Below are 72,089 nucleotides of genomic sequence, written 5' to 3'. Positions count from 1 at the left end.
GCAAAAAAATATGATCCAGACAAGACTAACCCAGACACTCTCGGCATCTGCTACATCTTCCCCTGAGAAGGAATCTGGGGAGATAGAGTTAGCCAGTCTACCTGAAAAAGAATTCAAAACAAAAGTCATAACCATGCTGATGGACTTGCAGAGAAATATGCAAGAACTAAGGAAGGAGAATACAGAAATAAAACAAGCTCTGGAAGGACTTCAAAACAGAATGGACGAGATGCAAGAGACCATTAATGGACTAGAAAACAGAGAACAGGAACGCAGAGAAGCTGATGCAGAGAGAGATAAAAGGATCTCCAGGAATAAAATGATTTTAAGAGAGCTGAGTGACCAATCGAAAAGGAACAATATATGAATTATAGGTATACCAGAAAAAGTAGAGAGAGAAAAAGGGATAGAAATGTCTTTGAAGAAATAATTGCCAAAAACTTCCCCAAACTAGGGGAAGAAATGGCCTCTCAGACCACAGAGGTACACAGAACTCCCATGACAAGGGATCCAAGGAGGGCAACACCAAGACACATAATAATTAAAATGGCAAAGATCAAAGACAAAGACAAAGTATTACAGGAAGCTAGACAGAAAAAAAAGGTCACCTATAAAGGAAAACCCATCAGGCTATCATCAGACTTCTCAACAGAAACCCTACAGGCCAGAAGAGAATGGCATGATATACTTAATGCAAGGAAACAGAAGGGCCTCGAACCAAGACTACTGTATCCAGCACGAATATCATTTAAATATGAATTAGGGATTAAACAATCCCCAGACAAGCAAAAGCTGAGGGAATTTGCCTCCCACAAACCACCTCTACAGGGCATCCTACAGGGACTGCTCTAGATGGGAGCACACCTAAAAAGAGCACCGAACAAAACACCCAACATATGAAGAAGGGAGGAGGAGGAATAAGAAGGGAGAGAAATAAAAATCATCAGACTGCGTTTATAATACCTCAACAAGCGAGTTAAGTTAGACAGTAAGATAGTAAAGAAGCTAACCCTAAATCTTTGGTAACCACAAACTTAAAGCGTGCAATGGCAATAAATTCATACCTTTCAATAATCACCCTAAATGTAAATGGACTGAATGCACCAATCAAAAGACACAGAGTAATAGAATGGATAAAAAAGCAAGATCCATCCATATGCTGCTTACAAGAAACTCATCTCAAACACAAAGGCATGCACAGACTTGAAGTCAAGGGATGGAAAATGGTATTTTAAGCAAACAACAGAGAGAAGAAAGCAGGTGTTGCAATTCTTGTATCAGACAAAACAGACGTCAAAATAAAGAAAGTAACAAAAAACAAAGAAGGACATTACATAATGATAAAGGGCTCAGTCAAACAAGAGGATATAACCATTATAAATATATATGCTCCCAATACAGGAGCAACAACATACCTGAAACAAATATTAACAGAACTAAAGGAGGAAATAGAATGCAATGCATTCATTCTAGGAGAGTTCAGCACACCACTCACTCCAAAGGACAGATCCACCAGACAGAAAATAAGTAATGACACAGAGGCACTGAAAAACACATTAGAACAGATGGACCTACTAGACATCTACAGAACTCTACATCCAAAAGCAACAGGATACACATTCTTCTCAAGTGCACATGGAACATTCTCCAGAATAGACCACATACTAGGACACAAAAGGAGCCTCAGTAAATTCCAAAAGATTGAAATGCTACCAACCAACTTTTGAGACCACAAAGGCATTAAACTAGAAATAAACTGTTCAAAGAAAGCAAAAAGGCTCACAAACACATGGAGGCTAAACAACACGCTCCTAAATAATCAATGGATCAATGACCAAATCAAAATGGAGATCCAGCAACATATGGAAACAAATGACAACAACAACACTAAGCCCCAACTTCTGTGGGACACAGCAAAAGCAGTCTTAAGAGGAAAGTGTATAGCAATTAAAGCATATTTAAAAAAGGAAGAACAACCCCAAATGAATGGTCTAATATCACAATTATTGAAATTGGAAAAAGAAGAACAAATGAGGCCTAAGGTCAGCAGAAGGAGGGACATAATAAAGATCAGAGAAGAAATAAATAAAAGTGAGAAGAATAAAAAAATAGTAAAAACCAATGAAACCAAGAGCTGGTTCTTCAAGAAAAACAAAATAGATAAGCCTCTAGCCAGACTTATTAAAAGGAAAAGAGAGTCAACACAAATCAACAGTATCAGAAACGAGAAAGGAAAAATCACGACAGACCCCACAGAAATACAAAGAATTATTAGAGACTACTATGAAAACCTATATGCTAACAAGCTAGGAAACCTAGGAGAAATGGACAACTTCCTAGAAAAATACAACCTTCCAAGACTAACCCAGAAAGAAACAGAAAACCTAAACAGACCAATTACCAGCAACGAGATTGAAGCAGTAATCAAGAAACTACCAAAGAACAAAACCCCGGGCCAGATGGATTTACCTCGGAATTTTATCAGACATAAAGGGAAGACATAATACCCATTCTCCTTAAAGTTTTCCAAAAAATAGAAGAGGAGGGGATACTCCCAAACTCATTCTATGAAGCTAACATCACCCTAATACAAAACCAGGCAAAGACCCCACCAAAAAAGAAAACTACAGACCAATATCCCTGATGAACGTAGATGCAAAAATACTCAACAAAATATTAGCAAACCGAATTCAAAAATACATGAAAAGGATCATACACCATGACCAAGTGGGATTCATCCCAGGGATGCAAGGATGGTACAACATTCGAAAGTCCATCAAGATCATCCACCACATCAACAAAAAGAAAGACAAAAACCACATGATCATCTCCATAGATGCTGAGAAAGCATTTGACAAAGTTCAACATCCATTCATGATAAAAACCCTCAGCAAAATGGGAATAGAGGGCAAGAACCTCAACATAATAAAGGCCATCTATGATAAACCCACAGCCAACATTACATTGAACAGCGAGAAGCTGAAAGCATTTCCTCTGAGAGCGGGAACTAGACAGGGATGCCCACTCTCTCCACTGTTATTTAACATATTATTGGAGGTCCTAGCCACGGCAATCAGGCAAAACAAAGAAATACAAGGAATCCAGATTGGTAAAGAAGAAGTTAAGCTGTCACTATTTGCAGATGACATGATACAGTACATAAAAATCCCTAAAGACTCCACCCCAGAACTACTAGAACGGATATCGGAATACAGCAAAGTTGCAGGATACAAAATCAACACACAGAAATCTGTGGCTTTCCTATACACCAACAATGAACCAAGAGAAAGAGAAATCAGGAAAACAACTCTATTCACAATTGTATCAGATAAAATAAAATTCCTAGGAATAAACCTAACCACAGAAGTGAAAGACTTATAGTCTGAAAAATACAAGTCACTCTTAAAAGAAATTAAAGGGGACACTAACAGATGGAAACGCATCCCATGCTCGTGGCTAGGAAGAATTAATATCATCAAAATGGCCATCCTGCCCAAAGCAATATACAGATTTGATGCAATCCCTATGAAACTACCAGCAACATTCTTCAATGAACTGGAACAAATAATTCAAAAATTCATATGGAACCACCAAAGACCTCAAATAGCCAAAACAATCCTGAGAATGAAGAATAAAGTAGGGGGAATCTCACTCCCCAACTTCAAGCTCTACTATAAAGCCATAGTAATCAAGACAATTTGGTACTGGCACAAGAACAGAGCCACAGACCAATGGAACAGACTAGACAATCCAGACATTAACCCAGACATGTATGGTCAATTAATATTTGATAAAGGAGCCATGGACATACAATGGCGAAATGACAGTCTCTTCAAGAGATGGTGCTGGCAAAATTGGACAGCTACATGTAGGAGAATGAAACTGGACCATTGTCTAACCCCATATACGAAAGTAAACTCAAAATGGATCAAAGACCTGAATGTAAGTCACAAAACCATTAAACTCTTGGAAGAAAACATAGGCAAAAACCTCTTAGACATAAACATGAGTGAATTCTTCTTGAACATATCTCCCCAGGCAAGGAAAACAACAGCAAAAATGAACAAGTGGGACTATATTAAGCTGAAAAGCTTCTGTACAGCAAAAGACACCATCAATAGAACAAAAAGGAACCCTACAGTATGGGAGAATATATTTGAAAATGACACATCCAATAAAGGCTTGACGTCCAGAATATATAAAGAGCTCACACGCCTCAACAAACAAAAAACAAATAACCCAATTAAAAAATGTGCAGAGGAACTGAACAGACGGTTCTCCAAAAAAGAAATACAGATGGCCAACAGACACATGAAAAGATGCTCCACATCACTAATTATCAGAGAAATGCAAATTAAAACTACAATGAGGTATCACCTCACACCAGTAAGGATGGCTGCCATCCAAAAGACAAACAACAACAAATGTTAGCGAGGCTGTGGAGAAAGGGGAACCCTCCTACACTGCTGGTGGGGATGTAAATTAGTTCAACCATTGTGGAAAGCAGTATGGAGGTACATCAAATTGCTCAAAACAGACTTACCATTTGACCCAGGAATTGCACTCCTAGGAATTTACCCTAAGAATGCAGCAATCAAGTTTGAGAAAGACAGATGTACCCCTATGTTTATTGCAGCACTATTTACAATAGCCAAGAACTGGAAGCAACCTAAATGTCCATCGATAGATGAATGGATAAAGAATATGTGGTACATATACACAATGGAATACTACTCAGCCATAAGAAAAGGACAAATCCAACCATTTGCAGCAACATGGATGGAGCTGGAGGGTATTATGGTCAGTGAAACAAGCCAAGCAGAGAAAGAGAAATACCAAATGTTTTCAGTCGTCTGTGGAGTATAAGAACAAAGGAAAAACTGAAGGAACAAAACAGCAGCAGAATCACAGAACTCAAGAATGGACTAACAGTTACCAACCGAAAAGGGACTGGGGAGGATGGGTGCGTAGGGAGGGATAAGGGGGGGAGAAGTAGGGGGGTATTAAGATTAGCATGCATGGGGGGGTGGGAGAAAGGGGAGGGCTGTACAACACAGAGAAGACAAGTAGTGATTCTACAACATTTTGCTACGGTGATGGACAGTGACTGTAAAGGAGAATATATGGTGGACCTGGTATAGGGAAGAGCCTAGTAAACAAAGTATTCATCACGTAAGTGTAGATTAATGAAAAAAAAAAAAAGCAGTTCCTGTGTGGTGACCTCCAATGAGTTCTAACAATGATATAAAGGGCATATAAAGTGTAGGCAAAGGGTCTGTTTGTGTTTATACAGAGGATCAAAGCCTAATTTGGCTACCCCGAAAATGAACTAAGATACGATATGAAAAAGAACTTCCAACATCAGGACTCTCGGGAAGACTCATGACAGAAGATGATCAGCAAAAAAAACCCAACAAAGATCCACGCACTGCCACAGGTGTAGATGCACTCATCCCACCAATTCCTGGACTTGCCATGGGAATGATGAAGGAGATATCTAAGCTGGCCTGTGCACACAGTAAAACAACCCATTTGACTGGATCTATACTGTTGGAACTCAACAAAGAATTAGGAGAAGTGCTAATTGTAGCACTCCAGAATCTTACAACCACAGACTATTTACTGTTAAAAGAACATATGGGATGTGAACAGTCCCCAGGAATGGGTTGTTTTAATTTATCTGAATTCTCTCAGACTGTTCAAGTTCAGTTGGACAATATCCACTATATCATAGATGAGTTTTCACAAATGCCTAAGGTGCCTAACTGGTTTTCTTGGTTTCACTGCAGATGGCTGGTAATTACAGATATGCTTTGGTTATGTAACTATACTCCTATTATGTTAATGTGTGTGTGCAATTTAAGTAGTAGCTTAAAACCTATACATGCTGAAGTTACTCTACAAGAAGATATATCAAAGAAATAATCAATCTTCCCATGTTTTCTTCCGCCTGCTACTTCTATAGCTTTTCTTCTTCCTTCCTAATTACAACCCTTAAATAGAATTCGTGCCTCATATCGAATTTACCGAGTATCATAATTCTTCCAAGTGGTAAAGATACCTCAAGACAAATGCTGGGCATAGAAGCCACAGGGCATAAATATGCAAAGAAGTAAAAAGCTAACTTTTTCAAACAATAAGGCTTCTCTCTCACTTACCAACTTCACATTTCCCTGTATGGCCCCGGAAGATGACTGGTTAGCCAGAGACGGGTAAGATTCCTCAAGGGAGGAACAACCTAAGACAGGCACAGTCGCAGGGGGGCCATCAGGTGAGAAATTGGGGATCAACAGAGGTGAGGCTTAGAACCTCACCCCCCCGTTCTGAGAGAAATCTTCTGCATACGTGGATGTTTTATTGCCCTGGTCTAGCTTGGATTAACACATAGTCTACAGGCACACACCTGATCATCTACATGTGCTCTCTTACAACACTAAACTATGTTTTCTACCTTTATCTTGTATCTACCTACCACTTCAGCATTTTATTAAAAATAATAATAATAAAGAGAGAAATGTGGTATCCACATATAAATCAAGTATAAAAACCAAATCAGTATTCATATTTGAACTGACTGTTTATAGTTCATAATGTATGAGCAAAACCGAAAGTTTCTGTGATGACTGCCCTTGTACTGTTCACTATGTAACTTATTCATTATGTAAGAATTTGTTCTACATGTAAAAACTTGTTTGTTATGCCTCAGAAGATTGGAGACTGACAAAAATTAGGCTTGGGGTGGAATAATGATTGTGCATTGAGCATTGACTCCCCTATACAGAATTTTATTGTCGTTAACAACTATTTGATCAATAAATATGAGAGATGCCCTCACAAAAAAAAAAAAAAAAAAAAAAAAAAGGACAGACTTCCAATGGTAAAATAAATTAGTAACCGGGATGTAATGTATAGCATAAGGAATATAGTCAAGATATTGTAACAGCTTGGTAGGGTGATAGCTGGAACCTAGAATTATGTATATAAATGTTCTACCACTGTGTTGTACACTTGAAACTCATGTAATGTAATACTGTGTGTCAACTACCCTTCAATAAAAAATAATTATTATAAAAAAAAAAAAAAAGAATATGTGGTACATATACACAATGGAATACTACTCAGCCATAAGAAAAGGACAAATCCAACCATTTGCAGCAACATGGATGGAGCTGGAGGGTATTATGGTCAGTGAAACAAGCCAAGCAGAGAAAGAGAAATACCAAATGATTTCAGTCATCTGTGGAGTATAAGAACAAAGGAAAAACTGAAGGAACAAAACAGCAGCAGAATCACAGAACTCAAGAATGGACTAACAGTTACCAACCGAAAAGGGACTGGGGAGGATGGGTGCGTAGGGAGGGATAAGGGGGGGAGAAGTAGGGGGGTATTAAGATTAGCATGCATGGGGGGGTGGGAGAAAGGGGAGGGCTGTACAACACAGAGAAGACAAGTAGTGATTCTACAACATTTTGCTACGGTGATGGACAGTGACTGTAAAGGAGTATATATGGTGGACCTGGTATAGGGAAGAGCCTAGTAAACAAAGTATTCATCACGTAAGTGTAGATTAATGAAAAAAAAAAAAGGCAGTTCCTGTGTGGTGACCTCCAATGAGTTCTAACAATGATATAAAGGGCATATAAAGTGTAGGCAAAGGGTCTGTTTGTGTTTATACAGAGGATCAAAGCCTAATTTGGCTACCCCGAAAATGAACTAAGATACGATATGAAAAAGAACTTCCAACATCAGGACTCTCGGGAAGACTCATGACAGAAGATGATCAGCAAAAAAAACCCAACAAAGATCCACGCACTGCCACAGGTGTAGATGCACTCATCCCACCAATTCCTGGACTTGCCATGGGAATGATGAAGGAGATATCTAAGCTGGCCTGTGCACACAGTAAAACAACCCATTTGACTGGATCTATACTGTTGGAACTCAACAAAGAATTAGGAGAAGTGCTAATTGTAGCACTCCAGAATCTTACAACCACAGACTATTTACTGTTAAAAGAACATATGGGATGTGAACAGTCCCCAGGAATGGGTTGTTTTAATTTATCTGAATTCTCTCAGACTGTTCAAGTTCAGTTGGACAATATCCACTATATCATAGATGAGTTTTCACAAATGCCTAAGGTGCCTAACTGGTTTTCTTGGTTTCCCTGGAGATGGCTGGTAATTACAGATATGCTTTGGTTATGTAACTGTACTCCTATTATGTTAATGTGTGCGCACAATTTAATTAGTAGTTTAAAACCTATACATGCTGAAGTTACTCTACAAGAAGATATGTCAAAGAAATAATCAATCTTCCCAGGTTTTCTTCCGCCTGCTACTTCTATAGCTTTTCTTCTTCCTTCCTAATTACAACGCTTAAATAGAATTCATGCCTCATATCAAATTTACCGAGTATCATAATTCTTCCAAGTGGTAAAGATACCTCAAGACAAATGCTGGGCATAGAAGCCACAGGGCATTAATATTCAAAGAAGTAAAAAGCTAACCTTTTCAAACAATAAGGCTTCTCTCTCACTTACCAACTTCACATTTCCCTGTATGGCCCCGGAAGATGACTGGTTAGCCAGAGACGGGTAAGATTCCTCAAGGGAGGAACAACCTAAGACAGGCACAGTCGCAGGGGGGCCATCAGGTGAGAAATTGGGGATCAACAGAGGTGAGGCTTAGAACCTCACCCCCCCTGTTCTGAGAGAAATCTTCTGCATACGTGGATGTTTTATTGCCCTTGTCTAGCGTGGATTAACACATAGTCTACAGGCACACACCTGATCATCTACATTTGCTCTCTTACAACACTAAACTGTTTTCTACATTTATGTCGTATCTACCTACCACTTGAGCATTTTATTAAAAATAATAATAATAAAGAGAGAAATGTGGTATCCACATATAAATCAAGTATAAAAATCAAATGAATATTCATATTTGAACTGACTGTGTATAGTTCATAATGCATGAACAAAACCGAAAGCTTCTGTGATGACTGCCCTTGTACTGTTCACCATGTAACTTATTCACTATGTAAGAATTCGTACTCCATGTAAGAATTTGTTCGTTATGCCTCAGAAGATTAGAGACTGACGAAATTTAGGCTTGGGGTGGATTAATGATTGTGCATTGAGCATTGACCCCCCTATACAGAATTTTATTGTTGTTAACAACTATTTGATCAATAAATATGAGAGATGCCCTCACAAAAAGAAATATATATATATATATATATATATATATGTACACACTTCCCATTGTAAAATAAATAAGTAACCGGGATGTAATGTATAGCATAGGGAATATAGTCAAAATATTGTAACAACTTGGTATGGTGATAGCTGGTACCTAGAATTGTCATGTATATAAATGTTGAATCACTGTGTTGTATACCTGAAACTAATGTAATACTGTGTGTCAATTACCCTTCAATAAAAAATAATTATCTAAAAAAAAACACATTAGGGAGGATATTTATATTAGAGCACATATAAATGCTGTATGGGAAAATATATTTGCAACTGATATATCCAATCAGGGGTGAATATCCAACGTATTGGTGGAACTGAATACACATTTGTCTGTCTATTTACTTTGCCAACAAAACATGAAAAGATGCTCCACATCACTAATAATCTGGGAAATTCAAATTAAAACTACACTGAGTTCTCACCTCACACCTGTCCGAATGGCCACTATCTAAAAGACAAGAAACAGCCAGTGTTGGCAAGGATGCGGAAAAATGGGAACTGTTGTGTACTGTTGGTGGGAATGCAAAATGGTGTAGCCACTTTGAAAAACAATATGGAGATTACTCAAAAAATTAAAAACAGCAATATCATACAATCCAGTAATTTCACTTCTGTATTTACCTGAGGAAAATGAAAATATTAATTTGAAAATGTACATGAACCTATATGGTTATTGCAACATTATTTACAATAGCCAAGATATGGAACCCACCTAAGTGTCCATCGATAGATGAATGAATAAAGATGTGGTACATGCACACAAAGGAATATAACTCAGCCATAAAAAAGAATGAAATTTTGCTGAGACATGATGGATGGACCTAGAGGGTATTATGCTAGTTGGAATAAGTCAGACAGATACACAAATACCATAAGATTTCACTTACTCTAAAAAAAGAAACAAACAACAAACCCAGAAACAGACTCATAAATACAGAGAACAAACTGGTGGCTGTCAGAGGGGTGGGGAATGGGGAAAGTGAAATAAATGAAGGGGATTAAGAAGTACAAATTTCCAGTTAAAAAATAAATAAATCATGGGGAATATAGCCAATAATATTGTAATATATTTGTATGGTGATAGAAGGTAACAACACTTATCATGGTGAGCATTTTGTAATGTATATAAATGTCAAATCACTATGCTGTACACTTGAAACTAATATGTCGACTACATGTCAATAAAAAAGATTTTTTTAAATTAAGAGGGTTATCAACAGTAGACTAAATGATGCAGAAGTGATCTGAAAGGTACAGTAGTGAACCAGGAAAAGAAAAAAAATTAAATGAGGATATTAAGCTTAAGGAACCTTTGGAATGTCAAACACACTAACATTCATATTATCAGTTTCAGGAGAAGAATGAAAGAAATAGAAAACCGATTGGAAGAAATAATGTGTAAAAGCTTTCCAAACTTGATGAAGGAGATATCCAAGTCCAGGAAGCAAAGAGAGTCCTGAATAAGATGAACCAAAAGTGATTCACACACCACACACTATAATCAACATGTAAACATTTGAAGATAGAAAATCTTAAAAGCAGTAAGAGAAAAACAACTAGTTACACATAAGTGTACCCCCAAAACACTATGAACTAATTTTTAAAAAATTTGAAGTACTTTGTTGTAAAGTTGATATACAATATCACAATGGTTTCAAGCATACAATACTGTGATTCAACAGTTATACACATTATTAAATCCTCTCCCCAACTAGTGTGATTACTATCTGTGAACACAGAAATGTTACAGAATTGACTGTATTCTCTATGCTACACTTTCATCCCTGATTTTGGGCCTCTTTATCCCCCACCACATATTTCATCCGCCCACCCCAAACTTTCCCCCATGGTAATCACAAGTCACTTCTCAGTGTCTCAGAGTCTATTGTTTTGTTTATTTGGTTTTTAGAGTCCACATACAAGTGAAATCATATGGCATCTTTTTCTGCCTGGCTTATTTCACTTAGTATATACCCTCTAATTCCATCCTTGTTGTTGCAAATGGAAGAATTTCTTCCTTTTTTATGCTTTGAGTAATATTTCATTGTATATATGTACCATATATTCTTTATCCATTCAACTATTGACAGACACTTCGGTTACTTCCATATCTTGGCTATTGTAAATAACATGAAACAAACATGGGGTGCATATATCTTTTTGAATCAGAGATTGTGATTTTTTTCAGGTAAATTCCTAGAAGTGGAATTACTGAGTCATATGGTATTTCTATTTTTAGTCTTTTTAGGAACCTCCATACTGCTTTCCACAATGGCTGCACCAATTTATATTCCCACCAGAAGTGTAGGAGGTTTCCCATTTCTCTACATCCTCACAATAATTGTTATTTCTTGAATGAGCTGAATTTTCAGCAGAAACTTTACAGGCCAGAAAGGAGTGGCATGATACATTCGATGCACTGAAAAAAATTTACAACCAACACTATTCTACCCAGCAAGGTTCTAAATCAGTATTGAAGGAGAAACAGGGAATTTCCCAGAAAAGCAAAAGCTAAAGGAGCTGATCAACACCAAACCAGCCCTTTAAAAAATGTTAAAGGGACTTACGTAATGGAAAAGAAAAGGCCATACCTAGAAACAGAAAAATCATGAAAGGAAAATCACAATGGCAAAGGTAAACATATAGTAAAATAGTGGACCAAGGTGAAGGTGAAAAGATAAAAGTAGTTAATTATATCTACAGTAATTACTTAAGAGATACACAAAATAATAAGATGTAAAATATGACACCAAATACATAAAACAGGGTGAGGTGAGGCAAGTAAATATGTAGTGCATTTAGAATGTGTTGGAACTTAAGTGACCATCACCTTATAAAAGACAGCTCTATACATATGATGTTATATATGAACCTCATGGTAACAACAAACCAAATAACTATAATAAATAAACAAAAATGAAGAGGAGGAAAACAAACATAACACTAAAAAAAGCCATCAAATCACAAGGGAAGAGAGCTAGAGAAGAAAACAAGAAAAAAGAACTACAAAAACAACCAGAAAACAATCAAATGACAATTAGTACATACCTACAAGTAATTACTTCCAATGTAAATGGGCTACATGCTCCAAGCAAAAGACACTGGGTGACTGAATGGATAAAAAGCAAGACCCCTCTATATGCTCCTTACAAGAGACTCACTTCAAACATAAAGACACAAACAGACTAAATGTGAAGGTGCTTAAGTGGTAGAACTTTCGATCTGAATGTGCAAAGCTGGGATAGCAATACTTACATCAGACAAAATAGACTTTGAAACAAAGACTGTAACAAGAGACAAAGAAGGGCATTACATAACAATAAGGGGGATAATTTAAGAAGAGGTTATAATAACTGTAAATACCTAGGAATCTAACATAGGGCTAGCTAAATATATAAATATTAACAGGCGTAAAGGGAGAATTTGACAGTAATACAGTAATAGTAGGGGACTTTAACACCTCATTTACATCAATAGATAGATCATCCAGAAAGAAAATCAGTAAGGAAACATTGGCTTTGAACAACACATTAGACCAAATGGACTTAACATATACAGGACATTACATCCAAAAACAGCAGAACACACATTCTTTTCAAATGCACATGGAACAGTCTCCAGGACAAATCACATGTTAGGCCACAAAACCAGTCTCAATAAATTTTAAAAAATAGAAATCACTGAAATAAACTTAGGAAGACTGAAAATTTTCTGACTATCATGCTATGAAACTAGAAATCAATTACAACGAAAAAAATTGGAAAAAAACACTAACAGATGGAAGTCAAACAGCATGTTACTAAACAACCAATGGGCCAAAGAAAAATCACAGGAAATTTAAAAATACTTGAATAATGAAGATAGAAACACAATGGTTTGAAATTTTGGGGGATGCAAAAATAACAGTTCTAAGAGGGAATAGCTATACAGTCCTACCTAAAGAAATAAGAAAAATCTCAAATAAATAACCTAACCTTACACCTTACTGAATTAGAAAGAAAAAGATCACCCAAAGTTAGTAAAGGGAAGAAAAAAAAAGATAAAGTAGAAATAAATGAAATAGAGACTAGAAAACACCACCAAAAAATCAATAAATCTAAGAGCTTGTTCTTTGAAAAGATAAACAAAATGGATAAACTTTTAGTTAGGCTCATCAAGAAAAGAGGAGGACTCAAAATCAGAAATGAAGGAAGAGAAGTTACAACTGACACCACAAAAGTACAAATGGTTATAAGAGATTACTATAAAATTATATGCCAACAAATTGGACAGTCAAGAAGGAATGGATAAGTCCTAGAAACATGCAATATTCCAAATCTGAAAAAGAAAATCAGAACAGACCAATTACTAGTAACAAAATTGAATTGGTAATCAAAACACTCCCAAGAAACAAATTCAAGAACCAGATGGCTTTATAGGGTAATTCTACCAAACATTAGAGAGTTAATACCTATCCTCAAAGTATTCATCCTATGATGCCAACACCACCTTAATACCAAAACCAGACAAAGACACTACAAAAAAGTTACAGATCAGTATCCCTTGTGAACATAGATGCAAAAATCCTCAATAAGAAATATCAGCAAACTGAATTTAAAAATACATTGAAAAGATCATTCATCATCACTAAGTGGAATTTATTACAAAAAACTTTCAATCACTTACTCTGGTTCTGGGTTCTTTGGAGAAAGTTCCCATACTTCAGGAGCTCCCAATTCTCCAGTCCTCTTTTCCACTTAATCTCCTAGAAGATATAGGTGTGTAAATTATAACTCCATGGCCTAAGTTCTGTTTACTAAATATATCATCAAATTCAAAGAAGTCCAGTTAAGTCCTATTTTCCCTATACATTTTAAACTTTAATAAAAACTTTGTGTAAATGTAAACTCAGAGAATTTGATGTTTTGATAGTATTGTCAAATGGTACAGACTACAAAGAGCCTGGGAGGCTGACAGTTATGTCCCTTCTGCTGCATGACGGCAGAGCTCCTAATCGCCCATTTCATCTTCTGCAATATGTGACAGAAACAGTTTTACATTTGGAAGTAACTTCATTTGCTTATACACATTATTCAAAGTAAAGAGAAGTCTCTTCTTGTGATTTGGTGAAACATTCCATTCAAAGAAACTCAGGAATTAAAGAAGATAGCTAAAAAACAAAGCAATACAAGTAGAAAATTAAGGGAGCACTGAAAAATGAAAGAAACTTAAAAAAAAATTTATTCAGTGGCATACAGAGTTTGTTTTCTCTGTTTTCCCTAGTTCCTTTTTAGAAAAGGAATACATTCTCTATCTGCTCTTGGAGGACATGGAAAAATTTTCTCATTTTATTTGTTATTTCTTCTCTTAATTTTTGCTCTCTCTCATAATAAACATAAAATAGTAGGGCTCAATTCCACAAAGTTTAGCTGCTTGACTCTTTTTAAAAAAACACCTTTACAAAGTAAATGTAATTTATTTTGGTTTGATTGAATAAACTAGTTTTTACTTCTTTATTAATGGGAAAATGTGGTATAATCACACAGTTAGACTCAGATTACCCCATTGAGGAAACAGTCTATAAGGGGACATACTTAAAAACCTGAAACTGGGACATGCATACAGGGGAAAGAATGCCTGATAGGCAGGAAAGAGCATGCAGTCAAGGTTTCATCCCTACTGCCACCTGGCTTTATCTGTACTCTTAAGATAAATTATTTATCTTCTATGTATTAAATGTACAAATGCAAATTTCACATGAGACGTTCCGAACATCCTTTGGTGAGGATTGTCCCTTAAGAAGCTGGTTGCTTTTTGATTGACACAGCCTGGGGGTAACTTCCTGAAAAATGTTATTTGGAGAGTTATGTCTCCAAACCTAACTCAGGCCTCTTTTTACTTTTTCTGCCCCCATGCACCAAACCCTAACAGTTAACACTTAAGGACTATTTATTATGTTCCAGGCCCTAAATCATTACATAGCTCTGAGAGACTTTGTGTTAATTTTATCACTTAAGTGGTTAAGCAATTAAGCCCACAGGGGTTAAGTAACTTAATACTATTACCTAGAAAGCACTGATTCAAACTTCGGCGATGTAATTCTGAAGCCTTTCCTCTTCATCACTATGCTTTATTACTTCCCACTTCTGGAGGGAAAATATTCAAGAAGACATCTCCCAGCTACTGGACATTAACCTGACTCTCAATGCCTGTAATACTTTTAGATTTCTTGTGTTTTCTTAAACACAGTACATGTAAAAGCACTTACTATGGTGCCTGATAATTTAACACTCAAATAAGCTTTAGATATTAACACTTACATAGCGAAAGTTATAACCCTTTTCCTTTCTGCTTCTTAATTTGTCCGTTCTTTCACTCCAGTACTCACTCTCCTTATAGGAGACCTGAACACCCTGACCTCACTTTTCATAGTCAAGACTGACAAGGTCTTTGTCAATGAAGGCTGATCTCAACAAGACCTTTCTCAATTTAGGCTAACCTACAGTTTAGAAGATCAGTTTTTCTACATTCAGTCATCTTCTCTCAGAGGCTTTTCTACCCTCCAATTTAAACCCGTTATCTCAGTCTTCCCCAACTCACTAAAAAAATATTGCCACTTACATATCATGGTATCTCAAACCTGTCTGACCATTCAACAAGTTGCCTGGCACTGCTAATTTTATGATCAATTAAGTAGTGCTCCTCCTTTCCATGAACTCGTGGGGCATAAAAACATGATCGCGAATTATGGCAAAACCAAGCAAACGCTTCAATTCCCGTAGGTCTGGCTCTCGGCCATGTCTGCTACAATAAGGGGGGGGGGACAAGAGGGTAGGGAGAGACCAGGGCACTGAATGATGCGGCCCTCGGGTGGGTGAAAGTCTAAGGGAAGAAAAGGGCGAATAAGGTGTTGTCGCGGGTAGACTGAAGGAAGGGAAGAAAATGGACACAGGCAGGCAGCGAGCACGAAATGCCAATAGTTAGAAAGATGAAAGACGAGACGGACTCTGAAGGCAGGTGGGCTCCTCACAGCGAAGGTGCGCCCGTGTCACTCACTTCCGTCGCAGGCTCTCCTCCCTCTCCTTGTCCAGAAGGCTAGGCCACGGCTTGTCGCCCCCGGAGGGGCGCGAGTAGCCACCGTAATAGGCGGACGAGGAGGCAGAAGCGAAGGGGGTGCCCGGTGGCGCAGAGGGCCGCTCTCGAGAGCGTGACCGCAAGCGGGAGCGACAGGACTGGTTTCGGGAGCCTTGGCTGTGGCTATTCCGGTCTCCCGACCGAGAGCAAGAACGCGAGCGCGAGCGGCGGCGCCGCAGGGAGCGGGTGGCTTTATTGGGCTTGGGGCTCTTCAACGAACTGCGGCGTTCCCCACCCGAAGCCTGCGGCCTCCCGCTCCGGGCTGCGCGAACCAGACACCGGAGCCATCACTGCCGCTCGTTCTCCGAAACAGCAGGAGAAACGGGCGCTTACGGAACCGAAGGAGCTCTCAGCTGCCGGGCTGCCGGAACCTTGCAAACAGTTCCGGGTACTTCCGCAAACCACCCCCCCCCGGACCTAGGCCGTCCCCCAGAGGAACAGGATGTGTGTATCGGCATAAAGAGGCCGGTGGAGCAGCGGATCCGTCCATCGTTCCGGTTAGTGAGGTGCTCACGTCTAAACTGCACAGGAGACCTCGTTCTTTCTTCTGCCTCTGGTTGACCTCCCTGAGGAGGGACGGTTGATTCCAGAACACGTTTCACTGAGCATCGGTATGAACAACAAAGCCAGTGTAATACATATATCTGTCACATGTGTATGTGTGTTGGAGTGTATATATAGGCTTACCTCGTTTTATTTCACTTTGAAGAGAATGCGTTTTTACAAATTGAAGGTTTATGGCAACCCTACATAGTTTCTTCAACAGCATTTACTCACAGTGCACAATGCGATATGTCAATATATCTCAGTTATAAAACTATTAATTTTAGAATAATCTAACAGCAGGTAAAAAATCATAATTGCAGGCGCGCCCTTCGGGCAGTGGGCACTGGCGGGTCGAAGGGCGCCCAGGGGCGGAGCCAGGTGGCCACGAGGGGCGGGCCCGCCGGGCGCGGGAAGCCTTCAGCGTCCGCTCGCCGCTAGGCCGCCCTACTGGCTGTAGCCCCCTCCCAGGCGAAGGCCTTCACGGAACCACGGCGGTGGCGGCGGCACCGGGGCGGGGGTCGAGGCAGGCTGCCGCTTCCGGTGGAGTGAGGAGCGATTGTCTGAGCGAGGCCAGACTGGAGGCCTTCCCTCAATGGCCCCCCTAGCACGCGCCCGTACCCGCCTCGCTCATCCCAGTGGCTCCCGGCGCCCGCTCCCGCTGCTCCCGGGCCTGGAAGTTCCCCAAGGGCGCCCAGGAGCTGGAGGCTCAGCGGCCAACGTGGCCTCGGGGTACTGAGGGTGGGAGGGAGCTAGGGCGCAGAGGGCCGGCGCGGAGCGCCACGCAGGCGCCGTGGGAAAATGACCCCAGGGGTCACCGCGGCGCGCTGCCTGATGGGGGGAGGCCCGGGAACCCTGGCGGACTGAGGGCGAGAGCGCGGGAGCTCCGCAGGGCCCGCCGGGAGCTGACGCTGTGGCTGCTCTCCCCTCTCCAATCTCTCTTTTTCTTCAGTCTCACCATTATGTAGTCTGGACTATGCGGGTTTTTTATTTTTATATTTTTTAGTATCATTAATCTACAATTATATGAGCAACATTATGGTGACTAGACTCCCCCCATCATCCAGTCTCCCCCACATACCCCATTACAGTCACTGGCCATCAGCATAGTAAGATGCTACAGAATCAGTACTTGGCTTCTCTGTGCGATACTTACCTCCCCGTGGGACCCTCCCCCACATTATGAGCACTAATCGCAATGCCCCTTTTACCTCTTCCCCTTCCCTCCCCAGATAGTCAGCCCAGTCCCTTTCCCTTTGGTAACTTGGTTATAGGGGGAGTCTAGTAAACATAATGTTACTCATGTAATTGTAGATTAATAATGACAAAGTAAGTAAATAAATAAATAATATAACGTCACAGTGGTGCTTCTATTCTAGAGACACAATGTGCACGCTGAGAGGAGGATGTTTCCACTTCAAAGCCTGGTGTCCTAGACTGGGGTGTGATTTCGGTGAGGTGGGTGCTGGCCACTTTGACAGCATGAGGGAAAACGAAAACCAGATCCAACGTACTGTGTGTTTCTTTCTATTTGGGGTCATTACTAAACAGTTACATGCTCACCATAACGGTTCCAATACGCCCCCCATTATCTTATCAAGTCCCGACCACATATGCCGTAAATGTTACTGTCCATCAGCCCAGAAATGTGCTGGAGAAGCGCTACTGAACTTCTGTGTTGTACAGCCCTACCCTTGCCCTCCTCCCACATTATACGTGTTAATCGTACTGGCCCTTTCCTTCCACCCCCTTATCCCTTCATTCCCACCAAGCCACCCCCGTCTCTTTACCTTTGGTAACTGATAGTTCGTTCATGGATTCTGTGAGTCTGCTGCTGTTTTGTTCCTTCAGTATTTTCTTTGTTCTTGTACTTCATAGACGAGAGAAATCGTTTCATACTTACCTTTCTCTCCCTGGCTTATTTCACTGAGTATAATATCCTATGGCTTCATCCATGATGTTGCAAATGATAGGATTTGGTTTCCTCTTATGGCTGACCAATGTTGCCCTGTGCATATTTAACACATCTCCTACATCCATTCATCTACTGATGGACATTTACCTTGGCTATTGTGAATAGTGCTGTGGTAAACATAGGGGTGCATATGTCTTTTTCAAACGGAGTTGTTGCACTTTTTATTTACTTATTTATTTTTTTGATTTTGATATCATTAATCTACAATTTGATGAGGAATATTATGTTTACCAGACTTCCCCATCAAGAAGTTACTCCACATAACCCATTGCCGACACTGACCATCAGCGTAGTAAGATGCTGTATAATCGCTACTTGTCTTCTCTGTGTTGTACAGCCCTCCATGTGTGCACCCCACATTATACATGCTAAACATAGTGGCCCCATTATTTATCCCACTTTTTCCCTCCATTCCAACCCATCTATCCCAGGCCCTTCCCCTTTGGTAAATGTTAGTCCATTCTTGGGTTCTGTGAGTCTGCTGCTGTTTTGCTTCATCACTTTTTTCTTAGCTCCCAATCTCTACAGATGAGTGAAGTCATTTGATACTTGTCTTTCCCTGCCTGGCTTATTTCACTGTATAATAACCTCTAACTCCACCCACATTGTTGCAAATGGTAGGATTTGTTTTCTTCTGATGGCTGAGTAATATTTCATTGTGTATATATACCACATCTTCTTTACCCATTCATCTCCTGATGGACACTTTGCTTGGCTATTGTGAATAGAGCTGCGATAAACACAGGGTGCATATGTCTATTTTAAACTGGGCTGCTGCATTGTTTTATTTATTCACTCTTATTTATTAATTTTTAGTTTATTTACTTATTTATTTTTCATTAATATACAATTACATCAGTAACATTATGTTTATTAGACTGTCCCATCACCAAGTTTCCCCCAAATACCCCATTGCACTCACTGTCCATTAGTGTAGTAAGGTACTGTAGAATCACTACTTGTTTCTCTGTGTTGTACAGCCCTTCCTGTGCCCCCTATCCCACATTATACATGCTAATCGTAATGCACACTTTCTTCCCCCACACCTCTTGTCCCTCCATTCCCACCTACCCACCACAGTCTCTTTCACTTTGGCAACTGTTGGTCCATTCTTGGGTTCTGTGAGTCTGCTGGTATTTTGCACCTTCACTTTTTTCTTTTCTTATACTCCCATGATGAGTGAAATCATTTCATATTTATATGTAGGCCAAAACCACTGATGTTTGATAAGATGTTGCATCTCCCCATGGCTGGGCAGTGTGTGCAATTTAGGGGTGGGGTTTGCAAGAGCAGCTGTTGCCGAGAGATACCATGACATAACAGTCGTGCTTCTTTCCGAAAAACAATATGTGTATGCTGCGAGGAGTAGGGTTGAGGCTGGTGGGAGGCCAGAGGAGCCTAGAACGGAAAGGGCGAGTACTGTGGTACCCACATGGTCTTGTTCAGTGTAGTAACATAGCCAGGAGTGTGATTTCAGTGAGGTGGGGGCTGACCACCCAAACAGCATCAGGGAAAATAGAATCCAGATCCAAGGGACTGTCTGTTTCTTTTATTTTGCTGTCAATACTAAACAGCTTCATAAACATTTTGGTTACTAGACTACTCCCATTATCAAGTCCCCACGACATACCCCATAACAGTCACTGTCCATCAGCCCTGTAATATGCTGTAGAAGCGCTACTGATCTTCACTCTGTTATACTGTCTATCCTGGGTCCGCCTCTGCCACATTACCTGTGCTACTCTTAATGCCCCATTTCCCCTCTCTTCACTCCCTTCCATCCCATCATCCTTCCCCTTTCACTTTGGTATCCATTAGTCCATTCTTGAGCTTGGCAAAGATGCTACTATCTTGATCGTACACTTTTCTCTTTTTTTTTAATACTCCACAGGTGAGTGAAGTCATTTGACACTTTCTTTCTCTACTTGACTTATTTAAGTGAAAGTAAAACCCTCTAGCTTCATCCATGTTGTTGTACAAAGTATGATTTGTGTTCCACTTATGGCTGAATAATATCTCACTGTGTATATGTACCACATCTTCATCCATTCATCTACTGATGGATGCTTAGTGTGGCTGTTGTGAATAGTGCTGTGATAAACACAGGAGTGCACATATCTTTTTAAAACTAGGCTGCTGCATTCTATTATTGATACACTGATTATTTATGTGTTCGTATTTTTATTATTCATTTATTTTTCATTAATCTACAGTTGCATCAGTAACATTATGTTTACTAGACTCCCCCCATCACCATGTTCCTCCAAATACCGCATTGCAGTCACTTTTCATCAAAGTCCTAAGGTATACTGTAGAATCACTACTTGTCTTCTCTGTGTTGTACAGCTTTCCCCGGGGCCCTGCTTCCACATTATGCATGCTCATTCTTATCCATGCTTTCATTATCCCCATGCCCTTGTCCACCATTCCCACCTATCCACCCCAGTCCCTTTCCTTTTGGTACCTGTTAGTCTGTTCCTGGTTCCTGTGAGTTTGCTGCTCTGTTGCTCATTCAGGTTTTTCTTGTTCTCCTTCTCCAAGGGTGAGTGAAATATTTTGATGCTTATCTTTCTCCACCTCACTTATTTCACTGAGTGTAATGCCCTCTAATTCCATCCATGTTGCTGTGAATGGTAGCATCTGTTTTCTTCTTATGGCTGAATAATATTCCACTGTGTGTGTGTACCACATCTTCTTCATCCATTCATCTACTGATGGACACTTTGCTTGGTTATTGTGAATAGTGCTGTGATAAACAGAGCTCCACACATCCTTTTCAACTGGGCTGCCTCAGTCTTGTATACATATGTATTTATTTATTTCTCGTAAATCTACAATTTCATGAGTAAAATTATGTTTACTAGACTCCCCCCATCACAGTTGTCCGCAAGTGTCCCATTGCAGTTACTTTCCGTCAGTGTAGTAACATACTGTAGGACCACTAGTTGTCCTCTCTGTGTGTAGAGCCCTCCCAGTGCCCTACCTCCCATATTATACATGCTCATCATAATGCCCCCTTTCTTTCCCCCACCCCTTAAACCTCTAGTCCCAGACGTCCACCACAGACCTTTTCCCTTTGGTAACTGTTATTCCATTCTTGGGTTCTGTGACTCTGCTGCTGCTGGCTAATACCAGATAAGGGTTTAATATCTAAAATATAGGAAGAATGCCACACCCAAGGAAGCGGCATTTTGATTAGCTCATATAATGTGCTGTGTGGTCCTAGGTGAATTTAATATACAAATAGAAGTCAAGTAGTGATTCTATACCATCTTACTATGCTGATGGACAGTGACTTAGTAGGTTATGTGGGGGGGACTTGATGATGTGGGGAATCTAGTAAATATAATGTTCATATAATTGTACATTGATTGTAAGATGAATTCTAACCAAAATAAGCAGGCGACAAGAGGCAACAAAGGGCCAGGCATTTTACTTGAGCAAAATCCCAGGCGATGTCACAGGCTGGGGAAGTTGCACTCAGCAGGGCATGCAGTGAGTTTTTAAAGATGGTAGGGGGGAGGCAGAGATTAGATTTACAGCGGCATGAGGATTGGCTGGCCTAAGACACATTTTTCTGGTTGGAATGGGGCAGCAGCCGGGGACTTTGGCACCTCATCAGTGTCCGACATGCTCAGCCCTCCCTCCAGTGCCTCCAACCTTACATTCCAGCCTTTTGGTTATAATGGGTGCTGACTGGATCTGGCTACTTCTGGCTGATGAGGGGTGGCGTGGGTAGGGTTGAGGCTGGTGGGAGGCCAGAGGAGCCTAGAAGGGAAAGGGCGAGTACTGTGGTACCCACATGGTCTTGTTCACTTCTTCTGTCTGACCTCTATCATTGGCCGGAGGTTCTAAAAGATATGTTGTCTTCATCTTGCAGGACAGATATATCTAGCATGATCACTCAGGCTTTGCCCCGTCCAGTACTGTAGTCTGGACAATGAGAGACAGACCGAGGCTTGTTTGTAGCAGACAGCCTGGGCGAAAGAATGGAAAGATGAGCTTTGGGCAAGATAAGGGGGAATCTTTCTTAGGAGTGAGAAGTAAGGTAGGTAGGATAGGTGCTTGGGGAAACTTGAGATAAGAGAGTATAAGGGTTAGGGATGACCAGGTGAAGAGGGACTAAAGATTCACTGACTATATGCAGGTCTTGAACAAGCTGGTAGGCTCGTGATGGCTTGACTGGAAGGATTGGAGTGTTACAGGGAGAATTAGTTGGTACCAGAAGCCTTTGGGATAGAATATGGTTAATGATAGGTAGGATGCCCTTGCGATGGGCGTGGGAAACAGGAAATTGGGGTCTAGAAGGAGAGGAGGATGGGTCCTTGAGGCAGAGGAGGACTGGAGCATGATGGCTCGACACTACAGGGTAGAGGTGTCTCAGCCAGTCAATGGTACAGGAGGGTCTGTGGAGGGCTCAGGGCTACAATTATATTGGCTAAGATGATGAGTGAGCTCAGTTGGGGATGACTAAGAGGCAGGGAGACAGAGGCACCAAGCTTGGAGAGGAGATCTCTCCCTAACAAAGGGATGGGACAGGACGGGATGACTAGAAATGAGTGGGTAAGAGGATGGCTCTCAAACGTGTAGGCTACTGGACCTGTCCCTAGAGGCTTAGAGGGGGTTCCCGTGACACCCACTACCGAGACCTGGGAAGGATGGAAACGCCCATGAAAGGAAGGGAAAACAGAGTAGGTAGCCTTCATGTTGCACCAAAAAGGAGAAGGACTTACCCACTAACCACAGCGTGGACCTGGGCTCAGCAAGGGTGATAGGGGTGTTTGAGTCTAGGCATCTTCAGTCTTTGAGTAGGCTCAGCAGGTCCAGAGGGATGTCCCTCATGGGGGGCCTGCCTCCCACAAGACTCTGTCGTGGGGGCATAACATTCCCAAACTGGGCACTCTACGTTTCAATGACTTTTCTTACCACAAACTGGGCAGGGTTTAGTCAGCGTGTTGGTCGGGTTGGGGCATTCTTTGCAGAGTGGTCTTGTTGACCACACCAGAAGCAGAGTCCTGGAGGCTCACAAGCTCCAGACCAGTCTTTTGTGTGATGAGACCCCTGTCCTGATAGCTGCAGGGCTGCTTCAAAGGCTCAGGTTTGGGACACTGTCTTCTCATGTTCTTCATCACAGGTATTAAAGACTTTAAAGGCCATAGTTACCAAGTCATGGAGCGGAGTTTGGGGTCCATCTTCTGCCTTTTTAATTTACTTCTTATGTAACTAATATTTGTTATGGTAAAATATAGTTCTTTACTAGTTTAGGAGTAATAAAACAGTGATTATAAATGACAAAAGATTTACAAATGACAATGGTTAAAGATCTGATGAGAACTTACTATAAGACAGTTGACATAAAGAAATTAGGATATTTCTCTAACACAAAACATTCAGTAACAGAGTTTAGCTTTATTCCCTTTGACAGTGATTTCTAGGTAATTTAGCAAGTAATTTTATGTCAGATAAGCTGAATTGGCCAAATACTTTCTCTAATGAGAAAAAATTCCTCTGACATGTTCCAGGGGCCCTCTGGAAAATATCAGAGTTAACTAGAGGTAAAAGCACCTTTTTGAATTTGATTTTGGGAAGCTGTTAAAGTTGTTTAAGGCATTTGTCTAAATAGAATCATAAATTACTATGAAACAATACTTTTCTATTTGACTAGAATGACAATAAAAGATTTTAAAGGCAAATAGAGAAGGTTACACAGTTATTAGCAAAGCTTAGCTTTTAGTTTTTTTCATATTAAGTTCTTATTATCTTAAATATTCAGACAACTTATTAAGACTTTCATCATGAGAAACTTTTGATAAAACAATTAGAGAACTCTTCAATCTTTCAACATTAACAGCAGACTAACAGTTAAGAAAACTTCATCTTTTTAACTGATACCAAAATTTTAATTTTGTTGGGTGTTTGATAGTGAGACTCATTTCCTTTAATTTTATGTAGCATGACCATATTAAATTCTTCCACAAGCTTTCTACAACTTTCCTTTTACATTTAGTGTTCTCCCTCTTTAAATAAATAGCTGTGGTTTATAACAATTACCTTCTTTTACCCTAAACAAAATGAATTTCCATTCTTTATACTTTCTCTTATTAAAACACACATCTTTTTAGCAAGTAGAGATGTTTCCTTCTTTAAATAGCTTTAATTAGACCTCAAAATCATTAGGAACTTTAATTTTCAGTGAACACTGAGAAGTGGGCTATTGTAAACCATTGCACTAGCATTCTTTAGATTAACAAATTCATGAACACACTTTATAATTCCTGACACCATGTGCTTTACAGCATAATCTCTTAGTGCAAAATGTCTACTTAACGTAGCAAAACTTTTAAGATTCTAGGTCACCACAAAAATTTTCAGGCTGCAGGCAGGTACACACACTGAAATACACAATCACTTAAGATGTTCGCTTGCTATGCCCAGCTCACCCACACCCAACAACCACACCAGACCACTTACAAAACAGCAGGTGTGGGGAGGGGTGTAGGGTTGGGAGAGAAAGGAGGCAACTCTGTGCTGGGAGGAGTCTTGTCCATGGCTTCTGGAACCGGAGGGTGGGAGGAGCGTGTTCCAGTGGGGGAAGAGGGTGGTGAAGGTGGAAGGAGAGGTGGAGGGGGTGATGCAGCCACCAGAAGAGGAGAGGAGCAAGAAGATGGCATGGTTGAGAATGTAGGACTTTAAGATGGCAGCAACATGGGGGAGGACAAAGAACTTAAAGATGGTGGCAGAGAGGGGTGGTGGTAGTGAGCTGAAAGAGGTGGGAGACCAAGGTCCTCTGGTGGATCTGAAAAGGAAAAAGGACTGGGCAGAGTAGAGGCTGACAATCTTTAATTGGAGATCGGGCCAGGAGAACCTGAGTCATTGAACACTTAACATAAAGGTCTGGGCGGGAGCGCAAAGGCCAAAAAGCCTGCACATATGGGATTTCACCCCACTCTCTGCTCTGGTGGCAATAATTAGTCAAGTCGGTGAGGAGGCCAAAATTGAAAGTTCCCTCAGGGGGTCAGTGAGATTGATTGTCCAAGGGATACTGAGGCTCGGCCTCAGAGCAAAGGAAGACTAGCTTCTGTTTGCGAACTTCCCAGGATAAATATAGAGCAGCCAAATTAGAAATGAGACACCACAGTGGGGTCTGAGCCACTGCTTTCAAGGGCTGGTTCCCCATGTCTGCATCACCCCCCCAACTAATCCCAATGAGAGGAGCGCCCAGCATCCCAAGCGTGCCAAGTCAGGAGAGACGGCCTGGTATCCTGGGTGAGGGATGTCTCCTCCACTGCAGGGCCAGGGGTGGGTATCCCAGATGCCTGCAGTGGATGGGCTGGATGCCCAGGGGCCAGATGCTACAAACTGGACACAGCTACGATTTTGGACGGACAAGGTGAAAACGAGTTAGGAAGGGAAACAGACTGGGGGAAACTGAGGGACTCACTGGAAAAGAGTTCACGCAGCGGAGAGCAGGCTGAGGTCCTGGGTCGGGAAGGAGGGGGTGGGGCTGCCGGTGGCCGGTCAGGGCCCTGTGCTCATGCCCCTTCCTGAGTTTCCACACCAAATGTAAGATAAATTCTAACAGAAATAAGCAGGCGACGAGAGCCAACAAAGGGCCAGGCAATTTATTTGAGGGCAATCCCAGGCGATGTTCCGCAGTCTAGCTAGTCACAGGCCATGGATGTCACGCTCAGCAGGGCACGCAGCGAGTTTTTAAAGGTAGGGGGAGGCGGAGCTTAGATTTGCACCAGCATGAGGATTGGCTAGTCTATGGTCACATTTTTCCGGTTGGGAGGGGGCAGCAGCCGGGTACTTTGGCACAAATCATCAGTGTCTGACGTGCTCACTCCTCCCTCCGGTGCCTCCAACCTTACATTAATGATACTAAAAAAATAAAAATTAAAGGCCTGCATATTCCAGACTAGATAACGATGAGACCCAGGGGAAAAAAAAGATCAGAGAGGGAGAGCAGCAGTAGCATGAGCTCTCGGCGGGTGACCCGCCAGTCGCTGCGGAGCTGCCGCGCTCTTGCAGTCCATCCGTCCAGCTTCCCCTGCCTCTCCCTGCAGGCAGTAAGCCGCGGTGATGCCGGGTCGTTTTCCCGAGGCGCATGCACGGCGGCCCCTCTGGCCCTCTGCTAACGCGCATGCGTTCTCGCTCCGTCCCTCGCTTAGTACCCGGCGGACCCATTGGCCTTGAGCAGTGGCCACCCGGACCCGCCTCCAGGGTACCCTCGGGGAATCTCCGGGCCGGGGAGCAGCAGGAGTGGGCGGTTGGGGCTGCCGGGACGAGTGAGGCAGGCATGGGCGTGGGCTCCAAGGTCGCTCGAGGGAACGCCTCCTGCCCGTACTCGCTCAGACCACCTCGCCTTCCTCCCCAGGTAGTGGCTGCCCACCTCGACCGCCCCCTGACGCTGCCGCTGCTGCTGCCGAGGTTCCGTGAAGGCCTTCACCTGTCCAGGGGGTATACAGCCAGCCGGGCAGCCCTGCGATGAGCGGACGCTGACGGCTCCCCGTGCCTGGCATGCCCGCCTTCGCAGCCACCTGGCTTTGCCCAGGGCGCCCTCGCCGCTGCCCGCACTGACTGCCCAGTCGGCGCTCCTGAAATTGTAAGTTTTTAAGTACTGCTAGATTATTCTAAAATTAATATTTATAATTAAGATATATTGACATATTGCATTGTGTTAGTTTTAGGTGTACTACATAATGATTTGATATATGTGTTATACATTATGAAATGATTACAGCAGTGAGTTAACATCCATCACTGTATGTAGTTAGGATTCTTTAATATCTACTGTCTCCACATTTAAATATACAAATGCAACATTAACTATATTCACCATGCTATATATTACATCCCAGGACTTACATGTCTGGTAACTGGAAGTCTGTAACTTCTGACCTTCACCCATTGTGCCTACCCCCTACCCCTCACCCCCGCCTTCTCTGGTATTCACCAGTGTGTTCTGTATATGTATGAATTCTCTTTTTTGTTCTGTTTTGTTTTAGATTCCAAATGTAAGTGATATCGTACAATATTTGATGTATTTCACTTAGGGTACATCCATGTTGTTACAAATGGCAGAATTTCCATTTATTGGTAACGGAACAGTATCACATTGTGCATATATATATATATATATATATACATTTTCTTTGTCCATTCATCCATCAATGGACACTTAGACTGGTTCTGTGTCCTGGCTATTGGAAACAATGCTAGAGTGAACAGAGGTGATATTTTAAGATTGTGATTTCACTTCCTCTGGATAAATACTCAGAAGTAGAATTGCTGGATCATGTGGTAGTTCCTTTTTTAATTTTATTATTGAAGCTCCATTCTGTTATAGATAACAGCAGGACCACTTTACCTTCTTAACAGTGCACCGAAAGGGAACCCTTCTCTCCACATCCTTGCCAACACTTGGTATTACTTGCCTTTCTTATAACAGCCATTCTAACAGGTATGAGGTGATATCTCATCGTGGTTTTGATGTGCATTTCCTTGATGATTAGTGATATGTAGCACCTTTTCATGTGCCTATTGGCAATTTCTATGGGTTCTTTGGAAAAATAGCCATTTACATCCCTACCCATTTAGTAATTGGGTTGTTTGTTGGGTTTTCTCCCCTACTGAATTGCATTAATTCTTCCTATATTTTAGATATTAATCCCTTACCAGATATGTGGTTTGAAAATATTTTCTCGCACTCTATACATTGTCTTCTTATTTGTTGATGGCTTCCTTTGCTGTACAGAACCCTTTTGGTTTGATAGAATCCTATTTTTTCTTTTTACTTTTGTTGCCTTCTTTCACTCTTGGTGTCAAATTCAAAAAGCCATCAACAAGTCCAGTGTCAGTAAGCTTACCCTCTTATGTTTTCTTCTGGGAAGTTCATGACTTTAAGCCTTAATGTTTCAGTCTTTGATCCATTTTGAGTTGCTTTTTGTGTATGGTATAAGATAATCATCCAGTTTTGTTATATAGTTATGCAGTTTTCCCAAATATTTGTTCAAAAGACCGTCCTTTCCCACTGTATATTCCTGGCCCCTTTGCTGTAAGTTAATTAACCCTCTATGACTAGGTTTACCTCTGAGCTCTCTATTCTGTTCCATGGATCTTGGTGTCTGTACTGTACTGTTTTGATTATTATAGCTTTATTGATACAGTTTGAAATCAGGGAGCTTGATGCCTCCAGCTTTGTTGTTCTTTCTCAAGATTGCTTTGGCTATTCAGACTTCCATGGTTCCATACACATTTTAGGTTTGTGCTAGTTACATGAAAAATGCCATGGCAGTTTTGGTAAGGGGTTACACTGAATCTGTGGATTTGTTTATTTTTGTAGTATGTGATAATAATCATTTCAGTCTATGAGCACTGACTGTTTACATTTCTTTACCTATTCTTCAGCTTCTTTTATCAGTGTCTTATAGATTTCAGCATACATATTTTTCACCTCATTGGTTTGATTTATTTGTAGGTATTTTATTATTTTCAGTGCAGTTATAAATGGGAGTAGTTTCTTAATATCTCTTACTGATAGTTCACTATTAGTATGTAGAAACACAGCTGAGTCTTGATATTGATTTTACATTCTCAATATTATTGACTTCATTCAGTTAGTGGTAACAGCTTTTTAAGTCTTCAGTGTTATGTATAGTCATACATATAATGATTTTGCTTTTTTTTGTTTTGATTTGTTTGCCTTTTGTTTCTTTTTCTTGCCTAATTGCTCTGGGTAGGACTTCCACTACTTTGTTGAATAATAAAGCAGGAGTGGCCCCCTTGTTTTGATCCTGATCTCAGAGGAAAAGCTTTCAGTTTTTCACATTGTTGCCTTACTACATATGACTTTTATTATGTTGAGATACAGTCCCTCTATATGTAAGTTGTTGAGAGTTTTTGTCATGAATACATGTTGAGGGATTTCTCAAGTGATTGTTCTGTATCTCTTGAGATTAACATGTGATTTATTTTTGTTTTTCAAGAATTTTTATTAAGGTTCAATTGATAAACACTCTTAGGAAGGTTTCACATGAAAAACGATGTGGTTACTACAGTTTACCCATATTATGAAGTCCCCACCCATACCCCAATGAAGTCACTGTCCATCAGTGCAGCAAGATGTCACAGATCAGTATTTACCTTCTCTGTGCTACGGTGTATTCCCCATGATCCCCCAACACATGTATACCAAGGATAATACCCCTACATCGCCTTCTCCCTCCATCCCCACCCACTCGCCCAAACCCTTCTCCTCTGGTCATCACTAGTGTCTTCTCGGAGTCTCTGAGTCCACTGCTATTTTGTTCCTTCAAATTTGCTTCATTGTTATACTCCACAAATGAGGTAAATCATTTAGCACCTGTCTTTCTCCACCTAGCTTGTTTCAATGAACACAATATCCTCCAGCTCCATCCATGTTGTTGTAAATGGTAGGATTTGTTTTCTTCTTATGGCTGAAGGATATTCCATTGTGTATATGCACCACATCTTCTGTATTCATTCATCTACTAATGGACACTTAGCTTGACTATTGTGAATAGTGCTGTGATAAATGTAGGGGTGCATGTGTCTTTTTCAAACTGGGTTACTGCATTCTTTTATTTCATTTTTAATCTATTTTTAAACTTGCTATCATTAATCTCCAATTACATGGGGAACGCTATGTTTACTACACTCCTTCATCACTATGTTACCTCCCCTTACACCATTGCAGTCACTCTCCATCAGCTTAGTAAGATTCTGTAGAATCACTACTAGTCTTCTCTGTGTTATACTGCATTCCCCATGCTGGACCCCCACCCATATTATGTGTGCTACTCTTAATGCCCCGATTTCCCCCTTATTTCTCCCTTCCCTCCCATCCTCCACAGTCACAGTCCATTTGGTACCCATTAGTCCATTCTTGGGCTCAGCAAGGCTACTGGTGTTTTGCTCCTTCAGTTTTCTCTTTCTTCTTATACGCCACAGATGAGTGAAATCATTTGATACTTGTCTTTCTCTCCCTGGGTTATTTCACTGAGCATAATTCCCCCTACCTCCATTCATGTTGTTGTAAATACTAGAATTTTTTTTCTTCTTATGGCTGAATAATATTCCATTGTGTATATGTACCACATCTTCTTTATCCATTCTTCTACTGATGGACACTTTGTTGGGCTATTGTGAATAGTGCTGTGATAAACATAGGGGTGCATATGTCCATTTTAAACACTATGGCTGTGTTCCTTATTTATTTATTTATATTTATATTTATTTATTCCTTCATTCACTCATTCATTCATTCATTTCTTCTGGTATCATTAATGTACAATTACATGAGAATCATTATATTTACTAGACTCCCCGCATCACCAATTTCTCCCCAGATACTCATTTGCAGTAACTGTCCATCAGAATGCTAAGATGCTGTTCAATCACTACTTTTCTTCTCTTTATTGTACAACTGTCCCTGTGCCACCCCCACATTATACATGTTAATCATTATGCCCCCTTTATTTGTACTCCCCCATTATGCCTCCTTTCCAACTGATCCTCTCCAGTCCCTTTCCATTTGGTTAAGTGTTAGTCTATTCTTAGGTTTTGTGAGTCTGCTGCTGTTTTTCTCCTTCAGTTTTTCCTTTGTTCTCATACTTCACCCGTAAGTGAAATCATTTGGCACATGTCTTTCTCTCCCTAGATTATTTCAATGAGCACAATATCCTCCAGCTCTGCCCATGTTCTAGTAAATGGTAGGATTTGTTTTCTGCTTACGAGTGAATATTATTTCATTGTGTATATGTACCACACCTTCTTTATCCATTCATCTACTGAGGGACACTTAGCTTGATTATTGTGAATAGTGCTGTGATAAACATAGGTGTGCATGTGTCTTTTTTAAACTGGGTGGCTGCATTGTATTTATTTAGTTATTTATTTGCTCCTTTATTTGCCCATTTATTATTTATTCATTCATTCAGTCGTTCATTCATTTATATTTATTAATTTACCTATGCATCTATCTTTCTATGTCTTTCTATCATCTATCTTTTTTGCTCTGTTTTGCATCTGTTTTGCTCTGTCCCTTTTTTCCTTGTTCTTATACTCTAAAGATGTGCGAAGTCATTTGATACTTGTCTTTCTCCGCCTGGCTTATTTCACTGTGCAGAATACCCTGCAGCTCCATTCATGTTGTTGCAAATGGTAGGATTTGATTTATTCTTATGGCTGAGTAATATTCCATTGTATGCATGAACCACATCTTCTTTATCCACTCATGTACAGATGGACACTTAGGTTGGTTCCATTTCTTTTGTATCCTTTATAATGCTGTGATAAAAATAGGGGTACAAATGTCTTTTTTAAATGTGCTGCTGCATTATTTTTACTTACATATTTATTATTACTTACTTTTTTTATTATTCATTTTTCATTAATCAACAATTACATGAGCAAGTTTATGTTTCCTAAATGCCCTCAATCCCCAAGTACCCCCAGAAGCCTCATTGCAGTCACTGTCAATCAGTGTAGTAAGATACTCACTACTTGTCTTTTCTGTGTTTTACAGCCCTCCTGGTCCCAACTCCCACATGCTAACCACAATGCACCCTTTCTTTCCCTTCACACCCTTATCACTGCATTCACACCCATACACCACAATCCTTTTTGTTCGGGTGACTGTTAGTAAATTCTTGGGTTGTGTAGATCTGTTGCTCTGTTGCTCCTTAATTTTCACATTGTTTTTATATTTCGTTATCATTAATCTACAATTACATGCAGAACATAAAATATTTAAGACTCCACCTTTCTCCAACTTCCCTCCACATACCCCATTGCAGTAACTTTCCATCACCATGACCAGATACTGTGGAATCATTCCTCATCTTCTCAGTGTTGTACATTTGTACCTGTGCCACACCAAACATTATATATGCTAATCATAAAGCCCCCCATTCTTTCCCCTGACATTATCCCTGCCGTTCCAGGCATCCAACAGAGTCCTTTTCCCTTTGGTAACCGTTAATCCATTCTTGGGTCCTGTGCATCTGCTGCTGTTTTGCTCCTTCAGTTTTTCTTTGTTCTTTTTCTCCTCTGATGAGTGAAATCATTTTATATGTATATATATAAATACATATATACATAAAACCAGGAATGTTGGCCAAGATGGTGCAGCTCCCCATGACTGGGTATTGCCCGCCCCCTGGAGGTGGAGTTTGCAAGAGCAGCACTGTTGCCTGTAGAATCCACGTCACAGTGGTGTCTCTTTCCTAGAGACACAAAGCGTGTGCTCATATGAGCAGCTTCCCAGTCCAGAGCCTCAAGCCCTAGCTGGGAGTGTGATTTCAGTGAGGTGGATGCACCACCTTGACAGCATCAGGGAATATGGAAATCATATCCTAGGTCCTGTGTGTTTCTTTTATTTTCATGTCAGTGCTAAACGGTAATATGAGCCACATTACCGTTACTAGACTACCCCCATTATCCAGTCCCCACCACATGCCCCATAAGAGTCAATATCCATCAGCCCATTAATATGCTGTAGAAGTGATACTGATCTTTGCTGTGCTCTACTGCCTTCCCCGTGCCCACAGCAAAACCACATTATCTGTGCTGCTCGGAATGCCCCATTGTCCATATCTTTCCTCCCTTCTTACCCATCTCCCTCAGTCACTTACCCTTGGAAAACCATTAGTCCATTCTTGGGTTCAGTTATGCTGCAGTCTTGTTCCCTCACTTATTTTCATTTTCCTAATACTCCACAGGTGAGTGAATTCATTTGGCACTTTTCTTTCTCTCCCAGCTTATTTCAATGAGCATAATATCCTCAAGCTCCATCCATGTTCTAGGAAATGATAGGATTTATTTTCTTCTTAAGGCTGTGTAATATTCCATTGTGTGTTTGAACATCTTCTTTATCCATTTATCTACAGATGGACACCTAGGTTGCTTCCATATATTTTGTGTCTTGCACAGTGCTGTGATAAACATAGGGGTGCATATGTCTTTGTAAAACTGTGCTGCTGCATTATTTATTTAGTTATATATTTATTATTGTTTGTTTATTATTAATTTTTCATTAATCAGTAATTACAGGAGCAACTCTTTTGTTTCCTAAACTCCCCACATCACCAGGTACCCCCTGATTCCCCATTGCAGTCACTGTCCATCAGTGTAGTAGGATTCTGTAGAATCATTAACTGTATTCTCTGTGTTTTACAGCCCCCTGGCACTCCCCTCCCACATTATACATGCTAACCACAATGAGTGCTTTCTCACCCTTCACCCCCTTATTACTGCATTCAAACCCATCCACCCCAGTCCTTTTCGTTTGGGTAACTGTTAGTCCAGTCTTGGACTGTGTAGATCTGCTGCCCTATTGCTCTTTAATTTTTTCATTGTTTTTTTTATTTCGTTATCATTAATCTACAGTTACATGCAGAACATTAAGTTTTTTAGACTCCCCCCATCTCCATCTTCCTGCTACATACTCCATTGAAGTAACTTTCCATCAGCATGACCAGATACTGTGAAGTCACCCCTTGTCTTCTCAGTGTTGTACAACTGTACATGTGACACACCAAAGATTTTACATGCTAATAATGAAGCTCCCTTTCTTTCCCCTGACCCTTATCCCTGAATTTCCAGTCATCCAAATGCGTCATTTACCCTTTGGTAACTGTTAGTCCATTCTTGGGTCCTGTGCGTCTGCTGCTGTTTTGGTCCTTCAGTTTTTCTGTGCTCTTATTCTCCACTCATGATTTAAGTCATTTTCTATGTATATATATATATATAGACCAGATCCAGGAAATGTTTGCTAAGATGATGCAGCTCCCCATGGCTGGGCATTGCACACCCTCTGGGGATGGAGTTTACAAGAGCAGCACTGTTGCCTGGTGAATCCATGATGTCACAGTGGTGCCTCTTTCCTAGAGATGCAAAATGTCTGTTCAAATGAGCAGCGTCCCAGTCCAGAGCATAGGGCCCTAGCTGGGAGTGTAATTTCAGTGAGATGGATGCTGACCACCGTGACAGCATCAGGGAAAATTGAAATAAGATACAAGGTCCTGTGCATTTCTTTTCATTTTGATGTCAGTACTAAACAGTTGCATGAGCAACATTACGGTTACTAGAGTACCCCCATTATCCAGTACCCTCCACAGGCCCCGTAAGAGTCAATGTCCATCAGCCCAGTAATATGCTGTAGAAGTGATAGTGATCTTTGCTGTGCTCTACTGCCTTCCCCATGCCCGCCCCCAATCCACATTAGCTGTGCTGCTCGTAATGCCCCATTTTCCATCTCTTTCCTCCCTTCCAACACATCCCCCTCAGTCACTTTCTCTTGGTAATGTTGGTCCAGTCTTGGATTCATTGAGGCTGCTACTGTCTTGTTCCTTCACTTTTTTTCTTTTTCCTAATAATCCACATGTGAGTGACATCATTTGGCACTTTTCTTTCTCTCACTACCTTATTTCAGTGAGCATAATATCCAACAAACCCGTCCATGTTGAGTAGATGGTATGATTTATTTTCTTCTTATGACTGAGTAATATTCCTTTGTGTATATGAAGCACATCTTCTTTATCCACTCATCTACTGATGGACACTTAGGTTGCTTCAATTTCTTTTGTATCCTAAAAAGTGCTGTGATAAACATAGGAGTGCATATGTCTTTTTTAAAGTGTGCTGCTGCATTCTTTTTATTTATATATTTACTATTATTTGTTTGTTTATATCTTCATAATTCATTTTTTATCAGTTGACAATTACATGAGCAACTTTATGTTTCCTAAACTACCCCCATCACTAAATACCGCCTGATATCCCATTGCAGTCACTGTTCATCAGTGTAGTAGGATTCTGTACAATCACTACTTGTCTTCTCTGTGTTTTACAGCTTTCCAGGGTCCCCCCTCCCACATTATACATGCTAACCACAATGCACACTTTCTTTTCCTTCACCCCCTATCACTGCATTCACACCCATCCACCCCAGTCCCTTTCCTTTTGGTAAATGTTAGTCTATTCTTGGGTTGTGTGGATCTGTTGCTGTACTGCTCCTTAATATTTCCATTGTTTTTTTATTTTGTTATCATTAATCTACAATTACAGGCAGAACATTGTTTTTTAGACTCCCTCCATGTTCATCTTCCTGCTACTTACCCCATTGCAGTAACTTTCCATTAGCATGACCATATATTGTGAAATCCCTCCTCGCCTTCTCAGTATTCTACAGTGATACCTGTGCCACATGAAACATGCATGCTAATAATAAAGCCACCTTTACTTTCCCCTGATCCTTATCCATGAAGTCCCAGGCATCAAACCGAGACCTTTACCCTTTGGTAACTGTTAGTCCATTCTTGGGTCCTCTGCGTCTGCTGCTGTTTTGGTCCTTCAGTTTTTTCTTTGTTCTCATTCTCCACTAAAGAGTGAAATATTTATATATATGTACATATATATATACCAGAACCAGGAATGTTGCTAAGATGATGCATCTTCCCATGGCTGGGCAATGCCCGCCACCCTGGGGTGGGGTTTGCAAGAGGAGTACTGTTGCCTGGTGAATCCATGATGTCACAGTGGTGCCTCTTTCCTAGAGACACAAAGCGTCTGTTCATATTAGCGGCTTCCCAGTTCAGAGCCTAGTTCCCTAGACTGGGGTGTGATTTTGGTAAGGTGAATGCTTACCATCTTGACAGCATCAGGGAAAATGGAAATGGGATCCAAGGTCCTGTGCGTTTCTTTTTATTTTGATGTCAGTACTAAACAGTTGCACGAGGAACATTATGGTTACTACAGTACCCCCATTATCCAGTACCCTCCACATGCCCCATAAGAGTCAATGTCCATCAGCCCAGTAATATGCTGTAGAAGCGATAGTGATCGTCGCTGTGCTCTACTGCCTTCCCCGTGCCTGCCCCCAATCCACATTAGCTGTGCTGCTAGCAATTCCCCATTTTCCATCTCTTTCCTCCCTTCCAACACATCCCACTCAGTCACTTTCCCTTGGTAACCATTGGTCCATTCTTGGGTTCGGTGAGGCTGCAACTGTCTTGTTCCTTCACTTTGTTCTTTTTTCTAATACTCCACAGGTGAGTGAAATCATTTGGCACTTTTCTTTCTCTCACTAGCTTATTTCAATGAGCATAATATCCACCAAATCCATCCATGTTGAGTAAATGGTAGGATTTATTTTTTTCTCATGGCTTACTAATATTCCATTGTGTGTATGAACCTCATCTTCTTTATCCATTCATCTACAGGTGGACACTTACGTTGCTTCAATTTCTTTTGTATCCTGAAAAGTGCTGTGGTAAACATAGGAATGCATATGTCTTTTTTAAAGTGTGCTGCTGCATTCTTTTTATTTATGTATTTACTATTATTTATTTGTTTGTTTATTTCTTTATAATTTATTTTTCATTAACTGACAATTACATGAGCAACTTTATGATTCCTAAACTCCCCCATCACCAAATACCCCCTGATACCCCATTGCAGTCACTGTTCATCAGTGTAGTAGAACACTGTACAATCCCTACTTGTCCTCTCTGTGTTTTACAGCTTTCCTGGATCCCCCCGCTCACATTATAGATGCTAACCACCATGCACCCGTTCTTTTCCTTCACCCCCTTATCGCTGCATTCACACCCTTCCACCCCAGTCCATTTCCTTTTGGTTAATGTTAGTCTATTCATGGGTTGTGTGGATCTGCTACTGTACAACTCCTTAATTTTTACATTTTTTAAATTTCGTTATCATTAATCTACAATGACATGCAGAACATTGTTTGTTACACTACCCCCATCTCCAACTTCCCACTACTTACCCCATTGCAGTGACGTTCCCTCAGTATGGCCAGATACCGTGGAGTACCTCCTTGTCTTCTCAATGTTATACAGCCTTAATTGTGCCACACCAAACATTATATATGCTAATCATAAAGCCCCTTTTTTCTCCCCTAATCCTTTTCCCTGCCGGCCCAGGCATCCAACCGAGTGCTTTTTCGCTTTGGTAACTGTTAGTCCATTACTGTGTCCTGTGCATCTGAATCTGTTTTGCTCCTTCAGTTTTTCTGTGTTCTTATTCTCCACTGATGATTTAAATCATTTTCTATGTATATATGTATAGACCAGATCCAGGAATGTTTGGTAAGATGATGCAGCTCCCCATGGTTGGGCATTGCCCACCCCCTGGGGATGGAGTTTACAAGAGCAGCACTGTTGCCTGAAGAATCCATGATGTCACAGTGGTGCCTCTTTCCTTGAGACACAAAGTGTCTGCTCAAATGAGCAGCTTCTCAGTCCAGAGCCTAGGGCCTGAGCTGGAAGTGTGATTATGGTGAGGTGGACGCTGACCACATTGACAGCATCAGGGAAATGGAATCTCAGTCTCTCCAGGTATTCTGCCTGTCGCTAATCATCAGATAAATGCAAATTAAAAGCAGAATGATATATCACCTCACAAGAGTCAGGGAGTGTTGTGTGCTGTGTTGTGTGTGCTGTGTTTTCTGTGTGTTGTGTGTGGGTGTTGTCTGTTATGTATGTGTTGTGCATGTGCCTGTGTGTTTTGTGTGTTGTGGGTGAGTCTGTGTTTGTGTTAGGGTTAAAGAGACATGTGGGTGAGGGTGTGAGGCTTTGTGTCTGCTATAGGGGTAACATTAAGTTTTATGGATAGAGTTAAGCAGTTTTATAATGAGAGTGCCACTTTTAATAGGGAAGTCTCTCTTCTAGGTAAGTTATACATGATGTGGCCAGGGATACAACATTATCCATTATTCTCTGAGCCTTAAGAACACTAAACGGGTTGCATGTGGGTCACAATTATGGTGATTCTGTGAGCTGCTGCATTATGGTTCTATCTTGAATTAGTATTTGATAAGTCTTCAGATTTAAGGTGGACATCTGTTTTGTTTTGAGCTACGGTAGTGGTTTATGTGACGGTTTACGGGTTGAGTCTTTCCTTCAGTTCACATGGAAGATCACATAAGTATGAGGTTAGTGGTACGGGGAAGCTTTGTGTGATGCGTAGCATCAATTTATAGCTGTACTAGGAGTTAGCATTAGGCGACAGACAGAGTTAGTGATGGGGTTCTGTTTACATCTATGTCATCAGTGAGGTTTGGATGTGGCACATAATGTCTGGGGTGAACATGATGATTAGAGTGAGGATGAGAAGTAGTCTTCATGCCAACCACTCCCATGCCCACACTCATAAGTGTAGTGCTGGGCTCAAAGAGTTGACCTTTGACATTCTTTCAAGAGCCCTTCTTTTTATAGGAATGTGGTTACAGTACAGCACATGATCAGCACCCACATTCAGCGGGGTTGGGAAGAACCTGAATGGCTTTCTCCATCAGGCACATGGGTTATTACTATGTCGCAGACAAGAAACACACAGTACCAAAATTCAACATCCTTTCATGATAAAGACTCTCAACAAAATGGGGATAGAGGGCAAGTAGCTCGACATAATACAGGCCATATATGCCAAACCCACAGCCAACATCATACTTCACAGCGAGAAGCTGATAGCTTTTCCCCTAAGGTCGGGAACGAGACAGGGATGCCCACTCTCCCCACTGTTATTCAACATAGTACTGGCGGTCCTAGCCACGGCAACAGATAACACAAAGAAATAAAAGGCATCCATATTGGTAAGGGAGAAGCCAAACGGTCATTCTTTGCAGATGACATGACTTTGTACATAAAAAACCCTAAAGGATCCACTCCGCAACTACTAGATCTAACACCTCAATTCAGCCAAGTTGCAGGATACAAATTAATGCCCAGAAATCTGCCACATTCCTACAAACTAACAATGAACTAGCAGAGAGAGAGATATTAGGAAAACAATTCCATTTGCAGTTACATCCATATGAACAAAATTCCTAGGAATGAACTTATCATGAAAGAGGACACCAATAAATGCAAATTCATCCCATGCTCTTGGGTAGTAAGATTTAATATTGTCAAAGTGGCCATCCTGCCTATAGCAATCAACAGATCCATTGCAGTCCCTATCAAAATACAAACAGCATTTTTACATAAACTGGACCAAATTTTTCTCAAATTCGTATGGAACCACAAAAGACCCTGAATAGCCCAAGCAGTCCAGAGAGGGAAGAATAAAGCAGGGGGGATACCACTTCCCAACATCAAGCTCTCCTGAAAATCCACAGTAATCAAGACAACTTGGTACTGGCACAGAACACACCCAAAGACCAGGTGGACAGAAGAGAGTCCAGATACTAACCCAAGCATATACAGCCAATTAATATACGATAAAGGAGCCATGGATATACACTGGGAAAAGGACAGCCTCTTCAAAAGCTGTTGTTGGAAAAACCTGATAGCTACATATAAGGAATGGAACTGGACACCTGCCTTACTCCATGCACAAAAGTAAACTCACAATGGATCAAAGACCTGAATGTCAGTCATGAAACCATAAAAGTCACAGAAGAAAACATAGGCAGAAATCTCTTGGACATAAACATGAGCCACTTCTTCATGAACATATCTCCTGGGGCAAGGGAAACAAAAGAAAAAATGAGCAAGTGTGACTAGATCAAACTAAAGTGCTTCTGCACAGCAAAGGACACCGTCAGTAGAGCAAAATGTGACCCTACTGTATGGGAGAATATGTTCATAAATGACATATGTGATAAGGGGTTGACATTCAATATACATAAAGAGCAAATACATACATGCACCTCAGCAACAGAAGGCAAATAATACAATAAAAAAATGGGCAGAGGAGCTGAATAGACACCTCTAAGAACAAATTCAGATGGATGAGAGGCACATGAAAAGATGCTCCACATTGCTAATCATCATATAAATGTAAAAGCACAATGATATATCACCTCACATCTGTCAGGATGGCCAACATCCAAAAGACAAACCAGAACAAATGTTGTGGAGGTTGTGGAGAAAGGGGAATCCTCCTACACTGCTGGTGGGAATGTAAATCAGGGCAACCACTGTGGAAAACAGTAAGGAGGTTCCTCAAAAAACTCAGAATACCATTTGACCCAGGAATCGCACTCCTAGTAATTTACGCTAAGAATGCCGGAGCCCAGTTTGAAAAAGACATATGCACCCTTATGTTTATCACCACACTATTTGCAATACAAAAGAAATGGAAGCAACCTAAGTGTCCTTCAGTAGACTAATGGATAAAGAAGATGGGTACATATATACAATGGAACATTATTAAGCCATAAGAAGAAAACAAATCCTACCATTTGCAACAACATGGGTGGAGGTAGAGGGTATTCTGCTCAGTGAGATAAGCCCGGGAGAGAAATAAAAGTATCAAATAGTTTCTCTTCACTTGTGGAGTATTAGCACAAAGAAAAAACTGAAGAAACTAGACAGTAGCATCTTTGCCAAACCCAAGAATGAACTAATGGTTACCAAAGGGAAAGTGACCGTGGAGGATAGGTGGGAAGGGAGGGTTACGGGGGACAATGGGACATTATGATTAGCACACATAATGTGTTGGGGGGTTCACGGGGAAGGCAGTATAACACAGAGAAGACCGGTACTGATTCTACAGCATGTAACTAGGCTGATGGACAGTGGCTGTAATGAGGTATGTGGGGTGGACTTGATGACTGGGGGAGTCTAATATACATAATAATACTCATGTAATTGTAGACTAATGATACCAATAAAATAAATGTGGGTATCACCTCTTGGGGAAAAAAAGAAAATAAAAGCTGGAGGCGCAGGCTTCACAAAGTAGAATTATAGTACAGAGTACTAGTAAATAAAGCACTGTGACACTGGCATAAAGACACAGTTGACCCTTGGACAGCAGGGTGTGTGCCCTGCGCAGCTCCACTTAAACAGATTTTTTCCTGCAAATATATTGAAAAATGTTGAGACCACAATTTGATACTTTTGATTTTCTCTAGCTTATGTTACTGTAAGAATACAGCAAATATGTATAATGTACAAAATATATGTTAATCGACTATTTATATTATTGGTAAGGCTTACACTCCAAATAGAAAATCAGTTTTAGGACAGTGCTTAAGTTGTGGGTTAGTCAGATGTAATATGGTGGATTCTGACTCTGTGGGGTGTCAGCACCACTGACCCCCATGTTGTTCAATGGTCTAATGTACATGCAGATGAACACACCTGTATGGAAAGCCCAGAAATGACCATGAATGGTCAATTGATTTCTGACAAGGGTGAACAAACACTAAACTGGGGAAAGAATGTGTCTTTTCAGTGAACGGTGCTGGGCAACTGTCTGTCCACATGCAGATAAATGAATCCTTAACGCACGTCACATACAAATATTAACTCAAAATAAAGGGCTTAAATGTAAGAGGTAAAATTACAGACTCTAGAGCCATGAGGATAATTGTTCATGACCTTGGATTTAGCCATGGTTTCTCAGATCTGACACCAAAAGACAAACAACAGAGGAATGCATAAATTAGAGTTACCCCAAATTAACAACTTTTCTGCATCAAAAGTCACCAACAAGAATGTGAAAAAAAAAAACAACAGAATGGAAGAAAATATCTACATATAGTACATCTGACAAGAGCCTGTTATCCAGAAAACACCACAAACCCGTACAGGGCAACAAGACAACATCCCAATTTCAAAGCGGACTAAAGACTCGAGGTAAGACATACAAACACTCAACAAGCACATGAACAGGCATCACACAGCATTAGTTGCCATGGAAATGCAAATTAAACCGCAATGACACCCCTGCACACATGGCAGTGGATACACACAGGAAAACTGAAAATCCTATGTTGCCAAGGATGGAGAGGAATCGGAGCCCCTAAACTTTGCTTGTGGAAATGTAAAACGTGCAGCCTGCATACAACAGCTTGGCTTTTCCTGATAAAGATAAAATACAATTACCTAATTGTGGTTATACACCCACTCCTAGAAAAATACCCCAAAGAAATAAAAATGCAGTTCAAACAGAGCTGGGTCCATGAGTTCTCGGCAGCACTGCTCCCCACAGCAAAAAGGCAGAAACAACCCTAATGCCCATCAAGGTGTGAATGGATGGACAAAATGGGGTTGATCCATAAACTGCATTATTCTGCCACAGAATGAAGTAAAAATGGTCCACAGTACTGCGGGGAGGGCATCCTCAGAAACTCAAACATAAAATTAACATAAGATCAGCAATTCCATTTCAACAAGGACATCTGCCCAAAACATATGAAAGTATCCACTTAGATATTTGCACACCCATGTTCACAGCTGCATGACCCACAACCTCCAAAAAAAAGGTGGAGATGACCCAGGTGTCCACAGACAAATGGATGAACAAAGTGTTGTCTCTCCATAGTGGAGTCAACAAGGAAGTCATGGCACCTGCTGCGTGGATTGGCCCTAAAGCCATTAGACTCAGTGAACTGCACCACACGGTGAATTTATTATGCTCAAGTGAAGTGCACCACACGAACAAATATTATGTGATCCCACATGTGTGAGGTCCTGGAGAGCCCATCTGAGGCGAAATTCCAGAACAGTTGCAGGAAAAGGAGGCGGTATCAGAATGGAAAGTTGTGTGCACACAGCTGGGGCAGGAGTGCCAGCTGCAGTGGGCCTGTGCACTGGATGATCATGTGGAGGCCTAGTAAGTCCTTCATTTTGGGTCAGATAGGCGCTCCCTGGAAATGTGTCACTATTTGGGGTAGGGGCCAAGAGCATGTTGTGTGAAACAGTGGGTTTGCTGAAGTGGGAGGATGGAGAATGTGTGTAAAGTGTTTGTACTGACACTGCAAGTTTTTCTGCATGCTTGAAATTGCTGGAACGTAAATTACTTTGAAGAACAACCATGTCAGTCCTGACCAGAAAAGCAGAGCTTACATCACACCCGGTCACAGAGGCCAAGCCCTTCCTGGTCCAGTTCACCTCAGGTGGGGGGGCTACTCACCTTGCAGGGGTTCAGGTGTGATTAGGAGGTACCTGGGAGGACTCCTCCGTTGCCCCTGGGCCTTGGGTGCTGGGATGACCCTAAGTAGAAAGTGGAATTTTTTAATTCCAATATCCACACCACTCCACAAAACACCCGTTAGAACTGAAAAGGGATTCAGTAAACTTGCAGGACACGAAATCAATGTACAAAAGTCATTTGCTTGTGTTCACGAATAACCAACCACTGGAAAGAGAGATTAAGAAAACACTGCCCTTCACATCTGCGTCAAAAAGAATAAAGTACCTAAGAACAAACTCAACCAAGGAGGTGGAGGCCTGAGCTCTGAACACTGTGGACCCTGCGGACGTGGACGGGAAGAGCTAGGCTATTACAAGTCCCCTCCGCCCACAGCACGGTGGAGACTCTGTGCCACCCCCACCGAAATTCCATCCCTACACTAAGCAAACACCCTACAGGCTGGACGGAACCACACGGGACCCCGTCCCCACAGCCGTCCTGGGAAAGCAGACCTAGGGCGTCATGCACGGGCCTCCCGCTACGCCGCAGGGCTGTGGCAACCGAGACCCCGCGTGGCGCCAAAGCAGATGCAGGTGTGGAAAGAGGAAACCAGGCGCCCCTCCGCCCCCAAACCCGCTCTGCCCGAGGAGCCGGCTCACAAAGCCCCGGGGCCCAGACCCGCGGGTGGGGGCCGCCCTGGAGACGCTGGGCTGGGTCAGCGCCACGCTGCGCCCCGGGGGCCTCCCAGGTGGCCCCCCACCCCGGGGACACTTCCCAGGACCCTGCCCCGTGTGCTCGGCGCACAGCAAGCGCTGCGCCCCGGAAAGCGGGCCATTCAGCAACGAAGATCCCTCCACCTCACTCCCGTCTCAGAGCCTCATTAGGAAGGAAGCCTGGAGCCCGGAGGGCGTCCCGCAGGCGCGGCCGGTCCTCCCACCGCACGGGGGCCCGGGGTGCGCGGCGCAGATACACAGGCTCTCGGGGACGCGCTGGGCCCCAAACTCGCCCCGCACACCACGCGCGGCACCCGCGCCCTCCGCACCCCCAAACTCCGCAAGGACCCCGTTCCCCGCCGCGGGCCCTTCCTCTCGGGCCCCTGGAGGGGAGCGCTCGGCAGGGGGCCCTCTCCTCTCCTTTCCCTCCGCAGCTCCTCAGGAAACCGGGCCGTCACTGCGGCCGCGGCCGGCGGTGTCCCGGGGCTGCAGCGGGGCCGGAGGAGTCTCGGCTCTCCTCAGCGTCAGGATGGAAGTCCCGGGGCCTGCCTGCCCGCCATCTGCCGCGCGGGCCCGCAAAGAGGGCACGGTGGCCGGTGCAGGACACGCGCTCAACACTCAGGGAATGTGGCGCTCCCTTGTGGCTAAATTGATGAACCACAACATTTGTTGAAAACGTGCTGTCAAAAACAGGAGCCGAACAGGAGTTAATAAAAATCACTCATTTGAGCCAAGACCCAAAGCCCTTAAGGAATCAATCCATATGAATATTTGAGGGCAGAACACTTAAAGCAGTGGAAACTATTTTTGAAAAATTTTAGAGACTAGAATAAAGCAGTCATGATGGTAGCAAAAGAGAACAAAGGAAAAATGTTGAGAGTTCAGACAAGAAAATAACAAAGATTTTGGCTTTTACTCTGAGTATTCTGCCTGCTGGGAGAAGATTAAACCATCGGATAAGGTTTGGTTTGAGCGAGAAGCAGAAATGATGACTTGAAAACAAGTGTATGATGAAAACAAAAAATTATGGCTTAAAATAGAAATAGAGCTCAAAATAGTGAAGGTGGTAAGGATGAATATAATAATCATATTCAATTGTATAAATGCTCAGCTGAGGGAATGTTTTATCCATATTAACATGTTAATATATAGTTTATTTTTTTAAGATTTGGTCGTTTTCTCTAAATATCCCCTAGCATTTAGTTTTCCTCTTTTAACCAGAGTTAAACTTACTTATACCTAAGTCGTATGCTGAAGCTCCTGGAAGTATGTATGCAGCATGGAACATTTATTACATTTCATCATGTCATATGGAACTTACATTTGGAGGAAAATGTATAAACCTTCCATATTTTAATGTATTTATAAACTATTAAGTAAATATGTAACATTTTCTTTATAAACCTGTAAAAATGTATCCATATTGTAATTCATATATATTATGTATTATATGATTGTATATTTTTTACTATTACATACTATAATGTCTGTATATCTCATATGTATATTCATATATATATGAATGATTATCTTTGTTTCCTCACTCAGGTAAGGCAGGGTAGTCCTGTTTTCTGTCTCTTTGGCAACCACTGAGAACTAGTAGACCTTGTCATTGAGTCCTCAGTGTCCTATAATGACCCTGTTATTGTCATCAAGAGAGTCCCATACCATTCTTGGATGGTTTTTAATACCAATTTCCACACCACTCCACAAAACACCTGTTAGAACTGAAAAGGCATTCAATAAACTTGCAGGATATGAAATCAATGTACAAAAGTCATTTGCTTCTGTTCACGAATAACCAACCACTGGAAAGAGAGATTAAGAAAACAGTGCCCTTTACAACTGCATCATAAAGAATAAAGTACCTAAGAACAAACTTGTTGTATCCAGGCTCTTACATTACCAGGTTCGTTCCAAGGCTTGAGTATTTCTATTTCAAACTGTACCCAGTGGTGGGCTGATTGGTGTACTGGCTCTGTCCACCGTACAAATACCTCTATTTGGGTCTGGAACCAATGTTTGACATTGTCAGCCTCTGAATGAGACCAAGGACTGGCTATGTCAGGGTTATCAAGGTATCTCAGAAACCACTGGATCCTATTTTTCCCTATATTGTGTTTTTCCTCCTGGGGTAGAACATGATACAGAAGACAGTCTTGGCCTGAACAGGAGAACTGCTGTTTGAACTCCCATGAATTCTCTACACAGTCATAGAGGAGAAGATTAGGTACTTTCCTACTGAACAGACAATGCTGGAATCCTCTTCTACTATTTTTTGGTTGAAATAATACAGACTATTTCCTTGTGGTAGACAGTTATTCTTTCAAAGTAGTCAGCTTTCCACAGCTAGCAGATTCCCAATGGTACAATCTTAGACCTCTCCTATTACAATAGGATCCTTCTGAAATAGTTGAGCTCTTGTGTGTCCCAGAATCTGACATTTCTGAATCTTTGGTTCCTTCTGGATTTTCCAGAACCCTCCAGTAGCTGATATAACTAAACCTTGGGACCTTCCTCAGAGATGCAATAAAATATCAGTATCAAACTGTGACTGATTCAGTAATGTTGTGGGTTAAACCTTTATCTGGTATAATTGGGCTTCATACTTTACCATTAGTTAATGCTGATGGATCCTGGATTCTTTTTTCAAGTGACACACATAGACTCGAAGTTCCTTCTGAAATTAATACTGTCCATTATCAAATTCAATCTAGTAAGTAAGCTTCCTTTCCATGGTCAACTGCTATCTAGATCCTGCCTAGAAATTACAACTGACATGGGACCTTGGACACATTCTGTATCTGATGAACAGAAACAGTGATGCAGACTCAGTCCAATGAAGAGAGTGTTAAAATCCAAATGTACCATATAACTGGTAGTTAGCACTGTTGTTAATAAACCAGTAACTTATAACCTGCATCCACCGGTCCCTTTAATAGTTAATAAAGTTGAATTCTGGGCTCATTCCACAATAAATACAGATGGATTCCAGTATCCTAGAGAAACCCATACCTTGGAGCACTGGTTTCCACCAGTCTTAAATATACTTGGAACCCAAGTACCTATAGAAAAGAGAGATGAATACTGGTTCCTCCCCGAATGTAAGTCAACTCAATTTTGGGTTTCCCTGGCACTTAATATGCTCTTTTATTGGGCTCCATCTGCAAGCAATGCTGTTAGGTCTTGAACCCAATATAAGGCCAATATGATCAGTCCCTCAAGTCAAATGGAGAGAATCAGTTCACATGAACTCAAATAGAGTCTATTATAGTGAAATCTCAGATGCAGACTACACATCCAACATGGCTCTTGTTGCATACTACTGCAAAGGTAATTGAGCCTCTTCTTTACTCTCAAGTTGATATGATTAGACCCTGGATTCAGTATGAAGCTGACTTAGTCCAAACCTGGACTCAGTAAAAACTCAAACAGGAAGACTGTTGACTTATCTGAGAGCTGATACAATCAGACCATGGTTACAAAATAAAACAAAAAGAATCAGATCCTGGATTCAGCATAAATTTTAAATAGACTCAGAACCCAGACTGAAGAGAATGAAGATGAACATTGGACCCAAACAAAAGAAGGTAAATTAAAATCCTGGACCCACTATGAAAAAGAAACTGTCAGACCCTGGGATCAGCTTGAAGCTGGTGCAGCCAGATCTTGACTCTGGACTAAATCTTATCAAATGTAACGAACAACCCAACCAGCTTTTAAAACACTTCACCCTTGGATTCAGCCTGAAGTTGACACAGTCAGTTCACGGACTCACTCTGAAGCTGGTAATGTCTAACGACAAACAAAGCCTGAAACATATACATTCAGAATGTGGACACACTCTAAAGTTAATATAGTTATACCCTGGACAAGAACTGAAGCTGATGCAGTCAGACTTTGGTGGCAGACACAAGCTGATGTAATTAAAAGCTGGAGCCACCATGAATTTCAATCAATCATTTCTTAGTCTGACCCTGAAGCTAACAGAATCAGATCTTGGTTGCATACTCAAATGGATATATTCATACCTTGGATGATGACAGAATTTAAAACAGCACACTCCAGGATCCATCCTGAAGGTGACATAGCCAGACCTTGGTCTCATTCAGAGGCTGACAATATCAAACATTGGTTCCAGACCCACATAGAGGTATTCGTACTGTGGACAGAGCCAGTACACCAATCAGCCCACCACTGGGTACAGTTTGAAATAGAAATAGTCAAGCCTTGGAACGAACCTGGTAATGTTAAGAGCCTGGATACAACAAAATATGTATAAAGCCCTGGGATGAGCTTGAAGGTGATAAAGTTAGATTGTGGACTCAGTCTAAAACTGAGACAATGAGACCATAGATTCAGCTAGACATTGGTATAATCGACCCTAGGGAACAAAATGGATCTGGTATGTTAATGCAGGAGAATCAGGCTGGGTATCCAGAAATAAACCTCTGGATGCAGTCTGAAATGGAAACAGACACACTGTAAACCCAGGCTGAAATTCTAGCAGTTAACCATTGGACAGAGATGTTAACTGATGCAACATGGGCAAAGCCAGAATTTCTAGAACTATAACCCTTGACACATCCTATGTTTGATACATTTATACCATGTTCACAGGCTGAATCTCCAGCAGTAAATCCCTGGACACAACCTGAAACTGACACCTTTATATCCTGGACCTTGGCTGCCTCTCCAGCAATAAATAACCTGGATAGACATTGTAACTGGGAGAGTCACACAATGGACCCAGGCTGAATCTCTAATAATAAATTTATTGACACTGCCTATAGCTGATATAGTCACACTGTGTACTCAGTAACCTGAGTCTCCATCACTGTGTTCCTGGACAAAGTCTGAAACTGTCACGGTCACAACTTGCGTCCCAAGAGAATCTTTAGCAGTAAATTCCTGGAGACAGTCTGAAACTCTCAACATGAACCAGGAAAGGAAATCCAAGAAGTAAATCCCCAGACAACAATCTGAAAGTGATACATTCACAATTTGGACTCAGACAGAAGCTCTAGGAATAAACTTCTGGATGCAACCTGTAACTGACCTAGTTCCGCCATGGACTCAGGCTGAATCTGCAGCAGTAAATCTCTGGACAGAGGCTGAAACTGATTCAGTTACATCATTGATGCAAGCTGAATATTTAGTAAATCCTTGGACAGAGACTGTAGCTTCCTTAGGCACACTGTGGACCCAGGCTGGATCGCCAGCAGTAAATCCCTGGACAGAGCCTGTGTCTGATAGTGTTATACAGTGGACCTGAATGGAAACTCCAGTAGTAAATGAATGGGCACAAACTGTATCTGTTATACGCATACCATTTATCCAGAGTGAATTTCCTGTAGTGGAGACCTGGACAGATCCTTTGGCTGATCTCAGCAGACTGTGAAGCCAACTGAGTCTCCAGTATTAAATCCTTAGACAAAAGCTGTAGCTTTTACTGTCATACCATGGACTCAGACTGAATTTATAACAGTAAAGCCATGGACAAAGTTGGTGGATCCACCCTTGGATTCAGCCTGAAGTTGACACACTAACATATATATTGACATCCAAAATATATAAAGAGCTCACACACCTCAACAAGGGATAGAATGTGTCTTTGAAGAAATAATTGCTGAAAACTCCTTTAATTCTGTTAGTATTTGTTTCGCATATGTTGGTGCTCCTGTATTGGGTGCACATCACTAACATAGGCTGAATCTCCAACAGTAATGACTAGGATACAGGCAGTATCTGATTCAGTCACACAGTGGACTAAAGCTAAATCTCTTAAAGTAAAATCCTTCTACACAACCTATAGCTGACACAATAACACCAATAACTATGTCTCAGTCTCCAGCAATAAATCCCTGGATGAATGCCTTATCTGATCTGGTAACATCAATGAGCCTGGCTGAATATACTTCAGTAAATTCCTGGACAACTCCTGAAGCTAATCTATGCTACTATGATCCCAAGAAGATTCTGAAATCATAAATTTCTTCACAGAGGATATAATTCATACAGTCACATTATGGACCCAGAGTGCTTTTTTAGCAGTAAATCCCTGGACACTATTTGAAACTGATGCGTGGACCCAGGCTGCATCTGCTGTAGTAAATCTCTGGATCCATTCTGCAACTGACACATTTATGTCACCGTCCTAAGTTGAATCTCCATCAGCAAATCTTTGAACACAATCTGAAAATAACACAGTCTCCCTGGGGTCTCAGGATGTAACTGCAGTAGTAAGTCCCTTAACAATGGCTATAGCTAGTATAGTCACATTGTGGTACATGGCCAAATTTACATAACCATTGGCTACAGTCTGTGACGGAAATAGTCACAAAGTTGACCCAAAATGCATCTCCCCCAGTATATCCCTTGGTGCAGTCTGTGTCTGATATAGTCACACTGTTTACTCAGGCTGTTACTCCAGCAATAACTTCTTGGACAAGGATTGAAGCTGACGCAGTCCTACCATGGATCCAGGCTGAATCTCCGGAAGACAATGTCTGGGCAAAAGCTATTTCTGAAATAGTCATACAATGGACCATGGGATTTTCTCCAGCAGTAAGTCCCTGGATAGAGATTGTGGCTGATAAAGTCACACAGTCACCCTTAGATGAATTCCAAACATATATCCTTGGACACAGCCATTAACTTCAACAGTGACATTATGGGCCAAGGCTGAAACTTCAACAGCAAATCCTTGGGCACAGTTTGATTTTGAAGTAGTCCCCCCATTGAGCCAGGTTCAATCTGCAGCAGTTAAACCCTGGACACAGTCTGAAAGTGACATAGACACTCATAGACCCAGGCTCACTCTTCTGCAATGAATTCCTGGACAGAGATTCTATTCACAATCTTGGACTCAAACTAGATCTCTGACAGTAAATACCTGGACAAAGGATATAGCTTCCATAGTCACACCACCATGGACTCAGGTTAAATATCCAGCAGTGAAGACTTTTACACAGACTGTTGTTTCCACAATTTGAATGTGGACTAAGGATGAATATCCAGTAAGTCTTTTTACAGGGATTGTTACCTCCACATGGAATCAGGCTGAATCTGTAGCGGTAAATTATTGCACACCAAGTGTTACTGATAGACTCACGTTTGGGACAATGCTCAAAACAGAATCTAAGGAACACTGCCACTGCCTGAAGATAATATATTGAGTATTTCATTGCATCCTCAAAGTGATACTACTCGAAACTTGATACAAGTTGAGAATCAAGCATCTCTTCTGTTGAATATTATCAATACATGGATGACTGAATCTGGAACACTGATATTGTGGACAATGCCTTTGCCTCAAGTAGACAGCATTTGGTCCCAGCCTGAAGCTGATATTAGCAGATCTTGGTTTAAAATACAAATGAAAAGTCTAAGATCATGAGAACCATCAGAATCTCAAACAGTGGGTATCTTTACCCAATTTGGAGCTGTTAAGGGAGAGCTCTTGGCCCAACATGAAACATTTACAGTCATATCATCAATTCAGACTGAAACTTATATAGTCCACTGATGGGACCAGTCTGAAAGGGACACTGTGAAATTCTGGATACTTTCTGAAGCCAATGCAGAAAGAATAGGAATACAAACTGAAGTTGGTAAATTCACCCTTGGATTCAACCTAAAAGTATTATAATCAGACCCTGGACACAGTCTGAAACTAATACTGTCACCATATTGAACCAATCTGAAATTCAAGAAGTGAAACACTTGATCATGCCTGGCATTAACACTGTCAGACCTTGGTTACAGACTGAAACTGATGCAATAAGACAAAGGATTCAACCTCAACCTCCAGTAGTTACTACCTGGATCCAAAAGGAATGGCACACAGTTAATCACTGGATCCAAGGTGAAACCGATAGGTCAGACTCTGGACCCAATATGAAATTGATACAATAAAGTCAGGGACCCAAGCTGAATTTCAAACAGTCGATACCTGGACAGAAGCAAACACAGTCACATTCCAGTTGCTGACTCAGGTCTCAATCTGAATCTCTAAAAACATTTGCCTGGACCCAAATTGAAATTAGTATAATCAATCCTTAGACTCAGTATGAAATTAATTCAATCAGATCCTGGACCAAGATTGAAACCAGTATCACACCAACCTGGATCCACCTTAAAGCTGCTACAATCAAACCATGCACACAGTCTGAAACCTTAAAAATCTGCTCTTCAACCCAGACTGAAGCTTCTGGAGTAATAAGACATCCTGAAATCCAAGAAGTAAGACCCTGGATCATGGTGGATGCTGATACAGTCATATCTTGGTCCCACATTCAAATGAATAAAGTCAGACCATCAACTCATTCAGAATCTCAAATATTCAGCTCTTGGCTCCAGTCTGAAGTTGATATAGTTCATCCTTTGATCTTGTTTGAAACCCACGTAGTAAGATCCTGGGCTCACCCTGAAACTGATACAATTACATACTTTGCTATTCCTAAATTTGACAAGGTCAGAACATGGATACAGCCTGTAATAGAAATTAGAACTGATATCCATTATAAAGCTCATACAGTTACATCACCTTCTTCTGAAGTTGAGCCTGATGGAGCAACCCTACTTACTAGTAATTTTGGCTCCTGGTCTAAATGTCTACCTTTTTTACCAGTAGAAACTGTTCCTTCACCTGTCAGTATTTTACACCTCTGTCAACTGAGAGCTACAATAGAAAGCCAAGAACAAATCAATTCTCTCCAAGCAAGTGAGTTCACAAGCATTCTTCTTACTCTTTCAAGTAGTTTGCTTCCTGGAAGAGTTGGTTACCTGAACTTTGATAGTAAATTACAAATTACCAAAACAGAAGAAAGCCATGATATCCCATCAACTTCTCTTTCTTCTTCTTTTTCCTTTCTTGTTCCTTGTTATCTCCCATCCCCATGTACATTATCCATTCCCTGTCAAGTTTTCTCTTCTTGTACTTTCCCTTCATCCTATATTTTCCCTTCTTGTTCCATTCTTTATCCTGTGGCTTTCATCTCTCCTGTTATCCTGTCCTTAGCCTCTTCTGATAGTCCTTGTCAGGAACTATCTTTCTCTAAATTTACTGAAGAGACCTTTCTTTGTCATTCTTTTTCATCCCTGAGTGTTGCTCCAGCTACACTTTTAACAAAGCAACCTTCTCTGATGGCTGTATCTCAGTCTGGAACCAAGTCTAATCAGCCTGAACAAGATCTGATCAAATACTCAGAACTCAGTATTTCCTTGGCTGAATGTCAACTGGGTAGTCTGGAAAGAGTCTCCAGGCTTTCTGGCCCCTCAAGACAGCTGTTATTTCTCATGAAACCACAAGCAAGTTCAACCTAATAATCTATTATTATCCTTGGGACCAAGGCCTTTTTTGGAGCCTAAACCATTGTTAGAGTAATCCAGGGGTCATATTTTCAAACTGCAGCAGGAACAAATTAAAATTATTATCTGGATCATAAGGGGAAGAATGAATACTATAATCTTAAGAGATGTCATGCATATTAGAGAAGAATATCTTATTTTTGGCAAAAATGGTTTTACCTGTTTTGTAAACATAGTTCCTTACAGAATAAAATATACAAAACACTTCTAATATTTAGAAATGGCTTATTATTCCTCTAGAGGAATAAAAGAGTTACTTCACATTATTCTCAGAGATGGTGAGCAACCTCTCTTACCTCACCTAACTTTGTAGGATTAAAAGCATATTTCCAAACCTTTTCCCAAACTGAACATTACAAGCAATTGCCTAAAATCTAAAAATCAGAAATCAAAATATTCAGGGAAAGTAGGGTAGTAACAGTAACTTCACCCTATCTCATATATGAATTCCTTCTTCAGAGTGTGGATTATGCCCTGGCCTTGAACCCTCATTGTTCCAACTGCTGGGAAGCACAAGTGAATGAATTTCCATGGGTGGTTTCTGTGCAACTCTCATTTCTGTGCTGGCTCTACACTGAATGAACAGTGGATACTTACCACAGTTAGGTGTGCAAATTTCATGTAAGTCTGAGGAAGTCATTCCAAGCCTAATTTTAATATAAGATATACAAACTTTGAGATTTTTAATGATTTCCTTTGAAGAAGGTACATACTATTCTTTAGCTATAGGAGACAACATTAGTGCATCTTACCATATTCACATCTGGTATATTTCTTTAGCTAAAGAGAAAGTATATATTACTTGTATCTCCTTGTATTATTGTGTCTATCTAAATGCATTAGCTGTTTTTAGGAATAATTTCAGGATTGAAATCAATAAGTTTGTAATAAGTTATTTTATATAATTTTAGTTAAAAATGATGGAAAGTATTCATAGCTTAGATCATAACCTAGGTTAGTGTGAATTTTCCTGTTATGACTTCAAACATCTTATTTCTTAAAGCTCAATTTATTAATCTCTAGAATAGCTTTGTCAAAATATTATTTAGGTTATATAATTTTATTTCTTGTCTTAACATTAATGAAATAAATCAATTATCAGAGACAAGAAAAATAAGGCTCGAGGGAGTAACTGTCTAAAGTCTCATGTCTTGAAAGTGGGATATTTCAACATAAATTTCAAGGTTTATATCACTAAATGTTAAACACTGTAAATGTGTTATAATTTGATTTAAATTAGGAATTTCAACAAGAACATAGATTGTATCATAACATATACCTTCTTATACCTGAAGATATCTAAATATACTGTACTTGATAAGACATTATGTATTGCAAACAAATAGAGAAGGAAAATAGGAGTAGTACTTTAATGATTAACTGGACTACATTGATTTCTGTAACCTTCAGATATCTTTTACATGTTGAAGTATGTAATAACAAAATGCTTGTTAAATTTTCTCCCTCAGGAAAACTCAGAAACTCTGGCCCTGGTGCAGGTGGGGCTTATTGGTCTTCAGGACGCTGCCCAAGCCCAAAGAGTAAGCATTAACCATGCCATGCCCTACCAAAGTCCCTAGGGACCTTTAGGACCTGGGTTAATCTTCCTGAAGCAACCACTGCACTTTCAACCCCTGGTGCTTCCTATGTGCCTGGAGGAGAGCCTGGAACAAGAAAAAAACATGCAACTACATGACTGCTGGCTTCCTAGTTGGTCCCTCATGAGAGGTGAGTATTGCAGAAGACACTGGGATTGGATGAATATACACCTGGAAAGAAAAAGTATCATCTCCTGTGTAATTGATTACCTTTCTCTTTAGCCTTATTTCATCCTCTGATTTAGGCGAAAGTGAAGGAAAACTTCTATTTTCTGTTATGCACTAGGAAGTCCTGGAATTCTGCAAAAAAGGCACCTAAGCATCCAGCAAGTCAGCAGTTGTGCCCAATTTTGGCCCAGTCTGAAGGAATTCACATTCTGTGTGGGGAGCCGCACTGAACCTCTAGAGATACTGCTTAAAAGCGAACAACCAATAAAGACTAAGTGATTTATAACATGAAATAAAGTGTCCTTTCATTAACCAGTTCAAATGAGACAGGAATCAAAACTTTTTAAAATCAAACGTATATTGAATGAAATGTTTTCTGTAACTATACCAATAAACACTCAGAATATATACACACACATATACACTGATAGGTGTACTTAGAGACATGAAAATTAACATTTCTAATGAAGTAACACTTCAAACAAACAAGATCATCCTCCACACCTCTTAGTTTTGTCCAATTGAAATCAGACTTCTTCACCTCTAAGGTCGTTTCCTCACTTCCTCATCTTCCTACTTGACCGCTTCTTCTTCCTCCTAGACTTAGACCTCTCTGTATCATCACTCGCTTCCTTATCATCCTGCTCCACTTCTTCCAAATACTCTTCTTCCTCCTCATCATCATACACATTCCAGACTTCCTCGTCCGTGACTTCCTCATACTCGTCGTCTTCCTCGTGCTCCATATCCTCCCAATACTCTTGGCCCTTCTCGCCCATGAAGCACATCATCTCCACATCATGACCCTCCAACTCGTCATGATACCGCTCCTTGTCCTCCAACACATCCACCATCAGCAGCAAGGGATCTCGCGGCACCTTCTCCTCTCTCGCGCATGGTATCTCGCGTCCCAGTCCGGCCGCAAACCTGAAGGGGTTGTTCTTCCGGGTCCCACAGCCAGCTGTGGCCTGTGGGAACACCTCACCAACTTCAGCACCATGGCGGGCGTGGACCTCTGCGCCTTCACGACCACTTCCCTGGAAACAGGACATTCGGGACTGCTGGGGAACACCGATTAGCCAAGACCTCGCATCAAACGCCATAACAGAGCCGGAGCTGTGGCCGCAACAAATGGAAAAAAGTCAGCAAGCCAAGCAGCTACAGTCTACCAGTGACCAACCGGACGAGCTACAGGACCTGGCACGCATGCGCTCTAATTTAACGGCCAAGATTTGGCAGGAAGGATTTTGCCGCCAATCGAGGCAGAGCAAATCTAACAAAGGACCAATCACAGACTTCATCTGCCTTTACCCCAAGTTGTGCGTCACTCAGCAAGTCCCACCCTACACCTTCTGACTTCCTGTCGTGCAGGCGCTCTACCATCCCTAACTAGCTCACTCAAAAGGGTGCCTCCGGCAGGCATCCAACTTCCTACATGTACCTGTGGGTGCTAATGGGCCCACCCGCCCTGGTCCAGAGAGCCCTCCACCACCTCGGGCACCATGGGCAGTGCAAATAGAGTTCTAAGGAAGATGCAGAATATAGCCGAGGGCCATACAAACCCCCAAACAATTTCCCACACCCCTGCAAGCAGATGGGAGCTGGTGCAGCCATGGGGTCCTCACAGTGGAAACAATCAGGAAATCCAGCCTGGGCAGTGACGCTAAAATCCCTTTCACCTGACCATGAGCGGGACCAGCAGCCGGGTCTGATGTCTAACGCGACCCGTGCCTTTCCTCCCTGCCACCCTTTTACCTTTCCTTTCTCTCCGCCCGACTGGCACTCTGTGCTTTACCATCTTTCGCCTCTCTTCAAATGTCCTTGCAGCTGCCAGGGAGTGCTAAAGACCCTGAGTCACAATCCCCAGAGTGGGTCCTGCTCACTACGACTTCCTCAGCACCAAGAAGTCGCGCTAGGCGGGCAGCGCCACCCTCTGCTTTCCCCAACCCTACCTCAAGGTATGACTTTCCGTCTCTCTGGCAGGGAACAGGGCAAATCCGCATAAGGGGCAAAGCACACGGAGCCTTTGTGGCACACATGACTTGCCTGTCTTCCTCGCTCACGTGGCGCCTTCTGGGAACTCCGTCTCTGGATGGTGCCCTGACCTGGGGTGTGGCACAAGCGTGAGATGTGTCAAGGAACCATAATGTTGTTCATGTATTGTACATTAATGATAGCAAAATAATAAAAAAAAACATTGCCAAACATGTAGGCCGAGAGGAAACCAAGGTGTGGAGGCGCTCCTCACCATCCGTAGGTATAGCCTACAAGGTGTAGGCGCCAGTGGCCGTTCCGTTGCAACTGAAAGTTCTGGGTGTTGTAACTTGGCCACTCGGAAGATCAAATTCTGCCTTTACCCCAAGGAAGAAAAAAGCTACTGCTTTGCTTGTGTGCAAGGTATTTGCTTTCTAATCACCTTTCTGTGCCATTTTTTTTAAAGACGATAGTTCTTTGTTCTGTGTGTGAGCCTTTGACATTCTTGTTTCATTAACTTACAGTCAACCAGTCATTTTACTGAAATTTGCTTCAATCCTACAGCCAAACAAACATTTCCCTGTTTTTAAGATTGGATTTGTGTTGGGGCATTCACTCATTTTTAGCCAGGCTCTTTACTGTTCTGCTTTCTATCGGTCCACTTGGGCATATCCTGAAGATAAGCCTGATGTGAAATTAGGGGATCTTCATGTTTTTTTCTGACAATATGTCCAGCCCTGGGAATATCTGTGGCCTCCTTGATTTCCTAGTAATACACAGGAAGCTGTTCAAAACACTTACTTCTTCATGCTTATCTTTCCAAACGTCTGATCCTTTCTAGGATATTCTACATGTTCCTTGCCCCATTAGTTATCTTTTGCCTCAGATGGCTAAGCCTAGAATATTTGCCTCTAATTTTTTAGAAGGTTCCCTAGGTAGCTCCCTCTCTTGAGTACACTCCAAAGCAGGAGGCACAAAGACAAGCCCCAGAGTGGAAACACATCTACAATTCCTTGAGAACAAGGTCTGTATTCCCAGTCTGTTCCCAGCAAACAGTGGATTTGCTGTCACTATGGTAAGTGGGTGATTTAACACCACAAAGATCAATTACTGAAATGTAGCAGCATCTTTCTCCACTAAATGTTCCTCAGATTTAAATTTTGGTTAGATTCCAGAGCTCTGAAAAAGCTGATTTTGACCCCCTCTTGTTTTGGCCGGCCTAGTTGTCATTTAGTGGAGGGATGGGTTCCGTCACCATTTTTGGTGACATCACTCCATTAGTCAGTGAGGTATATTTTAATATAAACTGAATGGTTATTGAATTAATCATTAGCATTTAATAAAATTGGGTATGGTATATTATTGTACATATTGTCATTAATTCTCTTATATTTTTGAAGTTTTAACCCAAAAATTATAAACTAATAAGACAAGATATGAGTTTAATATCAATAAGTTCAGATTACATTCTAATTAAAAATTTTAGTATCTTGTTATTCATTTTTTTGTTATCGTTACTCTACAATTACATGAGGAACATTATGTTTACTAGACGCCCCCCATCACCAAGTTCCTCCCACATTCCTCATTGCAGTCATTGTCCATCAGCGTAGTACAATGTTGTAGAATCACTACTTGTCTTCTCTGTGTTGCACAGCCCTCCCCGTACCCTACCCACATTATACATGCTAATCATAATGCCCCCTTTCTTCCCCCCATGCCCCCTTATCCCTCCCTTCCCACCCCTCCTCCCCAGTCTCTTTCCCTTTGGTAACTGTTAGTCCATTCTTGGGTTCTGTGAGTCTGCTGCTGTTTTGTTCCTTCAGTTTTCCTTTGTTCTAATACTCCACATATGAGTGAAATCATTTGGTACTTGTATTTCTCCACCTGGCTTATTTCACTGAACATAATACTCTCTACCTCCATCCATGTTGTTGCAAATGGTAGGATTTGTTTTCTTCTTATGGCTGAATAATGTTCCATTGTGTATATGTACCACATCTTCTTTATCCATTCATCTACTGATGGACACTTAGGTCGCTTCCTTTTCTTGTCATTGTAAATAGTGCGGTGATAAACATAGGGGTGCATCTGTCTTTTTGAATCTGGGGTCCTGTATTCTTAGGGTAAATGCCAGGAGTGGAATTTCTGGGTCAAATGGTATTTCTATTTTTAGTTTTTTGAAGAACCTCCCTACTGCTTTCCTCAATGATTGAACTAGTTTACATTCCCACCAGCAGTGTAGGAGGGTTCCCTATCTTCACATCCTTGCCAGCATTTGTTCCTAGTCTCTGCTATGTTTTCATCCTAACTGATGTGAGGTAATATCTCATTGTGGTTTCAGTTTTCATTTTCCTGATAATTAGCTTTGTGGAGCATCTTTTCATGTGCCTTTAGGCATCTGAATTGTTGCTTTCTAGGATCTTACAAGCCCCCCATTCAATTCTGGTTTCCTCTTGTTTCTCTTTTGGTTTCACCTGGATGTTCAGGCATATTGTAGCACTTAATAGATGTGTTTAAGTTATTATTACTCTATTTCCCTTTTTACTATATGAATTCTTTAAATACTTTTTGAGATACATTATGAAGTCTCATATGTAGAATGTGATGATTTGATAACATTTATATATGCTGAAAGATTATGACAGTGGCATTAGCTAGCTAACAGATTCATCACCTCATATAATTACCATTTATTTTTTATGGTGAAAACATTTAAGAATCTCCTCTCAGCAACTTTCAAGTATTTAGTGTAGTAGTGTCAACTGTAATCACTATGCTTTATTTTGGATCTCTAGAACTTGATTTAACTGAAAATTTTTATCATTTGTTACTATTTTAAATTTAATATATTGAACAGTTATTTTTATTAAATAACATAACTTGAATTTGGTATTTGCAGTATTCTCAGTTTAACTTTCTAATACAGTTAATACCCATAGAGATATCATAATTAGTGCAAATTCTTGGGTTTCACCAGTGGTTTTTAAAAGTAAAAGAGGACTTGAGGTAAGAACATTTGAGGACTACCTTTCCAGTGTATGTTTAAATTACAATTAACTTATACATAAACAATATATTCATAATAAGTCCTAATAAGATTGTCTTTTTAAGTGTTTTGCCTTCATTTACAAGCCATAGGAGCTTATGTTTGTTCAATCTTGGCATTAGTAGTGAATTTATATTTCTTCTTGTTTTTACTACCTGCAATTCTAGACTATAGATTTTCTTTACATTTTTCAGTCTTCTAATATTGTACTCCAAGATTTGTTAGGCAAACTGTATTAGCACTGATGAATATCAGTAGTTTTTATTTAAAAAATAATCTTTATGTGAATAAGCTTTCTTCATCAATCTCTGTTAATATTTACTATTTAAGGAGGAATTTAGAACAAATAGTGTGGAAAGTGAATGAAAAATGTGAAGTTATCTTTCCAAGACAAATAAATATATTATTGCCCATGTTTGGCAACTCATAAGAATATATAAAAATGCCAAAAGTAATGTGCTTTTCTTTTTTTTTTTTTTTTTTTAGATAATTATTTTTTATTAAAGGGTAGTTGACACACAGTATGACATTACATTAGTTTCAGGTGTACAACACAGTGATTCAACATTTATATACATGATAATTCTAGGTTCCAGCTATCACCCTACCAGGCTGTTACAATATCTTGACTATATTCCTTATGCTATACATTACATCCCGGTTACTTATTTATTTTACAATTGGAAGTGTGTACTTTTTTTTTGGTTGTTGTTGTTAGGGCATCTCTCATATTTATTGATCAAATGGTTGTTAACAACAATAAAATTCTGTATAGGGGTGTCAATGCTCAATGCACAATCATTAATCCACCCCAAGCCTAATTTTCATCAGTCTCCAATCTTCTGAGGCATAACAAACAAGTTCTTACATGGAGAACAAATTCTTACCTAATGAATAAGTTACATAGTGAACAGTACAAGGGCAGTCATCACAGAAACTTTTGGTTTTGCTCATGCATTATGAACTATAAACAGTCAGTTCAAATATGAATACACATTTGATTTTTATACTTGATTTATATGTGGATACCACATTTCTCTATTATTTTTAATAAAATGCTGAAGTGGTAGGTAGATACAACATAAAGGTAGAAAAAATAGTTTAGTGTTGTAAGAGAGCAAATGTAGATGATCAGGTGTGTGCCTGTAGACTATGTGTTAATCCAAGCTAGACAAGGGCAATAAAACATCCACATATGCAGAAGATTTCTCTCAGAACAGGGAGGGTGAGGTTCTAAGCCTCACCTCTGTTGATCCCCAATTTCTCAACTGATGACCCCCCTGCGACTGTGCCTGTCTTAGGTTGTTCCTCCCTTGAGGAATCTTACCCGTCTCTGGCTAACCAGTCATCTTCCGGGGCCATACAGGGAAATGTAAAGTTGGTAAGTGAGAGAGAAGCCTTATTGTTTGAAAAGGTTAGCTTTTTACTTATTTGCAGATTTATGCCCTGTGGCTTCTATGCCCAGCATTTGTCTTGAGGTATCTTTACCACTAGGAAGAATTATGATACTTGGTAATTTTCAATATGAGGCACGAATTCTACCAAAGGGTTGTAATTAGGAAGGAAGAAGAAAAGCTATAGAAGTAGCAGGCGGGAGAAAACATGGGAAGATTGAGTATTTCTTTGACATATCTTCTTGTAGAGTAACTTCAGCATGTATAGATTTTAAGCTACTACTTAAATTGTGCACACACATTAACATAATAGGAGTATAGTTACATAACCAAAGCATACCTGTAATTACCAGCCATCTCCAGTGAAACCAAGAAAACCAGTTAGGCACCCTAGGCATTTGTGAAAACTTATCAATGATATGATGGTTATTATCTAACTGAATTTGAATAGTTTGAGAAAAATCAGACAAATTAAAACAACCCATTCCTGGGCACTGTTCACATCCCATATGTTCTTTTAACAGTAAATAGTCTGTAGTTGTAAGATTTTGGAGCGCTACAATTTGCACTTCTCCTAATTCTTGGTTGAGTTCCAACCGTATAGATCCAGTCAAATTTGTTGTTTTACTGTATGCACAGGCCAGCTTAGATATCTCCTTCATTCCTATGGCAAGTCCAGGAGCTGGTGGGATGAGTGCATCTACAGCTGTAGCAGTGCGTGGATCTTTGTTGGGGTTTTTTGATGATCATCTTCTGGCATGAGTCTTCCCGAGAGTGCTGATGTTGGAAGTTCTCTTTCATATCGTATCTTAGTTCATTTTCGGGGTAGCCAAATTAGGCTTTGATCCTCTGTATAAACACAAACAGACCCTTTGCCTACACTTTTATATGTCCTTTATATCATTGTGTAGAACTCATTAGAGGTCACCACATAGGAACTGCATTTTTTTGTTTAATCATTAATCTACACTTACATGACAAATACTTTGTTTACTAGGCTCTCCCCTATACCAGGTTCCCCCTATATACTCCTTTACAGTCACTGTCCATCAGTGTAGCAACCTGTTGTAGAATCACTACTTGCCTTCTCTGTGTTGTACAGCCCTCCCCTTTCTCCCACCCCGCTATGGATGCTAATCTTAATACCCCCCTACTTCTCCCCCCCTTATCCCTCCCTACCCACCCATCCTCCCCAGTCCCTTTCCCTTTGGTACCTGTTAGTCCATTCTTGAGTTCTGTGATTCTGCTGCTGTTTTGTTCCTTCAGTTTTTCCTTTGTTCTTATATTCCACAGATGAGTGAAATCATTTGGTATATCTCTTTCTCTGCTTGGCTTGTTTCACTGAGCAAAATACCCTCCAGCTCCATCCATATTGCTGCAAATGGTTGGATTTGCCCTTTTCTTATGGCTGAGTAGTATCCCATTGTGTATATGTACCACATCTTCTTTATCCATTCATCTATCGATGGACATTTAGGTTGCTTCCAATTCTTGGCTATTGTAAATAGTGCTGCGATAAACATAGGGGTGCACTGATCTTTCTCATATTTGATTGCTGCATTCTTAGGGTAAATTCCTAGGAGTGCAATTCCTGGGTCAAATGGTAAGTCTGTTTTGAGCATTTTGATGTACCTCCATACTGCTTTCCACAATGGTTGAACAAGTTTACATTCCCACCAGCAGTGTAGGAGGGTTCCCCTTTCTCCACAGCCTCGCCAACATTTGTTGTTGTTTGTCTTTTGGATGGCAGCCATCCTTACTGGTGTGAGGTGATACCTCATTGTAGTTTTAATTTGCATTTCTCTGATAATTAGCGATGTGGAGCATCTTTTCATGTGTCTGTTGGCCATCTGTATTTCTTTTTTGGAGAACCGTCTGTTCAGTTCCTTTGCCCATTTTTTAATTGGGTTATTTGTTTTTTGTGTGTTGAGGCGTGTGAGCTCTTTATATATTCTGGACGTCAAGCCTTTATCGGATGTGTCATTTTCAAAGATATTCTCCCATACTGTAGGGTTCCTTTTTGTTCTATTGATGGTGTCTTTTGCTGTACAGAAGCTTTTCATCTTAATATAGTCCCACTTGTTCATTTTTGCTGTTGTTTTCCTTGCCTGGGGAGATATGTTCAAGAAGAGGTCACTCATGTTTATGTCTAAGAGGTTTTTGCCTATGTTTTCTTCCAAGAGTTTAATGGTTTCATGACTTACATTCAGGTCTTTGATCCATTTTGAGTTTACTTTTGTATATGGGGTTAGACAATGGTCCAGTTTCATTCTCCTACATGTAGCTGTCCAGTTTTGCCAGCACCATCTGTTGAAGAGACTGTCATTTCGCCATTGTATGTCCATGGCTCCTTTATCAAATATTAATTGACCATATATGTCTGAGTTAATGTCTGGATTGTCTAGTCTGTTCCATTGGTCTGTGGCTCTGTTCTTGTGCCAGTACCAAATTGTCTTGATTACTATGGCTTTATAATAGAGCTTGAAGTTGGGGAGTGAGATCCCCCCTACTTTATTCTTCTTTCTAAGGATTGCTTTGGCTATTTGGGGTCTTTGGTGGTTCCATATGAATTTTTGAATTATTTGTTCCAGTTCATTGAAGAATGTTGCTGGTAGTTTCATAGGGATTGCATCAAATCTGTATATTGCTTCTGGCAGGATGGCCATTTTGACAATATTAATTCTTCCTAGCCATGAGCATGGGATGCGTTTCCATCTGTTAGTGTCCCCTTTAATTTCTTTTAAGAGTGACTTGTAGTTTTCAGAATATAAGTCTTTCACTTCTTTGGTTAGGTTTATTCCTAGGTATTTTATTTTTTTTGATGCAATTGTGAATGGAGTTGTTTTCCTGATTTCTCTTTCTGTTGGTTCATTGTTGGTATATAGGAAAGCCACAGATTTCTGTGTGTTGATTTTGTATCCTGCAACTTTGCTGTATTCCGATATCAGTTCTAGTAGTTCTGGGGTGGAGTCTTTAGGGTTTTTTATGTACAGTATCATGTCATCTGCAAATAGTGACAGTTTGACTTCTTCTTTGCCAGTCTGGATTCCTTGTATTTTTTTGTTTTGTCTGATTGCCATAGCTAGGACCTCTAGTACAATGTTAAATAACAGTGGGGAGAGTCGGCATCCCTGTCTAGTTCCCGATCTCAGCGGAAATGCTTTCAGCTTCTCACTATTCAATATAATGTTGGCTGTGGGTTTTTCATAGATGGCCTTTATTATGTTGAGGTAGTTGCCCTCTATTCCCATTTTGCTGAGAGTTTTTATCATGAATGGATGTTGAACTTTGTCAAATGCTTTTTCAGCATCTATGGAGATGATCATGTGGTTTTTGTCTTTCTTTTTGTTGATGTGGTGGATGATATTGATGGACTTTCGAATGTTGTGCCATCCTTGCATCCCTGGGATGAATCCCACTTGGTCATGGTGTACGATGGTTTTGATGTATTTTTGAATTCGGTTTGCTAAAATTTTGTTGAGTATTTTTCTATCTACGTTCATCAGGGATATTGGTCTGTAGTTTTCTTTTTTGGTGGGTTCTTTGCCTGGTTTTGGTATTAGGGTGATGTTAGCTTCATAGAATGAGTTTGGGAGTATTCCCTCCTCTTCTATTTCTTGGAAAACTTTAAGGAGAATGGGTATTATGTCTTCCTTGTATGTCTGATAAAATTCCGAGGTAAATCCATCTGGCCCGGGGGTTTTGTTCTTTGGTAGTTTTTTTTATTACCGCTTCAATTTCGTTGCTGGTAATTGGTCTGTTTAGATTTTCTGTTTCTTTTTGGGTCAGTCTTGGAAGGTTGTATTTTTCTAGGAAGTTGTCCATTTCTCCTAGGTTTCCCAGCTTGTTAGCATATAGGTTTTCATAGTAGTCTCTAATAATTCTTTGTATTTCTGCAGGATCTGTCGTGATTTTTCCTTTCTCATTTCTGATACTGTTGATTTGTGTTGACTCTCTTTTCCTCTTAATAAGTCTGGCTAGAGGCTTATCTATTTTGTTTATTTTCTCGAAGAACCAGCTCTTGGTTTCATTGATTTTTGCTATTGTTTTATTCTTCTCAATTTTATTTATTTCCTCTCTGATCTTTATTATGTCCCTCTTTCTGCTGACCTTAGGCCTCATTTGTTCTTCTTTTTCCAATTTCGTAGTTGTGACATTAGACCGTTCATTTGGGATTGCTCTTCGTTTTTTAAATATGCTTGGAGTGCTATATACTTTCCTCTTAAGACTGCTTTTGCTGCATCCCACAGAAGTTGGGGCTTAGTGTTGTTGTTGTCATTTGTTTCCATATATTGCTGGATCTCCATTTTGATTTGGTCATTGATCCATTGATTATTTAGGAGCGTGTTGTTTAGCCTCCATGTGTTTGTGAGCCTTTTTGCTTTCTTTGAACAGTTTATTTCTAGTTTAATGCCTTTGTGGTCTGAAAAGTTGGTTGGTAGGATTTCAATCTTTTGGAATTTACTGAGGCTCTTTTTGTGTCCTAGTATGTGGTCTATTCTGGAGAATGTTCCATGTGCACTTGAGAAGAACGTGTATCCTGTTGCTTTTGGATGTAGAGTTCTGTAGATGTCTATTAGGTCCATCTGTTCTAGTGTGTTGTTCTGTGCCTCTGTGTCCTTACTTATTTTCTGTCTGGTGGATCTGTCCTTTGGAGTGAGTGGTGTGTTGAAGTCTTCTAGAATGAATGCATTGCATTCTATTTCCTCCTTTAGTTCTGTTAATATTTGTTTCAGGTATGTTGGTGTTCCTGTATTGGGTGCATATATATTTATAATGGTTATATCCTCTTGATGGACTGAGCCCTTTATCATTATGTAATGTCCTTCTTTGTCTTTTGTTACTTTCTTTATTTTGAAGTCTGTTTTGTCTGATACCAGAATTGCAACACCTGCTTTCTTCTCTCTGTTGTTTGCTTGAAATATCTTTTTCCATCCCTTGACTTTAAGTCTGTGCACGTCTTTGGGTTTGAGGTGAGTCTCTTGTAAGCAGCATATGGATGGATCTTGCTTTTTTATCCATTCTATTACTCTGTGTCTTTTGATTGGTGCATTCAGTCCATTTACATTTAGGGTGATTATTGAAAGGTATGAATTTATTGCCATTGCAGGCTTTCAGTTTGTGGTTACCAAAGGTTTAGGGTTAGCTTCTTTACTGTCTTACTGTCTAACTTAACTCGCTTGTTGAGCTGTTATAAACATAATCTGATTATTCTTTATTTCTCTCCCTTCTTATTCCTCCTCCTCCCTTCTTCATATGTTGGGTGTTTTGTTGTGTGCTCTTTTTAGGAGTGCTCCCATCTAGAGCAGTCCCTGTAGGATGCCCTGTAGAGGTGGTTTGTGGGAGGCAAATTCCCTCAACTTTTGCTTGTCTGGGAATTGTTTAATCCCTCCTTCATATTTAAATGATATTCGTGCTGGATACAGTAGTCTTGGTTCGAGGCCCTTCTGTTTCATTGCATTAAGTATATCATGCCATTCTCTTCTGGCCTGTAGGGTTTCTGTTGAGAAGTCTGATGATAGCCTGATGGGTTTTCCTTTGTAGGTAACCTTTTTTTTCTCTCTGGCTGCCTTTAATACTTTGTCCTTGTCTTTGATCTTTGCCATTTTAATTATTATGTGTCTTGGTGTTGCCCTCCTTGGATCCCTTGTCATGGGAGTTCTGTGTACCTCTGTGGTCTGAGAGGCCATTTCTTCCCCTAGTTTGGGGAAATTTTCAGCAATTATTTCTTCAAAGACATTTTCTATCCCCTTTTCTCTCTCTACTTCTTCTGGAATGCCTATGATTCTTATATTATTCCTTTTAGATTGATCACTCAGCTCTCTTAAAATTCTTTCATTCGTGGAGATCCTTTTATCTCTCTCTGCATCAGCTTCTCTGCGTTCCTGTTCTCTGTTTTCTAGTCCATTAATGGTCTCTTGCATCTCGTCCATTCTGTTTTGAAGTCCTTCCAGAGCTTGTTTTATTTCTGAATTCTCCTTCCTTAGTTCTTGCATATTTCTCTGCAAGTCCATCAGCATGGTTATGACTTTTGTTTTGAATTCTTTTTCAGGTAGACTGGCTAAATCTATCTCCCCAGATTCCTTCTCAGGGGAAGATGTAGCAGATGCCGAAGCTGTCTGGGTTAGTCTTGTCTGGATCATATTTTTTTGCCTTTTCATGTTGACAGGTGCTATTGACTGTCAGCTGGGAGGGCCAAAATTTTCACTTACTACTGGCCTTTATTTACGGGGACAACTGCGACTCCTAGTGGCTTGTGTTGGGTAATTGCGTGTAGACTGGGTCTTTGTGTCTTGCCTGGCCGGGAGGGAGAAATTTCCCTTTCTGTGGGCGGAATTTGTCTCAGGCTGCTTCTCTGCTTTCGCAGCGCCCGGTGGGGTGATGGATGTGGGGGCTGCTTGACTGTTTGCCTCCGTGAGGGGTCTCGGAGCTGTTGCCCAGGGGGTTAGTGCACCCGGTTTTCCCTGTAATTTCCAGCTGCTGTACTGTGACCTGGGTTGTTTCCGTCAAGCTGTTAAGTCCCTGTCCCTTTAAGACTTTCAAAAAGCCCCCGCTTTTCTTTGTCACAGGGGCATCAGCTTCAGCACCCGCTCTGAGGTCTTGCCCCCTGTTCCCCCAGTATCCAGGGCCCCCTGGGCATGTACTGTGTCTGCGCTCTGGCCCGGATGGCTGGGGCTGGGTGTTCGGCAGTCCTGGGCTCCGTCTCCCTCCCGCTCTGCCTATTGTTCTCCCGCCGGGAGCTGGGGGGAGGGGCGCTCGGCTCCCGCGGGGCCGGGGCTTGTATCTTACCCCCTTCGCGAGGCGCTGGGTTCTCTCAGGTGTAGCTGCAGTCTGGCCACTGTCCTGCGTCTTCTGGTCTCTCTTTTAGGGCTAGTTGTGTTTGTTGTATTTTCAAAAGTATATATGTTTTTGGGAGGAGATTCCCACTGTCCTACTCACGCCGCCATGTTGGCTCCGCCTCCTCTAATGTGCTTTTCTTAAGAATAATATTTAATCACATAGTCAATAATTTAATAAAAAAACATTTCCTTTGTAAATGCTTTATCTTTGTTTCATTTCTGACAGATCATGATTAGGAACATTTTTCTGTTCCCAGATCGAACTTCATTTTTCAGAATGCAGTGTTACCTTCTTTCATTTCGTAAGGATGAGAGTGATTACTTTGAAAGAATTGTTTCAAGCAACTTATAATCCCTCTTTTATCTGTCCTAACTAAAAGAAAATATAGAATAGAAATACAACTTTCAAAATCTGTACTTCTTTATATCATAAAAATTTTTCATGTCTTTAAATTTATATTTGAGCACATGGTATCCTAGCTTGAAGTCTTAATTTACCCCTTCATCTTAGTGTTAATAGACTGTCTTGTTGATGAAGCATACTACTTCTAGGACCCATTCTAAGAAAAGTCACATTTCATATGTTTTATACTAAATTGACAAAACCTTTGGAACCTAAAATAAGGCAGGTGTAAAGCCTTAAAGCTATTCTAAATACTGCTTTATTTTTTTAACTAGATATGTCATTCAGTGAACTTTCCTTAACTCTGAAATATTATTTAGATTTTTAGACTATCAAGAAACAAAGAAAACTTTAGCCAACTGTGGACAGATGAGTTTAATATCAAATTGTATGTTGTTTTGACTGTGGATTTTGCATTTTCCTAAAAGCACAACTAATAGCAAAACACAAGCTGACATAGTGTTTTAAAAATACCACTTATTTAGACAGTTTCTTTTGTTATAGGGAAATGGGATTGAATTATTTAAATCACACACAATTTCTGATCAGAACATTCAGAGCAAGACTGTACACGGGACTCTTCTGTTGACTGAAAAAGAAAGAAATGGTGAAGTGGTTGATCGATGTTTGATTCAAAGACTTTTAAATAAGCTTTCTGATTTTCAAGTGAGTAATTTCTTAACTTTTATTAAATTGAAGTGAATTTGTAACCTGAAATCTAAAGCTAGGTTTTTCTTTTTTTTTTTTTTTAATCTCCCCGTGGGCAGGGTGCACCGTTCCCGGAAGTACTGCAATACCAGGTCGATGCATGGAGTGGACGGAGCAAGCTCCTATTCCATCTCCCTGCTCCAAAAATCCATTGAATATATTGTCCTCGGATAGAGGACATATCAGATATTAAACTGATAAGAACAATACTACACTTGATCTTAGCCAAAAGGCCGAGAAGCGATTAAAGCTAGGTTTTAACTGAGTTTCTTTGATTGCAATTTAGGTTTACAAAGAATCTTTTGAGAATAAATTACCCAAAGAAAGAAGGAAGTTCTTTGCAACAGAGGGAATGAACTTTGTGCAAAAACAAGAGGTATTTGGAGTGAAGATAACGATTAATAGTTCCATAATTCATAGACAAGATTATTCAGTGCTCTGTGAAGACATTGCTTGATAGTAAGGTCTAATAGTTGTGGCCTGATGTGCTTATGTGTAATAAGCTCTGCTTGTTTGCATTTTATATATATGCTTTCTGTGCTGACACTTGTATATTAGAGAACTTCACTTTTATTCTTGGTCAGTTTTTGCTAAAGGTTTGTTGATTTTGTTAGTCTTTTCAAAGAACCAAGTTTTGGCCAGTGGGTTTTTTTGCATTTGTTTTTCTCATTTGTCTATGCTTGAATTCCATGCTAAATGTCACTTTCATCACTTGGTTTAGGTTCATATTGAACTTTTCCCTGTGTGTTCAGGAGCAAAGTTGGGTTGTTGTTTTGAGAACTTTCTATTTTAACTATATTCACAACTATCATCTTTCCTGTAAACAGTATGCTAGCTGCATTCCTTAAATTTTGGTATGTTGTATCTTCATTTTCATTCACATTAAAGTACTTTTGATTTTCCCTTGTGACATTTCATTTAACACAGTTATTTAGAATTGTGTTGTTTAATTTCCACACATTCGTGAATTTCCGTTATTTCCCTTCATACATTTTTACACCACTGCAATCAGAGAAAACATATCAGAAAAAATCATACAGTATGTAAAATTTTGGTCCTTTAAAATTCTCTGACTAAGGAGTTGGATACAGTCTCTCCTATGAAATGTTCCATGTGTGCGTGAGAAGTCAGCACCAACTGATTGTCCCACCAACACTGTGGGAGGGTTACTGATTCTCCACACCTTCCTTAACACTTGTCATTTATTGTCCCTTAGATACTTGCCATTCATTCTGCTGTTGGTGGTGGAGTGTTCTTTTAGTTCTAGATCATTTTATCATTGCTCAAGTGTTTTACATATATGTGGATTGCTTGTCTGGGTGTTCTATTATATCTTGCATATATCCACCTATGTATCATACATATGTGTGTTCCATGTGTGCTACATAACATATAGCATACACACACATAGATATACACACACATATTCATAGGGTATTAAAGTCAGTAGCTGTAATTGTAATGCACAGGGTGATAAAAGATGGTGGAGGTGTGACTGCCTCACCTGCAGTTTTTTGGGGACCATTTTCTCTTCCACAATCTGTGCACAGAAGAGTAGGCAATTTCCCTCACCTCTGCCTCACCAGCTGTGTTGCTTAAGACTTCAGAGGACCAGTGTACTGGCTCAGTGCACCTTGTGTCCCAGGGGCAGTGCTTGGCAATACGGGGCACTGAGGAGGCAAGAGGTGAGGTGGAGTTGCTTCTGATGGTGGCAAAGGAAGCTCTCTTGGGTCCAAATGGGAGGTTTAAGTCCCCAGAAGTCCGGACCGGGGTGCTGTATGTCTTGCCTGAGGGCCAGCTCCGTGGGGTGACAGAGCTCATGGAATGCTCACTGTGGCTGTGGCCTGGCAGCTCCTGGGATAAGTGCAAGGAGAAACTTTCTTTGCTGCAGTCCTGGCACGTCTCTCCCAACTCTGCCTAGGAAGGATCTTGCCTAAAGCATCTCTGCACTTTGCTTGTTAGCAGACGTCAGAAATAGACAGAGAGGAGGGGGCAGCCCAGACAAGTCTCCAGCAGGCCCAGCAGGCTGGGAGAGGTGAAAGCTGTACAGTCCTTGGGGAGCAAAA

The 72,089-nt window shown here is 40.8% G+C and overlaps 1 non-coding gene and 2 pseudogenes across 1 annotated transcript; 1 reads left to right on the top strand and 2 right to left on the bottom strand.

The window, feature by feature from the left end:
• Positions 1-13,923: 13,923 nt before the first annotated feature.
• Positions 13,924-16,757, bottom strand: LOC130682113 (NF-kappa-B-activating protein-like; annotated as a pseudogene).
• Positions 16,758-48,132: 31,375 nt separating this feature from the next.
• Positions 48,133-55,935, top strand: LOC130682112 (uncharacterized; annotated as a pseudogene).
• A 14,143-nt stretch (positions 55,936-70,078) lies between these two features.
• Positions 70,079-70,268, bottom strand: LOC130682229 (U2 spliceosomal RNA). The gene has a single exon (XR_008995447.1). It is a non-coding gene; the product is annotated as a U2 spliceosomal RNA (small nuclear RNA).
• Positions 70,269-72,089: the final 1,821 nt, after the last annotated feature.

Source organism: Manis pentadactyla, chromosome Y (genome assembly GCF_030020395.1).
Source record: "Manis pentadactyla isolate mManPen7 chromosome Y, mManPen7.hap1, whole genome shotgun sequence".
NCBI lineage: Eukaryota > Metazoa > Chordata > Mammalia > Pholidota > Manidae > Manis > Manis pentadactyla.
Note: the sequence above shows the minus strand (reverse complement) of the source record. Positions and strands in the feature narration are given on the sequence as shown.